This window comes from Lathyrus oleraceus, chromosome 1, assembly GCF_024323335.1.
Source record: "Lathyrus oleraceus cultivar Zhongwan6 chromosome 1, CAAS_Psat_ZW6_1.0, whole genome shotgun sequence".
NCBI classification, from domain to species: Eukaryota; Viridiplantae; Streptophyta; class Magnoliopsida; order Fabales; family Fabaceae; genus Lathyrus; species Lathyrus oleraceus.
In genome coordinates, this window is record NC_066579.1 from 29,047,384 (window position 1) to 29,119,472 (window position 72,089).

At 37.2% G+C, this 72,089-nt stretch overlaps 2 protein-coding genes across 2 annotated transcripts; one reads left to right on the forward strand and one right to left on the reverse strand.

Annotated features, from left to right (window-relative positions):
• The first annotated feature begins 24,241 nt into the window (after positions 1-24,241).
• Positions 24,242-30,269, forward strand: LOC127075426 (protein REPRESSOR OF SILENCING 3). Its single transcript, XM_051016920.1, has 4 exons — positions 24,242-24,601; positions 25,043-25,273; positions 27,389-27,850; positions 28,830-30,269. Exons 1-4 carry the CDS (start codon positions 24,398-24,400, stop codon positions 29,973-29,975), a joined length of 2,043 nt encoding a protein of 680 aa, XP_050872877.1. The 5' UTR covers positions 24,242-24,397; the 3' UTR covers positions 29,976-30,269.
• Positions 30,270-46,202: 15,933 nt separating this feature from the next.
• Positions 46,203-48,092, reverse strand: LOC127088489 (uncharacterized). The gene is made up of 3 exons (XM_051029321.1): positions 47,157-48,092; positions 46,997-47,111; positions 46,203-46,954 (listed from the first exon to the last, which is right to left on the reverse strand). Exons 1-3 carry the CDS (start codon positions 48,090-48,092, stop codon positions 46,203-46,205), a joined length of 1,803 nt encoding a protein of 600 aa, XP_050885278.1.
• Between the last annotated feature and the right edge of the window lie 23,997 nt (positions 48,093-72,089).

Sequence of the window (72,089 nt, forward strand, 5' to 3'; positions counted from 1 at the left end):
CAACGGTCAATGATGGTAACATTTTCCTTGAACTGAGGACACCAACAGATGTCTGGGTGGGAGAGCGACATTATCCTTTGAGACCATTTCAAATTCTGCTCGTTCTTCAAGACCGATTGAGGAAGGTGCGAAATAAACCACCTAGACAACAAAGGTATGCAGCACATGAGAGTCCCTTGCTTCTTCATGGTACGAGTGTGGAGGGAATGCAAAATGTCTCCCAGCAAGGTAGGTACAGGGTTATGAGTGAGAAATATCTTAATAGCATTCATGTCTATGAATTGGTCTGGATTAGGGAATAACACCAAGCCATAGATTAGCAATGCCAGGATGTCTTCGAAAGCACGGACATTCATAACTTTTAAGAATTCTCGGGCCTTATTTGTCAGGAATTTGGCAAGTAAACCCTTAACTCCACTCCTTGTTACCCAATTAGCTTCAATGTCGGACTTCGTCATGTGTAAAGCTGCGGCAACTTCTTCAGCCTTCGGAACCTTTTCTAAACCACTGAAAGGTATTTGATCAAGGATAGGTATCCCCAGCAGTCTGGAGAATTCTTCCAGTGTAGGTACCAACTGATAATCTGGGAATGTGAAGCAATGATGTTTAGGGTCGAAGAACTGGAATAAAACTCTCATCATATCTTCTTTGAAACCAGTGGTAACCAAATTGAGGAGAGAACCGTGTTTCTTGATGAACTGGGCATGATCGGAAAGTTCTGACACTAAGTTCTTGAGTTGAGGAGAGATTGCTACAAGATTAATCCGGATGGTCTTCCTGGGAGCCATAGCTTTACAAAACAGAGCAAAGTTAAATCCCTAAGTCCTTGAAATGGTTAGTACAATGTTATGATGTCATGATGTTATGATGTTATGATGTTATGAGGTTAAATAAATAACAAGCGCAAGCAAGTCACACAACCATCATTCCTAGGTTTTAAGGCTTGCATGAGTTCCATAGGTAAGTACCCTCCCCACTGAAGTTTAGTTGGTTCAACCTGTCCTAGAATAGTAACCGGGTTCTAAAAGGATCTCCAATCATTGACCTTCCCTCAAGTCCACTTCAGTGCAACACCAAGTGGTTGACCGAAGCTTCCCTAAAGTCCAATCTCAAGGAGTGTAGTATCGAGTCTCAACCAACCCCAGTCGGAACCGAAGTCATTTATCTCACTACTTTCTAATGGCCAGGATGAGTCAATTAGGGTTCTAAAAGTCTGGTTAATGCTTTAATGACACCACACAGATGCCAAATTTTTCCTCAAGTAAACATGAGGAACATCAGGACATCCAAAGTGTCACATTAACCGTAGCCATCACTTTAACCATTCCAGTATACGCCGGATAGTCGCGATGATCTATTGCTACTTACCTAAGGTACACTAGATCCGGGTGTAGGATCTTTCACTCAAGAATACCCAAGCAATCCCTTAAAAGTAAATCAGACAATTTTAAATAAGTGATCTTGTTTTTTAAGGTAACCTCTCTTGTAAGGGTCCCCAGCAGAGTCGCCAGTTCTGTCATACGGTGAACTGACTTGGGGTATTTTTGCTTTTTATCGCAATGTCGCGGATAGCAAGAGTCGCCACCGACTTTTCTTTCATCCAATAAGGAAAGGTGGAAAAGAACAGGAAAGACCTCAATAGATTTTGGGTTCAGGAGGTACATTATACAAAGGGAAGGTGTTAGCACCCTTTGTATCCATGGTTATCCATGGGCTCTTAATTGCTGGATCACTTATGTTATTTTCCTTGTCTGAAAAAGTGCTTGTGAACGGCTTAGAAAATGTTTTGAAAAGAGAGTTTAACTTTGTAATGATTCTCGTATGAATGTATACAAAGTGGTTATCTCGTTTAGTTTTGAAAGTTGTTTGAAAAAAAAATATAACTTAGTAATGATTCTAGTATGAATGTATACCAAGTGGTGATTTTCCAAAAGAGGTTTTGAAAGGTGTGAGGTGTTGAAAATATTTTAGGTTATGATCCAGTAATTGAGAGTTATACCTTCCTAAGGTCGTTATGAACGTTTCCTATCCTTATGAGGGTAAAACTGTCCTTACTATTGAGAAGTAAGTAATTTTACCCTTTGGATGTTTAAGGGTCATTGTAGGGTCATCGATAGGTCATTGAAGGCAACAGTTGTAAGGATACCTTAGCATTCGAAGGGACGATCATCATTTAACCGTAGGCTACACCGAAGGGTCATCGAGGGACAAAATCATATATTCGAAGGCAACATCCGAGGGACTATGATTTATTTTAAAGGGACATGATGATTTAATCGAAGGGTCTTTGCTAAGGGTATCCCCACATTCGCGGGACATGACCGTAATACCGTAATATCGTAAGGCAATAAAGAGAGGTCCAAGATCACATATTTAGAGGCCGTATTTTACAATCGATTAGGTAATTAGGATGAATCTCCACATTACAATTAATACATTAAAATTAATACATTAAAATTAATACAGTAAAATTAATTAGGTAATTTAGAGTGAAACTCCACAAGGGTATCCCACCCCTAAGGTGGAATGCCTAGCCGACCATTTCCTTGGAAGCATGTAAACCTTTACACAATTCAACACACGGATTAGAGCATCGAGATAAAATATAATTGAAAGTTGCACCATAAAATAAACACAACAATCATGAACTCAAACCAAATGATGCAGAATTATAATAACATAAGATAGAACAGCCAAGAAAAATGAAACAGCCGCTGTTCCATTCGCCCCTGCTTCGCCTAGCGAAGGCCTAGCGAGTACTCGCTACTGGCTCGCTTAGCGATGTGCTAGCGAGCGCTGCTGGTTTTTGAATATGATATCAGTATAATCTCAACCAATTTTATGCCTTATGGATCTCATTACTGCAATTATACGATTAATCATTTAAGGTATGCATGGTATATATTAAAGTTCACATGCCAAGCTTAAGGTATTTCATAAATCTAATCATAAAGTCATATGCAAATTAAGAATATAAAACAATGATAGCAATGTAAACCTGTTAGCAGCTGAGTTGTGACTTCGAATCGGCAAATCGGATTGAATTGGGCGGAGGTAGAACTTGGTGCCGCCGAGTTCCTTCCAGGTTTGCCTCCAATGAGTATCAGGGTTTGCTTGCTAGGGTTCTCCTTTCGTCCTTTTTCGTTCTCCCTTTTCATTACTGAAGTGCTGGTATTTATAATGCTCTTTTTCATGACCTAATGGGCTCAGAATGAAGCCCGAAATTTTCTGTTGTCTGTCAGCTTCGCTAGGCGAGCGTGTAGCGAACGTGTAGCGAACGTTCGCTAGGCGAGCGTGTAGCGAACGCGTAGCGAACGTTCGCTAGGCGAGCGTGTAGCGAACGCGTAACGAACAGGCCAGTTTGGGCCATTTTCTGGATTGGGCCATTCGTGAGCTGGGCCTTTGTTCCTTTAAGATCAGTGTCATAAAAATGAGTCGGAGTGCCCTTAAAAATGTCTTGAAATATTAATGGGCAAATTTTGGGGTATGACAAACCCTAAAGGAAACCCTGAAGGAAACTCATCTGCATCAAGGTCACCTCCGCCCAACTCAATCCGACTTGCCAATTCAAGGTTGAAATTCACTTGCAAACAGGTTTGCATTACCATTACCGCTTTATGTTCGTAATTTGCATGTGATATTATAACTGAATTCATAAATATATTTGAGGTTTTGCATGTGAATTTAAGTGTGCCTGAATATCTTGAATGCTGAACCATGTAATGTCTGTATTGGATGCCATAGGGCGTGAAGCATGCGGAGATCGTACTGTTCTGAAATTCAAAACCCGCAGCCGGTCGCTAGCACATCGCTAAGCGAGTATATAGCGAGTATTCGCTAAGCCTTCGCTAGGCGAGGCAGAGGCGAACGTGACAGTCGCTAATATTTTGTTTGTTCTGTTCTATGCTTATCTGATCTGTTCCATTTTAATCATGCGTTATTTTGCCTGACATTCCTACTGCTGTGTTTCTTTTGCGGTGTAATCCTCGATTGCACCCTGTTTTGGTATCCTGACCTGTGTGCTGAATGTTGTAAGGGTTCACATATTCCCAGGAAAAAGTAGCTTGCTAGGTATTCCACTTTATTTGTGGGATACCCTTGTGGAGATTCATCCTAATTACCTAATTGATTTTAATATGGAGATTCATCCTAATTACCTAATTGATTTTAATGTGGAGATTCATCCTAATTACCTAATTGATTATAATGTGGACCTAATTACTTAATTGATTACAACTACCTAATTGATTGTAAAATGATGCCTTTGAATATGTGATCTGGGACCTCTCTTTATTGCCCTACGATATTACGGTATTACGGTCATGTCCCGCGAATGTGGGGATACACTTAGCAAAGACCCTTCGATTAAATCATCATGTCCCTATAAAATAAATCATAGTCCCTCGGATGCTGCCTTCGAATATATGATTTTGTCCCTCGATGACCCTTCGGTATAGCCTACAGTTAAATGATGATCGTCCCTTCGAATGCCAAGGCATCCTTACAAATGTTGCCTTCAATGACCAATCGATGACCCTACGATGACCCTTTTACATCCAAAGGATAAAACTACTTACTTCTCAATAGTAAGGACAGTTTTACCCTCACAAGGATAGGAAATGCCCATAAAGACCTTGGGTCGATATAACTCTTAATTGCTGGCTCACCACCTAAAACATTTTTCACACCTTGCAAATACTAGAAAATCACCACTTGGTATACATTCGTACTAGAATCATTGCCAAGTTATATTTTTCTAAACCGCTTTCAAAATTAAATGAGATAAATACTTTGTATACATTCGTACACGAATCATTACAAAGTTAAACTCTCATTTCAAAACATTTTTTTTAAGCAATTCACAAACACTTTTTCAGACAAACATAAGTGATCCAGCAATTAAGAGCCCATGGATAACCATGGATACAAAGGGTGCTAACACCTTCCCTTTGTATAATGTACCTCCCGAACCCAAAATCTAAATTAAGGTCTTTCCTGTTCTTTTCCACCTTTCCTTCTTGGATAAAAGAAAAGTCGGTGGCGACTCTTGCTATCCGCGACATTTGCTTTCCGAAGCAAAAACACACAAAGTCAGTTCACCGTATGACAGAACTGGCAACTCTGCTGGGAATTCAGAGAGAGGTCACCTTAAAAAATCATTTATGTTGTCAAATTGTTCCTTCTTTTAAGGGTATTTTCGAGCGAAAGATCCTACACCCGGATCTAGTGTACCTTAGGTAAGTAGCAATAGATCATCGCGACTATCCGGCGTATACTGGAATGGTTAAAATGATGGCTACGGTTAATGCGACACTTTGGATGTCCTGATGTTCCTCATGTTTACTTGAGGAAAAATTTGGCTTCCGTGTGGTGTCATCAAAGCATTAACCAGACCTTTAGAACCCTAATTGACTCATCCTGGCCATTAGAAAGTAGTGAGATAACTGACTTCGGTTCCGACTGGGGTTGGTTGAGACTCGATACTACACTCTTTGAGATTGGACTTTAGGGAAGCTTTGGTCAACCACTTGGTGTTGCACTGAAGTGGACTTAAGGGAAGGTCAATGATTGGAGATCCTTTTAGAACCCAGTTACTATTCTAGGACAGGTTGAACCAACCAAACTTCAGTGGGGAGGGTACTTACCTATGGAACTCATGCAAGCCTTAAAACTTAGGAATGATTGTTGTGTGACTTGTTTGTGCTTGTTACTTACATAACATCATAACATCATAACATCATGACATCATGGCATTGTATTGACCATTTCAAGGACTTTAAACAGTGAAAACATTTCATACATTGCATAGCATGACATAACATTGCATAACAGGTACTCTAAAGGGATCAATGTTCTCACGATCTTCCTATTGCAAACAGAAAAATGGACCTCGAACAAACTGTCAAAGATCTCCAAGCTCAGAATGCTCAATTCCAGGAGATGATCTTGAACTTATCCAAGGGGCAGGAGGAACTGAAGGCTCTCTTGCTCGAGAAGAAAAAAGACAAGAAACCTGTGAGTTACATCAACCCGGGAAGAAGGCTTAGAGGACAGGCTGCAGAAGTCAAGATTAGAATTCCAAAGGACAAAGAAGATGAGACAGAAAATGATTCGGAAGATGAGAATGGTGATCCCTTCAACCTTGAGGACGACGATGAAGATTATGAAAATGAACAGTACTCTCCAAGAGATGATAAGTACAAGTTGCTGGAAGAACGTATGCTAGCTATGGAAGGTCAGAAGGCGCCCGGTCTGGACTTCGAAAGCTTGGGTCTAGTCTCCGATGTGGTCATTCCTCACAAATTCAAGATCCCCACTTTCACTAAGTATGATGGGGCATCTTGTCCTCAGATGCATCTGAGAGCTTACGTGAGAAAGATTCAGCCGTATACCACTGATAGGAAACTATGGATCCATTTCTTCCAAGAGAGTCTATCTGGCACACAGTTAGAATGGTACTATCAGCTCGAGAGCTCTAACATTCGCACCTGGACTAATTTAGCGACAACTTTCTACAAGCACTACCAGTATAATTCTGAACTAGCGCCTACTCGGCTACAGTTGCAGAATATGACTATGGGATCTAAAGAAAGCTTCAAAGAATATGCTCAGAAATGGAGAGATTTGGCTAGCAGAGTCAAACCCCCTATGACTGATCGAGAATTAGTGGACATGTTCATGAGCATACTGACTGGTCCATTCTACAGCCATCTATTGAGAAGTTCCTCATCGGGTTTCACTGAACTTATATTAACAGGTGAGCATGTTGAACGCGGCATTCGAAGTGGAAAGATATAGGCGGCTACCTCTGATCCTCCGGAGACTCCTAACGACATCACTGCCCCTCTGCCTAACCATGACGAGACTGTCAATGCTGTGGAAGATGCTGATAACGATTGTGACTTGGATAGTTGGATTTTCCCAACAATTGGTGACAGACTCAATAATTGGAAGGCTGAAGACACTATCCCGATTTCCTTTAGTCAGGAGTAATTGTTATTGCTTATTTAGTGTATCAAATTTGGTTAAATGTTTTGTCATTTTCATAAGCATATTCATATTCAATAAATCAATGGACCTTTTTGCATTCAAATATTGTGCTCTTTATCTTTCCTGTCATCTTTCAAATAAGCTATGTTTTCTTGCACACACTCACGTAACAAATTGCGTATCCATATCCACGCTGGATCCTGTTGATAATAGTTCTGCTACTGTTAATTATGACTTCGAAAATCCGATCTACCAAACCGACGATGGAAGTGAGGAAGATTGTGAAAGTACCTGGAGAACTTGCCAGACTGGTACTGCAAGAAGAAAAGACCATACAGCCGCATGAGGAATCAACTGAATCTGGGTACTGAAGAAGACAAGAAAATTACTGAGAAAAAATCAAGAGATAATATAGAACGACGAATGTCAAGAAGCTTTTGACAAAATCAAGAAATATCTCCAAGAACCTCCAATTCTGATGCCACCAGTTGAAGGAAGACCTCTAATCATGTATTCGACCGTGTTAGAAAATTCAATCGGGTGTGCTGGGGCAACATGACGAGTCTGGTCGAAAAGAGCATGCAATATACTACCTTAGCAAAAAGGTACCGACTGTGAAACAAGATACTCACAGCTCGAGAAAGCTTGTTGTGCTTTGGCTTGGGCTGCTCGCCGACTAAGACAGTATATGTTGAATCATACCACTTTATTGATTTCTAAGATGGATCTTATCAAATATACATTTGAGAAACCTGCTGTCTCCTGAAAGAGCTATCACTGATAATGGTGCTAATTTGAACAACAAGATGATTACTGAACTCTGCACGCAGTTCAAAATAAAACACCATAATTCCGAAGTGGCGACTTGGTGATCAAGCGTATCATTCTACCACAAGGTGATTCTAGAGGCAAATGGACTCCCACATACGAAAGGCCATTTGTAGTTAAGAAGGTATTCTCTGGTGGAGCCATGATGCTTGCTACAATGGATGACGAAGAGTCCCCGCATCCCGTGAACACAAACATAGTTAAAAAAAATACTACGCATGTACACCCGGCAAGTCGAAAACCTGAAAAGGCGGCTTGGGCAAAAAGGGGTATCCTGGTGGACTGAAAACCTGAAAAGGCGGTCCAGGCAAAAATTAGGGATTAAAAGCGTATGATTATGTCCCGTTCTCGGTCAGCTTCATCCAAGTCAAAGGGACTGAACAAGCCAATCACTTTTATCCGACAACAGGAGATGAGATGCTTGAAGACATAATGACAATAGCGGAGCTAATATCAATAGGACTTTTTCTGCATAGCTTTCTCCTTGTTTTCTTGACAATTTCCTCTTACTAGGATTTCTGTCTCCTTGTACTCAAATTGCCTGTTTATAGGCCCTCTATCAAAATCGATACAATTTTATTTCCAAAAAGATGTTGTTGTTTTACTTTCTCTGTTTTGTTTGCATAAACGTCCATTGATTTAATTTGAATTGATATGTGCACTTGAATATGATTGATGTTTACCGAAAATACATGCATGAAATAGCAATAACAGTTACCGAAAGACTTTAGGGTCGAGGATAAGGTCTAACCATGCTTTCCAGCAAGTCCGATTACAAATCCTTTCCCCAACAAAATCCAGCTATTTCCCAGAAGAAGTCGGCATCACCAGACAAGACTAGTCATCTCTTCCATCCCAGCCGGGCTCTGTTGAATGTTTCTACCATCAGACAGAAATCAAATACCCCCAGCTAAGAAAGGGTCATCAATACAAGTATCTCCAACCAGAATATTGGGATTTATTTTCCCCTGGAAGAACTTTTCAGACGCATAATTCATTCATTACATCATTTCACAGCATACGCATGCATACAATGTTCGCATTTTCTTTTCGAAAGCATAAAACATCTCATGCATCATGACATGGCATGAAGCTAACTTTATTTTTCAGGTTAATTATCCTCCCGATACAGTCAAACTGAAGATCCATTCAGACGGACAGATATTTATCAATTACATTCAAGAATCAGATACATTTTCCAGATATAATCCATATGAATATTCATTCTGACGAGCACTCTGATATCCTCCTAATGGTGGCATCTTTAAGCCCATCCCAGACATTTATTGCAAATACAACATATACAAATACGATCAGATACAGCATAACGTACGGTTCATTCTGATTCAGCCCAACATATGATTCCTTCAATTACTCCAATACGGTCTAGCATACGACCCATTTGGATCTTCATTCCTCAGATACTACCTAGCGTACGGTACATTCCGAGGTGTAGTATAGCGTACGACTACTTTTCGTCAGATACAACCTAATGGACGGCTCATTCTGCAACTCAGATACGATCTAGCGTACGATCCATTTTGACCTTTATTTCCCAAATACAGCTTAAGGGACGGCTCATTCTGCAACTCAGATATTACTTAGCATACGGTACATTCTGAAACGTAGTCTAGTGTACGACTACCCTTTCATCCTCAGATACAGCCTAATGGACGGCTCATTCTGCAACTCGGATACGATCTAGCGTACGATCCATTCTGATCTTTCATCCCCAATGAAGTCACCCGTCTAATGGACAACTCATTCTGTTATTCAGATAGGATCTAGCGTATGATCCATTCTGATCCCTTATCCCCAGCAGCGTATAACACACTCTGACTCCCCAGCGAAGTCGACAGCCTAATGGTTGACTCACTATACAGTCTAGCGTATGACCCGGTATGACACCAATGTCTTCAGATATCGTCTAATGTACGACGCACTCTGAAGCTCTCATCAAACCTCATGGATGGCATCTTTAAGCCCATCTCCGTCAAGACTAATTGACAAGTGCAAATTTTTGGGGCATTCTAAGTGTTCAATAATCTTCCACCTCCAGACCACGAATGGCGTACATACCATTCTAACTCTCTCGGTTCAAGAATATTGAACAGGGGCAGCTGTCATACCCCAAAATTTGCCCGTTAATATTACAAGGCATTTTTCAAGGCACTCCGACTTATTTTTCAAGACATTGATCTTAAAGGAACAAAGACCCAGCATACAGGTGGCCAAATCCAGAAAATGGCCTAAATTGGCTTGCTCGCTAGGCGAGCAAATCCTTCGCTTAGCGAAGCTTGCGAATACCAAAATTCTGGGCTTCATTCTGAGCCCATTAGGTCACGAAAAAGCATTATAAATACCAACACTTCAGTCAGAAAAGGAGAGAACGAAAACAGAAGGAAGACGGGAGCAAGAGAGAAGGCACAACAAACCCTGGAGGCTAACCCAGAGAATTCAGAGCAACCCTAAAGGAAACCCTGAAGGAAACTCATCTGCATCAAGGTCACCTCCGCCCAACTCAATCCGACTTGCCAATTCAAGGTTGCAATTCACTTGCAAACAGGTTTGCATTACCATTACCGCTTTATGTTCGTAATTTGCATGTGATATTATAACTGAATTCATAAATATATTTGAGGTTTTGCATGTGAATTTAAGTGTGCCTGAATATCTTGAATGATGAACCATGTAATGTCTGTATTGGATGCCATAGGGCGTGAAGCATGCGGAGATCGTACTGTTCTGAAATTCAAAACCCGCAGCCGCTCGCTAGCACATCGCTAAGCGAGTATGTAGCGAGTATTCGCTAAGCCTTCGCTAGGCGAGGCAGAGGCGAACGTGACAGTCGCTAATATTTTGTTTGTTCTGTTCTATGCTTATCTGATCTGTTCCATTTTAATCATGCGTTATTTTGCTTGACATTCCTACTGCTGTGTTTCTTTTGCGGTGTAATCCTCGATTGCACCCTGTTTTGGTATCCTGACCTGTGTGCTGAATGTTGTAAGGGTTCACATATTCCCAGGAAAAAGTAGCTTGCTAGGTATTCCACTTTATTTGTGGGATACCCTTGTGGAGATTCATCCTAATTACCTAATTGATTTTAATGTGGAGATTCATCCTAATTACCTAATTGATTATAATGTGGACCTAATTACTTAATTGATTACAACTACCTAATTGATTGTAAAATGATGCCTTTGAATATGTGATCTGGGACCTCTCTTTGTTGCCCTACGATATTACGGTATTACGGTCATGTCCCGCGAATGTGGGGATATACTTAGCAAAGACCCTTCGATTAAATCATCATGTCCCTATAAAATAAATCATAGTCCCTCGGATGCTGCCTTCGAATATATGATTTTGTCCCTCGATGACCCTTCGGTATAGCCTACAGTTAAATGATGATCGTCCCTTCGAATGCTAAGGCATCCTTACAAATGTTGCCTTCAATGACCAATCGATGACCCTACGATGACCCTTTTACATCCAAAGGATAAAACTACTTACTTCTCAATAGTAAGGACAGTTTTACCCTCATAAGGATAGGAAATGCCCATAAAGACCTTGGGTCGATATAACTCTTAATTGCTGGCTCACAACCTAAAACATTTTTCACACCTTGCAAATACTAGAAAATCACCACTTGGTATACATTCGTACTAGAATCATTGCCAAGTTATATTTTTCTAAACCGCTTTCAAAATTAAACGAGATAAATACTTTGTATACATTCGTACAAGAATCATTACAAAGTTAAACTCTCATTTCAAAACATTTTTTTTAAGCAATTCACAAACACTTTTTCAGACAAACATAAGTGATCCAGCAATTAAGAGCCCATGGATAACCATGGATACAGAGGGTGCTAACACCTTTCCTTTGTATAATGTACCTCCCGAACCCAAAATCTAAATTAAGGTCTTTCCTGTTCTTTTCCACCTTTCCTTCTTGGATAAAAGAAAAGTCGGTGGCGACTCTTGCTATCCGCGACATTTGCTTTCCGAAGCAAAAACACACAAAGTCAGTTCACCGTATGACAGTGTTCCTTCGTCCACAGTCTATGGTCTGAAAATATTTGCAAATGATACCTTAGTTCCTTGAAATTTCCGTGTGATGAATGTTATGATGCGCATGAATGCAACAATCACAAATAAGGGACCACACACAAGGCAAACAAAGGTCAAGGAATGAATCAAGTCATTGTCAAGATCAATCATCCATTTTGGTGGATTATGGTTTACACCTTATCAACATCCAAGTTCCATTGGTATTGACAAGACTTGATTGGATCAACCAAGAATCAAGGGTTTGTTGCAAGTCGCGAGCATGGAGTCTGGGTAAGAACCATCCCAAAGGAGTGAACTAAGGATAAAAACCTGTAGATCATGTTCTAAAAAGTTCCCAGAGTCTTAATTCCATCTATCGGATATTATAGGTTAAGATGACTGACTCATCGACCCATGATATTCTCAAGAGAAACTCGTCTGAGTGTAGTATCGCGTAACAACTGTTATCAAGTCTACACTTGAACAGTTTCCGCACTACGTCTTAAATAGGCCAAGATGGGTTAAGTGTTCTAAGGTCCTCACTTCTTTGACCCAATTAGATATAGTAATGCTTAACCACAAATACTTGTGTGACATTTCCAAATCCAAAGGAGTCTCCACTGAGCAGATGGATCTCAAGCCAACTTGTTAAGGACTACTCCACACAAGTCGAACATGACTATACCATCCTCATATCTTAATTGCACTCAAGTTCGAGTTAGAACTTATCTCACCACTCAAAGATCACCAAGCACAACAAGCAGGTTATATCACACATACATATACATAAACCTCACATATATACAAATATATTCACACAAAAAGTAGGCTAAACCCACTGGAGACTACTCCCTAGCAGAGTCGCCACTTAATTTCTATAGCGGGAAATTCATGATCATCAAGCTATTGACAAGCTAGAGATCAATTAACAAGAGTCGCCACCGCGCTTTTATTGTTTCCAAGGGAAAAGGGAAAAAGTACGAACAAAACCCAAAAAGTAAGAAGTTTTTAAATAAAAACTAATAAAAGTCAGAGATCATAGGTAAGGGGGTTGGTTACATAGAGGGAAGGTGTTAGCACCCAAAGTGTCCTAGGTACCCCTAGGGGGCCCTTTTTGTGTGCATATGTATTTTATACAAAGTGATGTTTATAAACAAATAGAATGGGGGGATGAGAAAAGAATTCATCAACTATATTTTTGTGTTTGACAAGACCTTCGGTCTTGTGCCTACGTACTAACATAAAAATGAGGGATCAAAACCTCGTAGTTCGTGATACAAATTTCAAAGTGGATGCATTAATTTTAATAAAATTTAAGTTTGAAAGGCACAAAGGCCTGAAAATGATTTGAATGTGTCAGTTCCTTTTTGGATTTTTGAAAGTTTTAAGTCAAGTATAGTTAAGTTTATTTACAAGTTTGATTGAAGAAAAGAAGTTTGAAAAAAAACAATGGCATAAGGCCAAAGTTTCTATCTTTTTGCAAAAGTGGTCAAAGTTTAGAACAAAAATAGTTCACACAAAGAAGATTTTAAAAAATGGAGGGAGAGATTTTGAAATTAAAGAAATGGGGAAAAGATGAAGAGACTATCCTATATACAAAAATTAAAAAGTTTATAGTTGAAAAGATCTGACTAAATAGGTAGGAATCCAATAGACAAGTATGTCCATAGAAACTTAGAATTCCTTTGGACTTTTAGAATCAAACCACACACAAATGCACAATTATATTATCTTGAAGATAAAGGCATCAAATAAAGATGGCCTCATCCAAGCTTATCCACTTCATGATCTTCTTCAAAATAACCCATGCAACAGATGAATTCTACAAGTCACAGGTTCAAAATAACAGCTACACCATGATCATGTTGCAAATGAATCTCAGAGAGATCTTCAAGGATGTATCAGAAGAATTTCAAATTGCAAGCACTTGGTTCTTCAACAAATTGGCATTGGCCATGTCCATTAGCTTAGGGAGGTTGCCTAGATTCTAAGTCCATTTGTCCAAGATCAAGCCAACAGTCCATTCAAAAGGTTTTTAGGATTTTTGTTGTTATTATGTACATTAATGGTCCAAAATCAAGCCAACAACGCGTATTTTTTTGGATCAATATTGAATTTAATATGAATTATTGAAAATAATGCAATAAAAATAAAAATTCAGAAAATAAAAATTACGTGGACCATCTGATCTCCCTCATTAATTGAGGTGGCAGATTAGATGGCCAGGAGCGCGCGTTTCACATAGTCATTAGTCAACAGCGCTGCACCATTGGTATTTAAACCCAACGATCCAAATTAAAACGTAATAGATGGATCATGTGGTTCATAGCCTTGCCAACTCATCGCCGGAGCCAGAGCTTCGGTCATCTTCTCCGATGGACCTCACCGGACTGGTCCATTATGAACCATCACCAAAATGAAAAACAGGGACGTGATCTTAAAGAAAAAATGGCACTAAGCTCGAATTTGACCTCCATTCACTCCAATTCCAAGTATATTAAGAGATACATGGAATTGAAATTTGAGGTGCATGAACTGAGTTGCTTCGATTTGACCTCAAAGCAACTCAAACTTCTTGCCTATATTGATAGGACTTCAGACAACCAAAGAATCAATAGAATTGAACAAGAATTTAAGAGAATCAAAGAGTTCAAAATTTCTGGAAAATACCTTCAATGTAGGTCTGAATTCGATGGATCTTGATCTTGCTTGTGCTTGGTCTCACTCCACTTGCTTGCAGGAGAAGGATTGAATGGTTAAAAAGTTATCTATCAAAGACCTTCAAAATGGTCACCAATTTCATGTCATTTGGATTTGAAATGATAGAGTTATGCATTTTTGAAGTTTGGAAAAATCACTTGATCAATGGTATAGGTCAAAAGTGACCTATAATGTAACCTCATATCACATGCTCAAAAAAGTTGAATCAACTCCCACTCCAAACATAAAAGTAGAATTAGACACATTGAATTTGATTTTTCAACTTGGAAATCTTTCATCTCATAAAAATTGAGCAAGTTATGACCTTGGGAAGTTGACTTTCAAATTAGGGTTTAGACAAAATGACCTATAATATTTCAACATAGAAAATGATTTTATAAGAAAAAATATCTCTAGGTCTCAACATGAAAGTTGTTTAGAATATCATTTAGAGTACTTTTTCTCTTGGAATCATTTTCATATGGGGAAAATTGTAGGAGATAGGGTCTAGGAAGACCCAGTTTTGATCAGATGAATCCATCTGGCCAACCACCATCAACCAACTTGTTAATTTCCAATTCTCTTGACTTTTTTGGCTCATGGTAGATCATATATGCATAATATGATGAAATTTGAAGTGTCCCTTGAGAAATTTGATCAATTGGTGAGATAACTTGTTGGAGAAGTTACTTAAGATACCTAGTCAAACTAGGGTTTCCAAGGTAAATCACCCTCAAACTCTTGAAGAAAACTTGATCAATATAATATGTAGAGAACATTGGGACTCATATATGATGTTCATAACCATTATTGAATCAATTCTTGGTTGCTCTTTGTTCATGAGGGTCTTAAACCCTAAATGTGATCTTGATGAATCAATGAGATCATGCCCTACCTACAAAAGAGTTAGGCAAATACAAAGACATATTTTTGGTATTTTGGTTAGTGAAATGATGAAATAAAAGTATGATATAATCACAAAGTGCTTGGTGATCTCTCCCAAAACAAACCCAATGAAAAAAAGGGTGAGGAGGATGCCAAGGTATGATCCCAATGCTAATGCTTATGATGAAATTGCATGAGGGATCTTAGGGTCAAAATTGGGGTCTTACAGGGATTTACTTGGTTAAAATTTTTTTAGTCAAAACTAGTTGTAGTCAATAGCTAAATTAATTAGGGACTGTTATTATTTGATGGAAACCTTGACGATTAAACTGGTTTAGAAGGATGTTAGTGTTGAAAATTTAATTGGACTGTAATGTTAAAATAACTTGAAATGTAGCTCTGTTAGAAAAATCGAATGTTGCTAGGTGACCCTTGTTTTAAAAAATGCAATTGGTTTGAAGGTCAGTTGTTAAGGATGTTGAATTGATGAGTCTTTATGTTCTCTTCTGATTTTGCATGTTGATGCCAAATTGGTCTTGTGAAAAAATGGCCATCAAAATGGTCATCTATGTTGCTTGAACTTGATGAAAGATGACGAACTTGATGAAAGTGGGATGGGCTTGAAGATTAAAGAGAGATAGGTTTAGGATGGATTTTGAAGTTTGACTTTGGTCATTTGTTTGACCAAGAGTCAATAGTTAACCAAAAAGTCAACTTTAGGTCAAATTAAGGTTTTTTGCATAGTTTCCACTTCTGACATTTTTGTAATGATTTCCTCTTGTTCAAACAAATTTGACTTGTAACTTGTAATCCAAGCAAAATATCTTCTTTAAATTCCCCAGTAAATGCCAAATGTGTAGGTTTAGGGTAACAACTTCGAATTGTAACTCTTATCACGCGATACATGCAACCTTGCACCTTGAATCACACGTGAGAGAGCCATTATCCATAAATCATATAGGAACACTACTGCTTCTATCAAAAATCTTGAAGTTCATACGGGCCAGATAATACAACAAATAGCAGGTTCTCGAGCATAAGGATCCCTCCCAAGTGAAACAATACAAAATTTGAAAAATCATGAGAATGTTAATGTTGTCACGACAAGAAGTTAGAAACTTCCTAAAGATGAAGAAGAGAGGGAAACAAAGGATGACCATGTCATGGAGGTAGTTCTGAAAGTGAGATGAAATAAGAAAGAAGAAGAAGAAGTTATACCACCAGTAAAGCCAATTGAAGAGAAAAATAAAAAAGAGGCTAAACTTGTGATTAAGTTACCTTAAATCCCAATCAGACGATCAAACAATACATGAACCCTAAATCCCAATTTCAAAAATTAAATACGAGAGAGGATGAATCAAGGCCTAATTCTTTAAGGCTTTGATTCCTCAGAGATTAAGTTACATTATGGTAATCACAATTAGGGCAAAAATGAAAGAAACATGAGAAGCTCCTACCTGTGAGGACGTGATGTTCCTTGGTCAAGGCTGCAAGACTTGAAGATGAAGATGATTATAAAACCAGATATACTTCGGACAAGGTAAGAATTCCACCTATAAGCTTTATAATATAATCTTCTTCTACTTGTTCTTGTATTATTGTCGTGTTTCGATGATGCAAGGTTGGTGCGCTTGCGTGAGGTTGATGCGAATGAGCAGAGAGAATTTTAAGGTAAAAGTGATGAAACTGAATGAGATTCTCTAAGAATTCAGTGAGAGGACAAAGAGTGTTCAGAGAGAGCTAGACCAAAATGTTGATGATTTGGTGATTTTTCGGATAATGTTATCGGATTCCAATGATTGAGTCATGATTAGAATTTATAGAGGGTGAATTAAGTAACAAACTCGGGAAATTCGGGTAGGGGTGTTAAGGCAGATAACGGAGTTAAACTTTTCATGTTGAAGTTAGTTAAGAGTTAATATTTCTATTAGATGACTGTTAATAGCAGTTAGGTTCAGTTTGAGTTAGTTGGATTTTCTTTTACAACAAGTTATTTTGAGTTGCATGGTTAGTTAAAATTGATTAGAGTTAATTGTTAGTAGTTGCCAATGTTCTGGTAAGTTTAACTCCGTTAGAAGAATGTATAGTTAGTAATTAAGATTCTATTAAGAATTGGTTACTATTTAGTTAAGTTAATTGAGTTAAACAATATGAGAATTAGCTTGGATGAATAAATGTTAACTGCTAGAAACTAATCAGGCTTCTGAACCATTCAATTCAATTGAATCTTATTAGAAAAAACTATTAATAGTAGGATGTAAATGAAGCTAGAGCAAATGATTAGCAAGACTACTTACATTGGGTGTCATGAATTCGAGTAATGAGGATGGAAATCAGTTAGATTTGTAACAATGTTAGAAAATCGGTTAGGACTTAGTTAGTATGCAATTAGTATTAATAAATATTTGAATTTGTTAGTGATATTAATGTTGCAAAATGCTAGGAGTTTAAAGTTTGTGGATTATTTAATTGTTCGAAAACTTAGTCACATATGAATTTGAGATCGAAATGGAGATTGATTGCATCTTAGTTTTTGGCTGGTGGTTTTATTCTAAATTTTAGTTCAGTTAATTAAACATTATGATACTGTTAAAAAAGTTAGTATGGGATTTGTTTAGTTAAAAGAAAGTTAGTCAAAACTAGTTGTAGTTAATAGTTAAATTAATTAGGGATTGTTATTGTTTGATAGAAACCTTGATGACTGAACTGGTTTAGAAGGATGTTAGTGTTGAAAATTTAATTGGACTATAATGTTAAAATAGCTTGAAATGTAGCTCTGTTAGAAAAATCAAATGTTGCTAGGTGACCCCTGTTTTAAAAAAATGCAATTGGTTTGAAGGTTAGTTGTTATAGATGTTGAATTGATGAGTTTTTATGTTCTCTTCTGATTTTCCAAGTTGATGCCAAATTGGTCTTGTGGAAAAGTGGCCATCAAAATGGCCACCTATGTTGCTTGAACTTGAAGAAAGATAATGAACTTGATGAAAGTGGGATATGCTTGAATATTAAAGAGATATATGTTTAGGATGGATTTAGAAGTTTGACTTTGGTCAACTATTTGTCCAAAAGTCAACAGTTAACCAAAAAGTCAACTTTAGGTCAAATTAAGGTTTTTTTGCATAGTTTTCACTTCTGACTTTTTTGTAATGATTTCCTCTTGTTGTAACAACTTTGAATTGTAACTTATAATCCAAGCAACACTATTTGTGTATAAAATATCATCTTCAAATTCTCAAGTAAATGTCAAATGTGTAGGTTTAGGGTAACAACTTCGAATTACAACTCTTATCACGTGATACATGTAACCTTGCACCATGAATCACACATGAGATAACCATTCTCCATAAATAATCTAATTTTCAAACCCTATGATAAAATCCTAATCCACAAGAAACCTATGATTAATCCATTAATAGTCCAAACATTGAGACATCAAGTTGAACAATGTGATCCACTACTATTAATCCTCTGAACCAATAATGCTACCATATGCAAATGTGAATGAATAGATCATAAATGAATGATTTAAAAGGCTTGTATGCAGATGAAAATATCTAAATGAATGGTTAATATGAGCACTATGTATGTAGATGAAAACATCAATAAGCCAAACAAAAAATGAAAAAGTGGGGCAAATTTGGGGGTATGACACCTATGTGATTAATATATTCAGTAAAAGACTTGGATCTTAAGAGTGAAAGAGAAGAATTGTGAAAGTTCGTCTGATCATGTCTGAGTGATCAGTGTTTTCTAAAAACACAAGGACATTTTTGTAAACTATTATCAAAGAAAATAACCTAAAATTATTTTCGAGCCTAGCTAAATGAATTGGAAACTGTTAGAAAGGTTCAACCATGTATTTTGTATAGCCCATTCAATTAGATAAGAAAAAAATGAGTTTATAATCGTCTATGACAGTGTCTTAATGAAGGGTAACAACTCTTTATCAAATATTTCCAAAATTGGCAAAAGTAATTGATTATTTAGGTCATCCAATCGATTAGAATAAGGACCCAATCGATTGGGCAATTAATTTTGCCCATGGATCATTTCGTTTTTTATACTAACCTATAACATATAAATAAAGACCGCTCCCTTAACTTTTTCACATCTAGAAACATGAGATTTATCACTCTTCTCGCTCTCTATCTAAAATATTTTCTCTTTCTCTCACATAAATTTGCCCATAGTGCTTTGAGAAAGGTTCTTATGTTTAACTGAGGAGGTTTGTTATGGAATGGGTAATAGTGTAAATTCTCAAAGAGATCTTTTTCCTATAGTGAATATTTCTTCCTTAGGAAATGTTTGTTTGAGTTAGAAGCTAAAACCATTAAAATCTTTTGTTAGGGAATTTACTATTTAGTATTAAGTATCGGTTTGGTTCGTGAGCTAAGCCACTTAAGGAAAAACACTCTTTATGGGTTATTCAGGATAACCAACCGAAAATCCTCTTATCAATTATTGATCTTAGCCTGGTGTAAGAGCTTAATTTGGCTCGAGAACAGTTTGATGTAAAATCTTGATTCGATTTGTGGCCAGCCTGTTAAAACCACAGTTCGGTTCATGAGATAGCTAATTCAAAACTCCACATTGGTTAAAGATAAGTCTGTATAAAATATCGGTTTAGATTGAAGACTAATTGCTTTAAGATTTGTTCATGTTTGGAAGGAAGACTAACCTGTTCAGCCTGTTGTTTGATGCTTGGTTGAAAGTTAACATAAAACTTCATTTTTCCTTGTGTAAAGGGGTTCATGAGATTAACCTTCTAAAAGCTCGTAAGCATTATTGGATACTCTCAAGATAAATTATTAGGAAGAGGAATATGTCACTTCATTTAGACTGAACCTCTGCAATTCCAGGTGTCATATCTGCTCCCTTATCTCTTTACTTTTTGCATATTTTATTTACTTGGTTTTGCCACAACATTATTCAAACTTTTTTCATAAAAATGTTCTTGAACTCATATTTAGAAAACAATTTTGTTTTAAACCATAGTTTTTCAAACCCCCATAATTCACACTCTCTTGCGTATGGAGTTACATGTTCAACGACTAGATCAGGAGTGTTGATTGCAACAATAGTCACAATGTTGACGTTGCATGCGGTGGCTAAGTGAATGGTTTTCACTGTTACCATGATAGACCGAGTTGAATCGACGAAATGTCAGAGGATGAGATTGGTGTTTGGGATCAATAAAGATCAGTGATATTAAAGAGAAAAGATTGGCGATAAAGAATTATGGAAAAAAGATGGCGGTCCTTCCCATAAATTCGCGATAATAAGAACTATATTCCCACACACCACACCACTGTTCTGAACTAGAAATAAATATCGGTAAAGTTCGAATAGGATGGAGTTTTGGTGTGGTGGAGTGAGCTTCCGGTACGAAGAAGCGGAGGCATACCTGCAAAGTTAGCACTCCAACATTCAAGTTAGTGAATAAATGAGAAAATAATATGAGTTTATGAATGAGAGAATACTTGAAATGACATGTGTTGAACTTTACATATTCACTACTACGAAAAATCCCGCTCACAACAATTAGAAAATGGATACCACCATGCCTGACCAACCGTTGTAAGGTAAGGGGCGGTTGTATGTATACTCATTTCTATCACATGTGTTTGACCGTTGTGATAAGCTAGGTAGCTATCACGACAATTATAATAATTAACTGTTGTGATATATATTGGCCATGAGTTCGAAACCTAACATCAACAATTTAATTAAAACGTGAATAAAATTAACATTTCACCACAATTATATATTCCAACCGTGGTGGTATATATATATATATATATATATATATATATATATATATATATATATATATATATATATATATATATGAGTTTATTATAAAATATGTGAATTACTTGTTTTTCCTTACCCCTCAATAAACATATACAATAATTCAAATTGATTTAGAAGACAATAACCTGAAAAATTAAATTATTTTTGGAAAACAACTTAGACGCTCCACTGTTTTTCGAATTGCATGCATCTTGTAGTTCATCTCTCACTCTTTAACATTTAAAATTTGATTGAATGCCCAAAGTTCTTCAAAGCAAAGTTTATCCTCTTATAGTTTATTTTTCAAAGCATTAATTTATTGACTAATTTCGAGTCATCGTCATCACTATCATCATCATTATTTTAATCGACGATGATGATTATTATGATGAAAGTGATGAAGATGATTCAAAGTTTCTCAATAAATTTGATATTTTGCAATATAAAATAGAAGAAAATGAACCCTTGCTTTAAAGAATTTGGAGCATTGAACCAAATTATATATGTTAAAGAACCAAAGATGATATACAAGATGCATGCAATTCGAAAAACATCAATTCATCTAGGTTGATTTTCAAATATAACATAATTTTGAGATTATGATTTTCTAAATCAATTTAAATGAATTCATGTTTAGTGGGAGGTTAGTGAAACAAACAATCTATATATAATATAATAAACTCAACTTGAATTAAAAAACGAGACAACCATTTGGAAAAACAACAACATATCAACTCATAAAATGTTTCATAAACGTACCTTTTAATTTAAAAGATTTATGGCGAATGAAGACGAATAAATGTTCCACTTGTCTCAAAATGAAATCCACAATGAAAGGATGATGAAGCTGAAGTGAGAGCGGCAAACTTGTGCCCATGATATCGGTCTTTCACACAAGTATGCTGCTTTCATATTAGCTTCATCCTCCTTGTATTTTTTCTTCATTGTAACATAAATAATTTGTAAACCATACCTACAAGTCAAAGTATATATTATCATGTTAACCTGATTTGAAAACATACAATAACATGAGATTGTAATCCTACAAACAACATGTTAATCTGATTTGGAAACATAAACTAACATGACATTAACAATATGTTAACATAAACGGAAACCCAAGTAATATCTAATACTCTGATGTCTCTATTAAACATAGATTTTTAGATTTTTTAGAAGAACTAGTGGCATACATGGAATGTATATGGTAACTAAGATCCATTTCAATAACAAAGATTCAAGTAGAGATAACCCAAAAAACACGAAAATTATGCCAAATAAAACTCTAAACCCTAAACCCTAAGCTTTCTGCCATATGAAAACACAAAAATCATGCCAAATGAAAACGTATGAAAAAAATGGAAGAACTTATACATAGAAAAATGAAAGAAAGTGTATGAATAACATGGAAGAAAGCTTATGAAGAAGAAGAAAAATGATAAAGAGTATGAACTTGACTACCTTTTAGTACGAATAAGCTTATGAGGACAGGTTCTCTGCATATGGAAAAAGAGATTTTAGGATTTTATTTTGAAAGTGACGACTATTTTGTGCGAAAGCTTGATAACTTCATATATATATATATATATATATATAACTTATCACCACAACTGATAACAAAAATCGTAATAAAATATAAGTACTATTCATTGTTGTTTCAGGTAATAATTATGGTAATACATGGTAATAAATATAAGTACTATTCAATGTTGTTCCAGATACAAAGATCATCAAACTGAAAGAAAAACTTAAATCTCCAGGATCAAAAACTCTCTTTATCATTGAAGCCTTAAGTCTTCATGTCTAATTGAATCCAAGAAGTTATCATAGTATTCATCTAACTCCGAGTCACTTGATTCCATTAGCTCTTCAACAATAATTTTTATCTTTCTTATCCTCTCAGGATTCAAATTGATGATAATTATCTTCTTAGTGTCAGGTGTCCCACTAGAAGGTTAAACAATAATGACGTTATTCCTATGGTTCCTACTTCCTTGGTCTTATTTAACCAAGACTCAATCATATCACCAACATCTTTAGGAACCTCAATTTCTTTGATAGGCACGTCCCCACTAGATTTGTTAGATAAATCTTCAGAATTTTGATTTATATCGAGAGGAAGAAGTTTATTAGGACGAGTTCGTTACGTGTGGAAGAGAGATGTTAGAGTTTTGTTTTATTTTGATAACTTCGCTTATATAACAAAAACGTAATAAAACGTAAGTACTATTCACAACAGTTTCTGGTAATAATCGTGGTAATAAATATTTTTATATTAATATATTTATAAGACTATAAGGATAAACCCTTTTTTAACGAAAAATATAAAAAAATATTGATGTTGAGAATCAAAGCAAGTAACCTTTCATCTAGCACAACAATTGTTATTAAAGACCGTGATTAAATCCTTTCAATAAAATAATAAATAATTCAGGTGAACGATAATGAAATATTACTACGACTATTTAAACGACCGTTGTACTATGGTGTTACCAAATGCATATTTTGTAGTAGTGATTGCAGGTGATTAAAACAGTCATGAAGATTGTCATCCGATCAAATTTAATGGTGGACGTTACGCTGAAGGCCAAAATCACGTGCCTCGGCAGGGATGAGGTCCCAACTGTTCCATGTTTCTTTCTGTGCGATGCTTATTGTTAGGGACTTCCATCATAAATTTAACGACCGATCCATAACACAAACACAAATTTCCAAATACACACAATCATATGCATACAAACACATGGATTTAATCACATATAATTTCATTAGCAAAAGTCTTTACCTTTATCAACTTTCTAATCATAAAGACTTAGTGCCAAAAAAAATGTTTTAAGTCTTTTGACAATGAGTTGATTCAAATACCAAAAGATCCTTGGTTCAATTTCTACCTACAATATAAAAATAATTTTTTATTAGTAATATATAAGTATTTCTCTAAACCCTCTTAAATTAAAATTTAAAAAACTGTTTTGAGTTTTTATATCCAAAATATTTGCTTACTCACCAAATTCGTAGCTGCATACGACCATTTTCATCAGTTAAAACGGTGTCGTTAAACCCTGCTTCACCCCAACCAAGTAAGACGTAAAACCCTATTACTACGTTTTGGGTCACAGAAGAGTGAAAGAGAACACCGCTTCACAAGCATGGAGGAAGAACAAATCGAGAAGAGAGCAGTGAGAATATTCGTCGGAGGATTGGGTGAAGCCGTAACCACCGAAGACCTTCGCCGCCTATTCGAATCACTGGGCATCGTTCAATCAATCGAAACCATCCGAACCAAAGGCCGCAGCCTCGCTTACCTTGACTTCCTCTCCGATCCTAAATCCCTTTCCAAACTTTTCAGCAAGGTAGCAACCTTCCTCACTTCCCTTAATCAATTCCATCGCGTTTTTTGAGTTTAATTTTGTTACTTGTCAAAGTTTTAAGCCATGTTTAATTGTTTATCCAAAGAGGGTATAGATCCTAGGGTATGTGACGGGATGGAATGGAATGGAATGTAGTAGTAAATATTGTGATTTCATTGTTTGGATTCATACATAATAGATGAAGTGGAATAGAACATGATGGATTCCATTCCATTCAATCATTTATTTTTTATTCCATCCGATTTGGAATGTATGCAATGGAGTGAGACAAGGAAGGGATCTATATTCCATTCCACTCTGCCCCCATTCCGCTATGTTCCATTCTGCTCCATTTTGTTCCATCAATCCAAACACAGGCTAAATTTAATTCCATTTGTTTCATATGTTTGTTCACAAAAGTAATGATTATGTTGGCATTTGCAGTATAATGGGTGTGTGTGGAAAGGTGGAAAGCTTAGACTTGAAAAGGCTAAAGAGCACTACCTCGATCGATTGAAAAAAGAATGGGAAGAAGACAAGATTCTTAGTATCAAACCACCAGTTACTGAGATTTCTACTCAAAAGGAGGATTTGGTCAAGGAAAAGCCTAATTCACGGCGCATTTTGGATTCAGATGCTAAGCCTCTTAGTATTTTCTTCCCAAGATTAAGAACGGTAACTTATTAATATTGCCTATTTGCTCTCTATTTATTTCAGTATGTTTTTATTGTTTTTTATTTTTGGAGAAAAGTCTATGGCAGACTGCTCTTTGCTTTTATTTTGTGTTATGATAGGTTTGGTCAAGTTTTAAACTGCATTTGTGTTGTGATTATTGCTATATTGCAGACATTTGCTGTTAAAGATCACTGATAGGGTCACAGCTGTGAGTTCTTAGGCATCAAAAACTTTTATGTTAAGGCCATCATTGCTGTTACAGCTTGTAGCTGTGATATATTGTGATAGAAGGATTTTGGATTGATTAGGGTGAAACCAACTAGGGTTTTGGAATGATTTCTAGGATGAAACAAACTAGTGGAGAAAACTGGTGGCTTGAAGGGTATTGGGAATAGTTTGAGGGTGAGGGAGTTTGGTATGGTGGAAATCAAATTCGAAGGAGGAATTATGGTTAGGGTAATATAGGTTGATGTATGTTTGGGGTAATAATGTAATCGATATATGATAGACTAAATCAAATGAAGAGGAAACCCTTGATTTTGATTGCGTATGCGAGAATGTTTGCTGAAGGTAACTCTATATGGCCATTGGGGCATGCATACAAAATTTAGAAAATAGGAAAGGAAACTGTAAACTTAAATGAAGAACAAAATAAATTTAGACATCATTGCAAAACCAGGTGACTAGATATTTATTGCAATATCATAAAACCCAGCTATGTTGTTAATCCCGAATAGCGGATAAGCTGATATTGTAAAGACTAAAATACAATGTACATAATAATCATAATTCCAACAAGATACATAAATATTCAAACATAGAAAACTATAGAGTTAAAGGGACAATCATACTTAATAGTTATAACCAACTTCATCATTTCCCATCAAAATAAATTCTAAATGTAATCAAAATACATCCCATCAAAATCAACTTCTAAATGTAATCAAAATGACATCTCATCAAAATCCTACAAGAACAAAAACAGAACGACAAAAGCAGAGCAAGAAGAACATAAACAAAGCACTGAACAGAATTGAACAATTGTTTGTGAGCAATAAAACCTAAAGTACAAACTTAACTGAAATTAAAGTAGGAAGAACAAAATGATTGCTTGTGAGCAAGAACAAAGCAAAAGGAAGAACAGAACAGAGAATAGAAGCAATAACAAAGAACAAAACAGAGAAGAGAAGCAATAACAAAGAACAGAACAAAATGAAGCAAGAAAATAAAAACACATACCTTGCTTCACACAACTGGCACGCAGAAGAAGCTGAACACACATGTTGAAGAAGCAAACGAAGCAACGCAGGCAGATGAAAGACAGAAGAAAACACAAGGAAGAAAGCAGTAGAAAATGAAAAGAAACGTTGGAATTGAAATATTAGTATATTAGGTCACTTAAAGTGTTCAAATTGCCTTAAAAAAGAGGCATTCGAGGAATTTTCCCCTGAAACCCTAATAGTGGGCACAAGTCCCGGCTACGACCACGACCCACATGCAATTTCACTCGAGACTGCTACAACAGCTATTGCCACTGCAATGCTATTTCGCTATAGCTATTGACAACATAGAAACTCAAAATTATAAAAGTAAGCATTACATCTGTTGTTTAAATTGATGGTCCTGCAATAGTTTAGGATTAAAAACATAACCAGTAATGATGGATTAATGCATTCATATCTAGATTATTTATGTGGAATTAATAGTCAGTAGTATTATAATCATTACTAGTCCTGAATGTAGAAAACATTTGATCTTCACACATCCTCTCTCATTTTCTTGTTGCTATTCGCATACAGTTTCACTTTACTTGTCTTGTAGCTAAAGCTTCTCTTGCTTGCTGCATCCCTGTTGAGGAAAATTGTCATCCTCATTGATGTTATACTTGTTAAAAATACTATGTACTTTTACTGATAAAAAATGTCATTATGTAAGGTATCTATAATGCATTTTCAGTGGAATGATTTTGATTTTAAATTGCTTTCATAATCGAGTATATCCAAATATATAATTGTTCAATATTTGGAATTTATTTTTGCTTTTGCATAAATATTTCATTGCTAAATCACCTGACTCAATTTTGCACCCTACAAATATATCGGTGCTGCTGTGCAGGTGAAATCCATACCATTCAGTGGAACTGGCAAGCACAAATATAGTTTCCAGAATATTAAAGTTCCTCCTCTCCCTGTGCATTTTTGTGATTGTGAGGAACATTGTAGTCCTTTTATCCCTAAAAAGGAAAAGTTATCTATGAATACGGCAGTTGAAACTGGTGGAATTAATGATGAAGAAATTAACATCATGAATGCTGTGATGAGCAAGCTTTTTGAAAAAGAGAAGGTTTCTAACACCAAGCAACTTGGAAAGAAGCATGATTCATTTGAATCTCCTGATGCTTTACAATCTAATAAAGGTGAAGTAGAAAGTGCAACAGATGTAGATGTTGATATTGATGATGATGATGATGATGATGATGATGATGATGATGATGGTCTCATAATCAACATTGCAACGAAGAAAAAGAAAGCAGCTTTAACAGGGACCCAAGAACTTGAAAGGATCTTGGAAAATCAGGTTAGTTGCATGTCATTTCTTTTTAATTTGGGGACTTCATAAAATCAGGTTTGTTTGGCTTAAATAGTTGACAAGTTGATAAGCTAGTTGAGAGTCGAGAAATTAATAATGTTAAAAATCTGTCAAGATAGTTTATTTAGTCGAAAGTATTTATAACTGATGAACTAGTTGATAAATGTAAAATGATATAATACATTATTAGATATTTTATTTGTTTATATAAATTATAGTTATGTATGCAAAAATATATGTTTAAACACATGGTTTTAGGTTTTTCAGTGAACTTTATCTTTTTTGTTTTAAAATAAAATTTTGTAAAAGAATTAAAATTAATAATGTTGCAATTAAAATATTCTGCAATATAAAAAAAGTAACCTAACAAAAAGTAGTTTGATTATGGAAATTAAAATCAATATTTTTGATATTTTTAATTACATTTTATATTTTTCCCTTGAGTATCCTTTAACATCTCACAGAGGAGGAATTGTATTAAAATATGAAGGGTAAAAATGATAAAAAGCTGTAAGTTCATTCTTTACTTCAATCATTTTCTTAAAAAAACACAACTATTGAAATATTTCCGTTTATCAGATATCTCTATTTTGGTCAAAAAAGTTTCTAAGCTAATCAATTAAGCTATAATGTTAGTTTAAAAGGTATGAACAAGCTGAAATGTCCAGTCAAACTCAACCCTTTGCAAATGTGAATTGCTTAGTCAGATTACTTTTACCAAAGAATAGGTAAACTACATGAAAAAGAGAGAATAGTATTTTTACCAAATTAAGATCAACTATTAGTGTTTTCATTACTACCACTACCATATATGCAAAGCGGAAGATATTGACTTGCCTTTTTGAGATATGCACATAGTATTAATTAGGATAAATTGGAAGTGACATTCATTCTGGGACAAATTTTGTTTGCGAATGTGATAATTTTTGTGGGACATAGGGAGTAATTGTTATTTTTTGGTCTTCAGGAATGGTCCAATAAAACAAATGTTGCAGAGGAAGAACCCATTGAAGTGCAGAAAAGGAGCAACAACAATCCTGACAAGGTCAAGAAGAGAAAACCACTTCCCAAATCAGAAAGCAACAGCAATGAAGGCGTGGTGTCCAGTGCCCCTGCTGGCAAGAGTAAAATGCAGACCCTTCTAGATGACCTGGGATCTGGCGAACAGCCTACTGAACCAGGATATGATCTTGGGGAATCGGGTAAAGTTTCATGGTCGCAGAAATCTTCATGGAAAGAACTTGTCGGTAAAGGAGGCAATGCTTCCTTCAGCGCCTCTCTCGTATTGCCGAAGTATGATTCTGGTAAAGATCAACAAAATTCTGATGATTCTTGCACTTCTTCATCTACAAATGATGAAACTGAAGACATGGAAAGTGATGAATCTCAACCTGAAGACATGGAAAGTGATGAATCTCAACCTGAAGACATGGAAAGTGAAGAATCTCAACCTGAAGACATGGAAAGTGATGAATCTCAACCTTCCCATGCACAAGTGACAGAAGTACCTGCTGAATCTCAACCTACCAATGCACATGTGGTAGAAGAGCATGCTGAATCTCAACCTACCAATTCACCAGTGCTAGAAGAACCTGCTGAGGCTCAACCTACCCCTAAACAAGGGATGACTGAACCTGCTGAAACTCAGCACAAGACGGCTCCAAAAATAACAGGCAGAGGTTCTTCATGGCTGCAAAAGGAATCCTGGACCCAACTGGTTAATAATGATAACAATTCATTTAGAATTTCACAAATTTTGCCTGACATCACTTTCCCGGAACAAACAGCCAAGGAGCCGATTTTGTACCCTGCCAATTCCAATGATAGCAAGCATAATGGTGCTGATAAGAATACTATTAGTAGAACTGTCAATGATGGCTTCAACTTAGGGGAGATTGTACCGGAGAATAGTAAGCATGCTGGTGCTGATGATATAGTTTCTGCTCCAGTAGTTGAGAAAACAGTTGAAACAAGTTCAAGGGAAGGATCCATTGCAAATGTTGAAATAGGAGAAACTTGCTTATTTATGAGAAGTGCCGCTTCATTGAAAGAGTGGGCAAAAGCTAAAGCTGCTGTTAGTGGATCACTTAAAAGAAAACACAGTGAGAAGTAAGGGATCAATTCTATGTTCCTCATTTAATTTTTACACAGTTATTGTTAATGTTGGTTCCAGGGAAGGAACCCAAAAAGTTGCCGAATCAAGATATCAAAGATAGTTATAATACCCGATCAAGGGTAGGTTTCAAGATTTTGATGAAAATTATTTCTTGAATTCTAGGGGTTTTGGTAATCTAGATTCCTCAATGAAACCTTTTGTTGTCAACAATATAATTAACTTTTTTTTTTGGGGTCAATACCATCTGGTGGGACTCCATCCTTAATGATATTAGTGCAGTTTTTTTGGTCAGATGTTTGGATTGCCATATTTTCACCTAAATTACTGCTTTTATTTCAATTTTTTTTATCTTATAATAAAAAAACTTGTTAACTTATTAAAAGAAATTATAAAACAATCAAAGTTAATTTAGTAATGTTTTTGTATTTAATTAATTACTTAATTTTTAATGATAACATAATACTATTTACTATGTTTTGATATTAGTGATAACATTAATAATAAATTATTATACAGTCTCTGCATTAGTGAATATGTTTTGTGATACACTCACTGCATTAGTGACAAGAAAAGATGAGGAAGTCTAACTCTGAGGTTATATAGGGTCATAGTCCTGTTTCAGTTTTTTTTTTGGATTTTTTCATGCATTCTATATATTACTTAACTAGTTTTTACATTAAAGCGTTTTCAAATTTTGGAGATACATTTTTAGACGCATTCTAAATATATATAAATTTATGATTTAACGTGAAAATATATCTTCAAAAGTATTTTGAAGATGCATCTTCGAACGGTATTGGAACTTAAATCGCGTCAGAATACTTCTTTCTCATTTTTAACAAAACATAAAAAAAATTTAAACTCCTAAAAATTTTTCTATCAACCAAGTCCAAAATCAAAATATCAAGCTCAAAGGTTATTCAATCAACATCAAGTGCATTAGAGACATCATTCAACACAGAAGTAAACTATAAATTTATAAGTTTGTGATGTTTTGGAAAGTTGAGTTTTATTGTAAATGAGTAGAAATTGATGATTTAGGTAAGAAATGAATAAAAATTGCATGAATGATAGTTTATACATATTGTAAAACATGTTTGTTGGTTGAAAATAATGATCAAATCCTTATTTTTGGGGTTTGTATGTCTGCATTGCCATCATTGAAGGACCTGAAGAGTTGCAGAAAATTTCGGAGACGCATCTCCGAAATTTTTCTTTTGGATTCACATTATCCGGGACGCATTTCCGTAAATTATCAGTTTGTTTTAATTTTAAATTTTTTTGTTGCTTTTATTGGTTGTATGGTTGCATATACCAATTGTATGATTTACTTACATGCATTATGATCGATATAGACGATGAACAGAGGCACGAGAGGATTGCACATCATGCATCAGTGTAGGGGGAGAAGAGTCAGGTTTCAGAGGTTTTTGTTCACTCTAGTCTTGCAGAGGCATCTACTTCTAGGACTCATGCTTCTCCATATTTTTCTTCCCGTAGGAGATAGGTTTCACCTACCGACGCATCACTGCCTCCATCCTCCTACAGGCGACAAGTTTCACTTATTAAGGAACCAGAGGTACCCGAACCACCGGTGGTACTTGAGGCACCAGTGTCACCCTCTGACTGATGAGGCTTCTGAGCTAGTGTCACCTCATACTGATGATGCTTCTGAGCCAATGCCACCTCCGGCTGATGAGACTGTTGAGCTAGTGCCACCTCCGGATGGTGAGGCTGCTAAGGATGATGAGCCAGTGCCACCACCCAGACCATACTGCCATACATGTATGAGATAAAGAGGTAACATTAGTTGGATTCGTTATTTTTAATTTACGTTTATTATTATATTACAGGTTTTTGACATAGATTTATTTTTCTGCAAGACCGTAATCACTGAAGTTTATTAATCATGGGCAGAAGATTGCTGACTTGCCTCAGTCAAATGAGGAGTGGTTTCAGGCAGTTTTGTCCCTATCTAGGATGAAGGACTTGTGCATGTCCAGTTATATTATGGTCAACCACGGGATGCTTAATACATTCATGGAGAGATGACACACAAAGACCTCATCATTTCATCTCCTGCTTAGTGAGATGTCTATCACACTGGACGATGTGTCGTGTGTAACGCCATAACCTCGAAACTCATATAACAAGCATTATACGTTGATTAAAGTGTTACCAACTTTAAAACATCTCAACTTTATTCAAATAGCAGTGGAAAATCAAATTAAAAATACTCGACAAAATCATATTTATTCTCGACTTCAAAATAACGTCATAAAAACTCCTCAAAAGATTATTTCAAATTCAACAATTAAAACGAGCATCCCAGCCCTAATGTTACATGATCAGAGTATAGCCACTAAATAAACAACGAACTAAATGGAAATAACTTTGAAAGCTACCGTGCACTCACAACAACAACTTCTTATCCTGATTGTCTGCAAGATGTCTATGGTGAACAACATCAAAGTAAAGTATGTGATAATTCACATTAATAAATTAACGGTATAAACTACAAGGTAGAATTCAAACATCTACACATTCAACAACAATCAAACAACATAATTCTCACAACCAATCCATCAACATGCAATACAATCACATATTCATCATTTAATGATACAATGACTCTCAACTTCAACTAGATTCATATGCATGTGGTACCATATCATCATCAATTGATTCACTCAGGAACCAGATTCACCCAGCTCGAACCCGAATCCACCCTGCTCGAATTCGGGACAAGTCATCAATCTACCCTGCTCGGATTGCAACCTGCCTCTTTCATCAACAACAACGACATAATGGATGCATGTCACAACACATCAATGCAATAACAAAATAATGTTTAAAGTCCCATCCAGATAATAAAAAAAACATGCATTGACCAAACGATAATAGTTCCCCTCCTAAACTATTATCCACAATAACAAACTCACAATTTAACAACATAATTCGTGCTCATACATCAACATATCATCATCACAATTCACATAATTCATCACAACACCATAGTCATGTATACACATCTCCGTCATTCGTTAGTTAATTCAAAAATTCGATTAAATTCATGTTTAATCGTTGTCATATCACCATCATTTAAAACAGTAGCTAACAAAGTATAACATTACCCAAAACATCCATAAAGTTGAAAAATTGAAATCTTCACTTTAACATCATCAAAATAAGTATTTGCATTCACTGAAGACCCGTGACATGTTACCCGTCACAATAATGATGTTCTTCAACAACCTCAAACATCCAGACCGTCATTCAGATTACGACCGACTTGAAAGACAAGACTGGGCAGCATGACGGGTCACTCGTCACGGTGGTGACGCCTGTCAACACCCTACAATTTGCAGAATTTGCTTTTGCTGAGGGAGTTCACTGCAAAACTCTTATTTTCTCATCCCAGCCATACAAATTTGATACATAAACATCACACACATGTTATAGTTCATCAGTACATCCAATTACATTAATTCAACACTTTCAATATATAGTTTTCATAAAATTGTGTTATTCCCAAAATCTTCAAACACACAACAATGGTAAAAATACAATTACACATCCAAAAAACAATTTATCCACATATTATTACACACATTTCCACATCCAAAACAACATATAACATCAGAACATCATCAAAATTCTGAATTAAGTCAAAATCTCAATTGCCCTATTGGAGGTTAAGGACTCCTTAATTCTACCCCTTTTGCATATACTCATTATTGATATAGTTCTCCCCCTTACATGGTTTTCCTAGAAGTAATAGCAAAATCTAGGTATTTGATTGTTCTTTCCCTCTCTCTAAAGCTCCAACCTTCTATCTCCTTTGTGCGTCTAATCCTCTTTTCACGTACTGATAGAAAATCCCCTAAACCTAGGTTATCTTTTAACCTTATGTAATTAGGATAATCTAGTCATAATTATAATTCTCTCATTTACTAACAATTACTCTTATTCCTTCCTCCCCTTTTTTCACTTAATTTACAAATTGAACCCAAACTCTCTAAATTCTTATTTTTAATTTGAAAAATTACACCAGAGGTCCTTTAAGTTATTTTTTTTGTAACAGGTTGGTCCTTTAAGTTTTTTTTGTAACAACTTGATTCTTTAGGGTGATTTCTACATCTTTTTTCTCACATTTTGAACATTTAGAAATATGTGACTATTGTATTTCTAGTTGCACTTCATCATTTTCATACCATTCAAAATAATTGCATCCACAATTAGCACACCCACTCTGTTAAAAAGGGTAACAGTGCACACGTTTGGTAACTTAAATGACCGAGTTGTTACATAAAAACTTATGGGACCAACGAATTACAAAAAAATAACTTAAAGGACATATGGTGTAAGTTTTCCTTTTTAATTATATAAAATCATTCAATAGTATTATTTTAATTATTAAAATAAATTTCAATTATTCTAAATAAACTCTACTAACCTCTATCTACACCCCCACCTCAAGGCCACACACCTCGAGGCCACACACACCATCCTCAAAATTAATTCAATTATCCCATGTAATAATTAAATTAAAATACAAATACATCAATTAAAATAATAACTCGAAAATTGGAGTGTTACATCGTGTTTGCTGCATCTTCCGATCAGAGGAAAACTTTTAGATCATGCGAGGATTAGCAGAGACGAGGCACTAGAGATGATGGTAGACTATTTGGGAGTTAACCTAGAGGATATCATGAGGGAGTTTGAAAAAACCAGAGGATGCCATGCTATGTTTGAATTCCTGAAAAAGATATATACATATGAGATCCTTAGAGCTCATGAGGCTAGAGGAGATGACGAGCAAGTGGAGCTCCATATAGCGTATGCTATGAGAGCATACCTGCTATATTTAGTTGATTATTTTAAATAAACTATACTAACCTCTACTTACTCTCTACACCCCCACCTCAAGGCCACACACCCCATCCCCAAAACTAATTCAATTATCCCACGTAATGATTAAATTAAAATACAAATACATCAATTAAAATAATAACTCAAAAATTGGGGTGTTACATCGTGTTTTCTACATCTTCCAATTAGAGGGAAACTTCTAGATCATGCGAGGATTAGCAGAGACGAGACACTAGAGATGATGGTAGACTATTTGGGAGTTGATCTAGAGGGTGCCATAAGGGAGTTTGAAAAAACCAGAGGATGCCATACTATGTTTGAATTCCTGAAAAAGATATATACATATGAGATCCTTAGAGATGAGGAGGCTAGAGGCGATGACAAGCAGGTGGGGCTCCATAGAGCGTATGCTATGAGAGCATACCTGTTATGTTTAGTTGGCACTACTATTTTTATGGACAAGGGTGTTACTTATACAAATGTCGTCTACCTATGGTACTTCGAGAACTTCGAGCGGATCCATGAGTACAACTGGTGGGCCACTTATTTAGACTACTTGTACTTGAAGTTATCAGAGGGCTACAAAAACTTGCTTCACCGCATCAGAAACATGCTCCACCGATCCAAGATCTCACTGGTCCACTGAAGACTATGGTTCCCTAGCAGAGTATTGACGCCATATATAGGAATTGACTTTTGATTTCCTGTGAATTTCCACACTCACATTTCTTCTGATCCAAAGATCCATATCACGGATCCTCTTTCTTGAAGTGTCAACCTCCTCCTCAAACATATATATTATCAGATTCATCAAGCCTGGTGAAGTATGAAGTCACTCGATCGCTGCTCAACAACAAGTTGCTGCTACAATTGTTGCTAAAGCTCCGTTTCTTCCTCCTCCTATGGTGGCAAATGGTCAAGTTTTAGTATCATTTACATCTAACCTAACACAACAAGAACAATATTCTGCTCCACCAAGAGTTGGTCAAGGAGCATTCCAACAAATTCACCGAGTCAAACCATCTCCACCACGAGTCGTACCTAGATTGGAAGCCTTCAATTGTTACAAGCAAAAATCTTGGAGTACATAGAGTCACCGATCTGGTGAATAGTGTCTGAAAATAGAATATTCGAAAATGAAGAGCCTTCGACATGCTACCCTAAGGAACAACACTAAAAATACCATGAAGACGTTTTGGCTCTAGAGCGAAAAAAGAACTCATTGTCTATTTGCATCCTCAACAACAAGTTCTCGATATATTTGGAGAAGTATCCAAAGTTATAGTGCTAGGAATCAGGGATGCAAAGAGATTGCACTTCATCACCCATTGGGTGTGGTAGTAATCTAACTTGTTGTTTACATGCTCAACATGTTTGTTTGGATTTCTGATTCCGTTGTAGCTCTATAGCTTTTGCGACTTCTTCAAAAACTTCGGGATCTTGTTATTAAAGATGTAGATACACAATGGATTCTTTTTTTCTCTTGAGTCAGAGTTTCTTTGTTTTCATCGTATATGTCCCTTCTTCAAAATGATGTGTTAGTGAATAATAAAAACGGTGAGTCTCAGGAGGAGTCATAAACACTCAAGGTCCAACTACAAATCAAACATGTTACATGTCATAATCTTCTATTATATTTTGGTATTATAAACAGATTTAACAATTTTTTATAATTGATTTAAATTATATTTTATAATAAAATAATTAAATATATAAAAAAATAATTTAAAAACATTTAAATATGCATAAATTAATGAAAAATTACATAAATATTTTTAACATAAATTACAAAATATATATAATAACAATAATAATAATATAAAGAATATTTCACCTCTTAGAGATGAAAAATGAGTCAACAAATTATAGTAGACTATAATAGGAGTGGAGAAAAACGAATGTCCCATTCCATTGTTTGAAAATTTTAGAACGGAATAAGGTAAGTTGTTAATTCCGTCCAAATTGGAGGATAAGAAATATGGTGGTATATGATGTAATGGAATGGAATTCATACCACTTCATTCTGCTCCGTTCCATCGAATTTAAATGATCAAAATAATAAAATATCGTTCCACTCCGTCTCATCCAACTCCGCTCTATCCGAACAAGCCTTTTCCAGCGAATCTTCCGATTCTCAAGAACAATAATTATGAGAATTGGTGCAAGCAGATGAAGGTTGTGTTCTATTATCAAGATCTTTGGGATCTTGTGAAGGAATGAGTAACAAAGCTTGCAGAAAATCCAAAGGATCAAGAAATGGCTTCACATATAGAATTGAAAAAGAAAGATTGTCAAGCTCTTTATAATACATCAACGTGTTGATTCAGATAACTTTGAAAAGGTTAGTGATAAAGTCAGCGAAAGAAGCATGAGAAATTCTGGAGAAGTCGTTTGGAGGCGCGAAGAAGGTGAGGTTACAAACTCACGAAAGGACGTATGAATTGCTTCAGATGGAAGATAATTAAAGCATAACTAATTTCTTCACTAAGGTTATGAACCTGGTGAATCAAATCAAGGTATGTGGAGAAGTTTTGACATCAAGATTTGTTGTTGGAAAGATCTTGAGGTCGTTGGCTCCAAAGTTCGATCACGTGGTAGTAGCCATAGAAGAGTCAAAATATTTTTCAAAACTGACAAAGGAAGAGCTTCAAGGGACGCTTGAATCTCTTGAACAAAGAATGGATAAAAGAGCTACAGGAAAGTCTAAGAGTGATATGGCTTTGCAGGAGTAATCAACAAAAGAAAGGAAAGGCAAAGGAAGATGGAATGACAACAAAGGCAGAGGATGCTACAACAATTCGAAATCAACAAGAAGGAAACTTGTCGAATCAGAGAAAACCCTGGAACCAAGGAAACCAAAGAGGTGGTGATGTAGGTAGAGGAAGAGGTGGTGGTCAAAAGCCAAACAAGAGTCATATTCAGTGTTATAATTGTCAGAAGAATGGTCATTATTCTAGTGATTGTCCAGAAAAGTAGAAGAATAAAGAAACTTAGGCAAATATGGCGAAACATGAAGAAGAAGAGATGTTGCTGATGGTTAATACAAGAGATAAAGAGAGCTTCAAGGACCAGTGGTACTTGGACTTAGGATACTCATCACACATGTCTGGAAGGAAAGATTGGTTTGTCAACAAAAGCCCTCAATGAAGAACATGGTGAAATTTGCAAATGACAATACTCTAGTAGCTAAAGGTGTTGGGGATGTTCTGATTATGTCGAAAGATGACAAGAGGTCAGTAATTTCAAATGTGTTGTACATACCAGACATGAATAGCAATTTACTCAGCATAGGACAGTTGGTCGAAAAGAACAACAAGGTGTCGATCAAAGACAAGATGATGAGAGTTATCGACTCAAATGGAAGGTTGATCTTGAAGGCTCTAATGTCTCATAATAGAACCTTCAAGATTAAGCTTAATATGATGGAGCATAAGTGCCTTGCAATAACAACCAACAAAGATGAATGGATATGGAATTACAGACTTGGCCATCTGAATTTCAAAGACATTAGTGATTTAAAGAGAAGAAATATGGTGTCAGGATTACCAGAAATCTACATTCCAATTGAAGTGTGTGCAGGCAAAGCAACACAAGAACAACTTCAGTAAGGATGCAGGAAGCAGGTCGAAGGCAATTCTTGAAGTCATATACTTTGATGTATGTGGTCCTATCCAGGTGGATTCGATTGGAGGTAACAAATACTTTGTTACATTCATAGATGATTTCAGTCGAAAACTGTGGGCTTACCTGATCAAGAAGAAAAGTGAAGTGATCAAGGTATTTGCCAAGTTTAAATATATGGTCGAAAGACAAAGTGGTCGAAAGATCAAGATTCTGGGGACTGATGATGGTGGAGAATATGTGTCGAAAGACTTCGACACATTATGCCCGCTCCTCACTGGGTTTGTTGGTTAAGGTTTTCTGAATTTAGCCCGCCCCTCACTGGTAGGTTCTAAGAACAGAAGTTTGTCAACTTCGGCCCTTCGGTCGAGAATAATACGTTTACCACTGAATGTTTGGCATTATTACGGGATAAAAGACCTCCAATGACTCCCCTCAACAGGACATCCTAATAGCAAGTTCCCAGTCTCGGGGTCCTCAGATTGATCAGCGAGAATGCGCCCATCAGAGATAACATAATCACGTCACGGAGGAGAGACCTCGACTGAGTTCTCGGGAAATGGTCACCAGAGTCGACGATTTCTAGAGGAACATCTGCCATTATGGAACACCCATATGACAGAATATATCCAAAAGAAACCTCGTCTGGATGTGGGTCTTCATGAACGACTTAATGTAGCAACACGCCACACATGCCTCATGACTATCCACTCTAAAACCTGCGTGTACACTCAAGCCTGGGTAATGGGCTTATCTCTCATAGAACACCCCATCCCAACAAACAAACAAACCAATAGCAGAGCCAACAGATACATCAATGATATGTACACAATGCAATGAAGCAGGTAAATGCTGAAAAATAAATAACTGTACAAAAGAATGAACACCCAATAAACAAACAACCTACAAAAGCTAGGAGGGACTCGCTCAGGGAAACCAGGGTCCCCAGCAGAGTCGCCAGCTGTCGCAACCTGAAAAAGGAGATGCGAAAAAACAACAGGCGAGAAAGAAATGACAGAAGAGTCGCCACCGTGCGTTATTTATCCCAAAGGAGGGAAAGGAAACGCTCGAAGTAAACCTGGAAAAGGGAAAGGAAAAGACAAGGTCTCGCAACCAAATCTTGGGTTCGGGAGTCGATTATGCGAAGGGAATGTATTAGCACCCCTACGCATCCGTAGTACTCTACGGGATCCACTCTTGTTGTTCTTGTCTAAAGGGCATAGATTTATCTAATGTACTATCTACTAAAAGAAGGGTCAAAAGAAAATGACTCGCACGGATGTCGCATCCACTGCATACGTATCTCATCTGAATATGAGAATCAGAGTCTTCGTAGCTCGGCTACCTATGGGTTAAAGAGGAGTGTGCTCGCTAAGACATCGCGTCTTATGCCTACGTATCTCATCTGGAATGAGAATCAGAGCAAACCGTAGTTTGGCTAACTACGGGTTAAGGGTTGTGTTTTTTAGATGAACGACGTTACTACGCAATCTACCGGATGCTTGATCTTTGGAGACTTACTCGCCTGTAGTAGAAGGAGTTAACGTGTTCCTAGGAGAAGAAAAATCAATGAGTTTGTTTGTGTTTTAGGAATGCTCATGCAAAAAAGGAAGTCCTAGACGAAGGAACAGTGCTACCTTAATTGACATGCAAATGAGAGACTATACGAAGCCTAGCAATCCTATGGAGAGACGATCACACCATACAAAACAAACATGCATAAAGTAAAATGCCACCAAGGGGGCTCAAACCTACATGGGTAGGGCTTTAGTCAAGAGGGGTCATATCAACCTCGACAAACAAGCCATGGAATAGGTAATCAAATGGGCTCTTAACCACTGACATTGAACGTCAGGATGAGCAGATCAAAAGGGTAATGAGGATAAGACCTCATAGCTCTTAACCCTGGACAGGGTGAGCTCATGACAAAAAGTGGGGATTCAGAAAGGTGGAACCCTCTCCACTGACCGACCGGACAAAAGATCTTGGGCTTTTGTTCTGAAGCTTCGACACGTAATGCGAGCATAAAGAACGACACACTGAATAACGGGGGATTGATTACTAATCCCTTTTATCCATCAATTGCCTCTTCAGGGAGGTCTTTAGCACTGATGCCTCTTCTTGGAGGTCTTTGGGCACAAAAGTAAACAAATAAAAGAAAACATTGCCTCCTATCGAGGTCTTCCAGCTAAGAAAGCGGTAAAATGCGGGAAAGATAAAGGGATCAAGAGGTCTACCACACGGATAAAGATCCGAAGTAATAACAGCTAAAGAAATAAGAAATCCAGAGATCTCTCGAGCTGGCACCATCAAAGAAAGCAAGTCAATATAGGTAATCGGAATAAATCTTAAAATGGTATCCCACAAATAAAGTGGAATGCCAAGCAAGCTATCCTTTTAGGAGTCATGTGAGCCCTCACAAAAAACTCAACAAACAGGTTAGAGTGACAAGATGGGGTGCAATCAAGAGTTGCCCCAAATCAAAATGTAACCACATGAATCATGCCATTAAAATTCACAAAAAAGAGCTCACAAAAAGCAACAAAGTGTAGGAGGCCTAAACCTCTTGTCAAACACATGCATCAAAAGGGTATCCAAATTCAAAGTCATGGGGCAAGGATCCACACATCAAGACATGACATACATACTAAAACATGTGCCCACATGCAAAACCTAACGATACCCAGTCTTCCAAATTCACCCATAATACCTCATACATTCAGAAATTTCAGGTTGAAAGTATAAAGTAGTGGAAATAGGGCATACCTGATTGGGGATGATCAATTGAAATTGAATTGCCCCGTTGGCTTTGCAGAACAATCTTAGGGTTTATATGAGAGGGAATTGGTTCTTTGCAGATGAGTTCCCTTCAGTCTCTGGAGGTTGCTCTGAATTAGTTAGAATCTCTCTAGTGTTTTTCCACTGAATTTTTTTATAGAATTTATAACCTGATTTTCGTGGCTTTGTGGGCTCAAATGAGAGAGGTCCAAGTCCAAGATTTTTCTGTTATATTTTATTTATTTATTTATTTATTTCGTTTTTTTTTTCGTTTTTTTTTTCGTTTTTTTTTCTTTTTCAAAACGCGTGGGCTTCGCCTAGCGAATTCAAGAAATTCCTCTGAGCGTAGGTGATTCTGGTGGCTTTTCTTGGGACTCGCTAGACGACTCATTCTGCTCGCCTAGCGAGCATGACAGCTCATGAACAAACTTTTGCTCCTTCAAGATTAACGTTTTGATTGATGAATAGACCCCATTTGAACATGTTGGAAGTATCTCAAGCCATTCCCTTGTGTTGACTGATCACCCAGATATGACCCACAAAGTGTCTTGGATGATATTCAAGCTTCTTGGATCTAATTCCGATTGACATGATGAAATGCAATATGAAATGTTAAATGACCTAAAAATGAACGCATGAATGAGGGGGGCAAATTTTGAGGTATTACAGTGAGTAGATTCATGCAGAAGCCAAATGTATCAAATCTAGCAGCGACGAAGAGGATACTAAGGTATCTGAAAGGAACTCTCGACTATGACATTTTGTTTCTTGAAACTGATGAAGGAAAATAATTCAAACTAGTGGAATACACCGACTCAAGTTGGTGTAGTGATGCCGAGGATCAAAAATCCACAATTGGCTATGTGTTTATGGTAGGCGGTGCACCCGTTTCTTGGAGTTCGAGAAAGGAGCCAGTCGTGACATTATCGTCGTGCGAAGTAGAATACATAGTGACTTCCCTTTGTGTATGTCAAGCAACATGGATGGTGAATTTGGTCAAAGAGATAACAACGAAGAGTCATGAGCAATTACCATGAAGATCGACAACATGTCAGCCATCAATCTGGAAAAGAATCCAATAACACAAGGTCGAAGCAGGCACATCGAAATATGGTTTCATTATTTTCGAGAGAAGGTAGCAGATGGGAAGATGAATGTGAAACACTGTAGAACTGAGAATCATATTGCAGACATTATGACGAAGGTATTGCAGGTCGAAGTGTTCAGAAGACTAAGAGCTATGATGAATGTAGATAGCTTGGACACAATGAATTAGGTGGTGTGTTAAATTGAAATTCCTTGTGTCGAAGCAGGTTGTTCGACAGAAGTAAGGAAGTGTCGAATCACCTAGTGTGTTGAGTTGTATTAGTGTGTCGAAGTGTTGAAGCATGTTGCTTCACACATGATTTCGACTTAGGCCTATTTTTAGTTGTATTAACTATTTTGGGCTTTTATAATTTGAGTTTTGACTTAGTGAGCAAGCTAACCTAAATCTACAAATAGAGGGAGTAACCCCTATTCTTGTAAAGGGAAAATTTTTTTTTCCACATGTTATGGATAGAGAGAAACTCTACCGAAAATATTCTTCTTCTCCAACATTATTTTCTTTCTTTCTCAATAGTTCTTTTCATTATTATTGCGTGGTTGATAACAATCTTGTTAATCAAGATTGATAGAAATTTTCCATAGATTGTGGTGGATTTCCAAGAATGATCCATGCTCAAATATGTATCATCATCAAATCCACCCTTCATTATTCCTTGAACAATTTCTTCCTAACTCTTATAACTTATGAGTCTGTTTGGAAGAAGGCTAACATTTTTTACATCAGAGAAATTCTTAACTAATTTCTTCTGATTTTATTTCATATGTTTTTTATGTTGAATACTGATGATACAAATAATCAGATTTCTTAGATGGGATAGGAAAATCTGATGTGCAGGAGTTAAAGTTGCATTATCTGATAGTCTGAGCCAGAATATTTGGGTTTTATAATGTATATGATTTTTTGCATCAAATTTGCACTAAACACGGATAAAAATCAGCACATAAACTGCTCATTGGTTTTATTATTGGTTTACCTTTACTGCTTTGTAAAGTTTCGTCTCTACGGCATATAGTTTTTTAAGCGTGACAAAATGAGCTCCAGGACTGCATGGCTCACTCGAACTAGAAAAGTCGGCTTCATCTTTAGTGAATATGGGTGACTTAGTAATACCTACTCCATGACAGTGTAGCAGATGAACAAAATAATGAAAGGAAAGATTGTATCATTCGACGACTCAGATTCAACTTCCAGTGTATGGAATAGAAGATGATTGAGTAGAAATTACAATCTAGATGAATGACATATACCTTCCCCCTTTAACATCAACCTTGTCCTAAACGATGAAAGGAGGATAGTTTGCAGCTATGTCATCGACATCTTCCCAGGTTGCATCTGTGTTACTCAAACCTTCCTGTTGGATCAATACTTGTGAAATTACGTGATCATTTTGCATCAGCTCCCTTCTGTTTAGCACTGCTACCGGTTGCAAAATAGGTCCCAATTCGTATGATATGCTGTATTATACCAATATTCTGCCCAGTCTAGTGCCTTGGACCATGTTTTTGGATTTTGGAAAGTGAGACATCTCAAGACATTTATTAAGAGCCTCTGATTGCTCGTCAGTTTGTGGGTGGTAAGCTGATGACATGGACAATGTAGTGCCTTGCAACTGAAACAGATCTTTCCAAAATTTACTAATGAAAACCTTGTCTCTGTCAGAGATTATAGACTTAGGCATTCCATGAAGTTTGACGGCGGTTTTCATGAATGCTTCAGCTACAGTCTTGCTATTATAATCTACTTTCAAGGGAGCAAAATGCCTATATTTGGTTAGTCTATCAATGACTATCATAATAACAGTATAACCATTAGAAAGGGGCAATCCTATAATAAAATCTATTGCAACATCTTCCCAAATCTGGTCTGGAATTGGCTATGGTTGCAGTAAGCCTGCCGGAGCTCTAGTGTCATGCTTTGCTTGCTGACAGATCAAGCAGTTCTGGACAACGTGTTTGATCCTTTGTTTCATGTTTTTCCAGAAAAAATGAGCTGATATTCGGGCTATTGTTCGTGTTATTCCTGCATGACCTCCAACCGGGGAAGAATGAAACTCCTTCAACAACTTGTTTTTCACATTTCGGTCATCAGGTATGACAATCTTGTCTTGCCAAAAGACCAACCCATCTTTCAAAACAAACTTTATGGACAAGGACTGATAGTCTGCTACATGTGGTCCCAAGGTAGCTAGCCGTGTTGCTCTTAGGATCAAATCTGCCCCCACAATAGGCAGTAAATACACATAAATCTTGATGTCATGTTCTTGTACAGTTACACAAAGTTCAGATATGGACCCCTCAGGGCTTAGGGAATTTCCATTTCCTACTAATACTTTAAACAGAGGTGCAGGAGCTATATCGAGTTTCAAAAAGTGTGCCACCCTAGGTTGTAAGAAATTGTATGAACCACCCCCATCAACTAAGATTTGAATTGGTATTTTACCAATATGTCCTGTGAATTTAATGGTTCCAATTCCAGTTGCCCCTTTTAAATCATTAAAAGAAAAGTGTAATTCCAATTGTTTATCCTTAATTGAGACCACTTGGTTCTCTCTGACTTCCTCAAAATCACTAGTATCGTCCTCTATTTGCAATATCATCATAGTTCTATTAGCGCATTTATGACTAAATGACCACTTCTCATCACAGGTATAACACAATCCTTTTTCCCTTCTGATTTGCATCTCTGCTGAGCTCATTTTTTTTTTTACATTTTGTTTTTTTGAGTAGACATTTGCGGGTTTTGAGTTTGGTGTTGGTAATAATGGAGGTGTGGTGGTTCTGTTTGGATTTGGGTTATTGAATGTGTTTAACTTGGTATTTGAATTGGTTGGCTAAAGCGACTGCTCTTTGAATGCAAGTGGGTGTTTGAGCTATTACTTCCCTTTGTAATTCCGGTTGTAATCCACTAACAAAACAGTCTAATAATGCTTCGAGACTAACACCATAGACTCTATTTGCTAGAGATGTGAAGTCTAAATAATACTCAACAACAATAGTTTTTTTGTGTCAATTTGAATAAGGTAGCATGGGGACATTCATAACAAGTAGGGCCGAAATCTACCTCAATAGCACGGGCGAACACTTGCCATGACTGGAAAGGATTTGTACGTTGCATCATCTGGTACCACGGCACCATTTTTTGATCCAAATGAACTGCAACAATCGTCAAACGATCAACATTTGAAATGTTGTTGAAATTCTGGTATCAGATATGATATGTCGAAGGTAATATCACGACACTAATATCTGAACAACAAGTGAAATATGAACAGAATAAAAACCAGGAAACAATTGAAAAACGACACAAGCAATTGTTAACTCAGTTCGGTGTAAACACACCTACGTCTTGGGGCTACCAAGCCAGGAAGGAAATCCACTAAACAGAATTAGTTCAAAGACTCTCAGCAACCAACTTCAAGTTATAGTATTTTCACCTAATCTCTACCCATGTGATTTCTATCTAAGAATTCTTAGACATGAGGACACACAAGTGCTTGTACTCTCCCTCAAGTCCATGCAACTTCCCAGAACACAACAGCTCCCCCTTAAGCCAGTCCACAACAAGCAACAACCACACTGCTTCACACAAACAGTGTGAATTCTGAGACCAAAGATACTCAGCTACATCTACAACTACTTCTCCCCCTTTTTAGCCAAAAGAGACCAAAGAGACAAAATAAATGTCTATCTAGTCATTAACAGAAATACCAGAAGTTAAAAAGTTACATCACAAAGTACATGCACAGTTGTAAGAATTCTGAGAAACAAACCAAAACACACACAAAGAAGTCCACCAAAAAACTAAGAAAACCATCAAAACAAGAGGGACCAAAGCCAACAGAGCTACTCAGTAGAGCTTGAGTTTGCAGCCTCTTCAGCAACACCAGAAGCAGAATTGCCACTCGCATCATCATTGTTAGCAAACCTCTCACTAGAGGTGTTGGCTTTAGCTTCTTCTTCATGGCTGACATTAGCATGTTCAACATTTTCACCCTCAGCCTGCTCCAAGCTTTCAATCAAGGCTTCCAAAGATTGTTTTCTAGCTGTGGCTACCCTAATCCCTTCACCTAGCTCTTTGCATGTCTCCTTAAGCTCAGCAATTGCTCCAACTTTTGAGACTGACCTCCTCATGGCAGATGTCATGACAATATCCTCGACATGACTGCCTTCAAAGAGTTTGTAGTGCACAGACAGAGCTGGTTTTCTCCTACTAGGTAAATCATTTGAGCACAAAATACCAGGATGTTGATTCAAGATAATTCCACAGATCATAGAGGGAAAAGCAATTGGCAACTTAACTGCATTAGTAGTTGCATGCTTGATGATTTGATCAAACATATATCCACTATAGTCAAATTTCACTTTTGTCCCAACAACAAAAATAAACCTCCCAAAAATATTAGCAATGGTGGAGATATGGTTGGTAGGGACCCAGTTAGCAGCTCCTATTTTATGCAGGATAACATACTTGATAGTCAACTTCCCAGCAGGAAGATGCTTTTTAAAAGGCCAAACTTTCACCTGCTTAGCTGTAATTTCCCTACAGACCTGATTGTCTGTAACCTCTAATTCTCCTGCACCTTCATTATTTCTGCCTAGAAAATTAATAACAGTAGGAGAGAATGTTATACACTTACCCCTCACATACACCTTGCAGACCTCCTTGCTTTTCTTATCAGAAATATCCTCAGGAATATTAATAATAAATTCCTTGACTAAACCTTTGTAGCATTGAGAGAACCCAGCAACAGTCTTCAAAAGCCCAACAACTTATATCAGGTCCATGACCTCCTTGACATCAGCAACATCTTTTCCCAATTCCCTTTCCACATCTACTCTTCTCTGAATCATAAATTTCCACTTAGCAACTCCATCCTCAAGATGGAAGGAGATGTTATCCAAATGAACAACAGGTACTTTAATATGAGACTTCCTAACAGTAGTTTTCTTCGCAGGCGAGATGTCATGGACATCTTCCTCAACATCCTCTCCAGGCTCAGAATCATCTCTGACATTCCTCTTCTTTATTTCAACCTTGCTCCATGGTTTGGAGGGACCAATGACAACAATCTTCTTAGCTTCTCTAGCTGACATAAGTTCAGCCACATATTTTCCTTTGTGAGTCTTCATGCGTTTAGCCACACTTGGCTTTATGTGATGAATCAAGCTTTCCTCTTGATCATCAGAGATACCATCCTCTAGATCAATCACAACATTTGCATCATCATGTTTCTTAGAGTGGGAAGCATTAGCCGTGTTAGAGGCCACAAATTTCCCTTTGTCAGACACGGTTTGCCCTAGAGAGCGCAACCCTTCAGCAGCCAAGGCTTTTTCAGAACTGGAGGAATCATCACCCTTACCACTAGGTTGTTCAACCTCATGAGGGGAATACATTTGAGCAAGGGGAGTAGAAACCCCCTTCACATAGTGGCCTTCATTAAGAATTCTAGTAACTATGTCTCTTATAACATGATCAGTATAGTGTGTTCCTTCCTTATACTTAGTGACAGGAGTTGAACCAGACGGAATACTAGAGGGATTACCTTGATTGGAACATGCAGAAGCGGATGCATCAATGGAGATTGGTTGGTTCAAATCAATGTCTGCGGCGGGAATAACAGAGAGAGGAGCAACATCCAGAATCTCATCATCAGGGACGCCCATGGGAGAAACACTAAATTTTGGAGTAGACTTAGTATTTTTAGAAGCAGATGTATCTTGATGTTGTGACATTTTGGAGTTTTTCTGGAAAAAGTAAGGTTGCCCTAACAGAGGTTTGTGGAGAAGGAAAAGGAAGATGAAATAGTTGGAGTAGGTAATGGGGTTATGGGGGTAGCGTGTGAAGATGGAATATATGGTATTTCCAATACAAGGTAATGATTTACCATAATGGGGGCACTTTATTTTAGGAAAATAGACTATAATTTGAGTACTTTTTCCACTCCATATTAATTGCTACAAATTTTCATAAACGCAAATCCCTAATCTCACTCTCAGGAATTCAAATTGATTTGCATCCAAGGCCTTTGTAAAAATATCAGCTAACTGCATCTCAGTAGCAACATGCTTTAAGGCTACAATCTTATCCTCCACAAGTTCTCTAATAAAATGGTGACGAATATCAATATGTTTAGTCCTGCTGTGCTGAATAGGGTTCTTTGAGATGTTTATAGCACTCAGGTTGTCACAGTACAATGTCATGACATCTTGTGTGACATTGTATTCAGTTAACATTTGTTTCATCCACACCAATTGAGAACAACTACTTCCAGCTGCTATGTATTCAGCTTCAGCAGTAGACAGAGAAACACAATTTTGCTTCTTACTAAACCATGATATTAGATTTTTTCCCAAGAAGAAACATCCTCCTGATGTGCTTTTCCTATCATCAGCACTTCCAGCCCAATCAGCATCACAATAGCTAGACAGCACAAAATCAGATCCATTAGTGTATAGCATCCCATAGTCATAAGTGCCATTGACATATTTCAGGATCCTTTTCACTTGGTTTATATGGCTCACCTTTGGTTAAGCTTAATATCTAGCACATACACCTACAGCAAAAGCAATGTCAGGTCTGCTTGCTGTAAGATATAGCCGACTCCTTATCATGCTTCTGTAGAGACTTTGATCCACACTGACACCATTTTCATCTTTAGACAACTTCAGATGAGTAGGAGCAGGTGTCCTCTTGTGGCTTGCATTCTCCATGCCAAACTTCTTAACTATATTCTTGGCATATTTACTTTGAGATAGAAAGATAGAATCTTCCATCTGTTTGACTTGCAGGCCAAGAAAATAAGTTAGTTCTCCAATAAGACTCATCTCAAATTCAGACTGCATTTGTTCAATAAAATGTTGAACCATCTTACTTGACATCCCACCAAACACAATATCATCCACATAGATCTGAGCAATCATGAGCTTTCCTCCTTCATCTTTGACAAATAAAGTCTTATCAATGCCTCCCTTTCTGTATCCATTGTCAATGAGAAACACTGTGAGTCTCTCATACCAAGCTCTAGGAGCTTGTTTTAACCCATAAAGAGCTTTCCTCAACTTATACACATGCTTTGGAAGATTTCGATCTATGAATCCCTTTGGTTGTTCAACATATACTTCCTCATTCAAGTAGCCATTTAAGAAGACATTTTTCACATCCATTTGGAACAATTTAAATTTCAGAATACATGTCACTCCTAGCAATAATCTAATGGACTCCAGGCGAGCTACAGGTGCAAATGTTTCATCAAAGTCAAGTCCTTCAACTTGAGTGTATCCTTGAGCTACTAACCTTGCTTTATTCCTAGTAACCACACCTTTTTCATAAGATTTATTCTTGTATACCCACTTTGTTCCAATAACATTTATTCCTTCAGGTCTTGGAACCAAATCCCATACTTCATTTCTCTTGAATTGGCCTAACTCTTCCTGCATGGCATGATCCAGAATTCATCAATTAAAGCTTCTTTAACATTCTTAGGCTCAATCTTTGGCACAAAACATGAAGAAGAATCGCGGTCCAAAACGCAGCGGAAATTATAATTTTCTCCTTTAGAGATCCTTACGAATGGTCATGATCAGTGATAGAATATTTACCTCTTGTGACGATTGAAACCTTTGGTGCAGATCTCTTGTGACAATCAAAACCTTTGATGTAGATCCACGGAGCGATCACGAACGTTGAACGATGACAACGTCTCTACTCAGTCCACACGAACGGATTCCTTCAATCTCAGTGCTAGCTGGTACGAATGAAGACTTTGAGTGAGAGAGAGAGAGAGAGAAAATGAAAATAATGCAACCGCAATTAATGCTTCTGCACAAGGATTCTATTTATAGAACCACTTGTGTGGGCTTCAAGCTAAAAAGCCCACTTAAGTGTATTTTGGCCTATATCTTATAATATGCCCAAAATCACTTAAGCCCATGGTGCCTTACCATATTTCGCATTCTACTCAAGTACACCGTACCTTACAATGTTCTATAATTTACTTAAGGGCACCGTACCTTACGGTATTCCTTAGTTACTCTATCTCTCATCAATCCGTCCTTTGTGTGTGATCCTGTAGGTTTTCGTGACGTTGGCAATTATATTAAATCACACATTTAACATAATAAACAGTGAGCGGTATCTAGCAACACATCACTGCTACCCAAGACACGAAAATGTCATGTGATCTGACAAAACCTTCTGTGATAATACTTATGTGTATAATTACCCTTTTTCCCTTATGTCTATATTGAACACAAGGCATAGACCGTTGTCGTACCCCAATTTTGTCCGGGCATTTTTAATTTTTTCAAAATTAATTTCAGTTTCATTTTTGCATCATACACATAACATGACACACATTTGCATCATGAATAAACACCTGAAATGTCAGTCAGAATGAATTTATTTGAGAATTAAAAAAAAATCGGTTGAATTGTCAAGAGTTGAAGAAAAACTGTGATTTATTTAATTTTCCGAATAATTTATACTCAATTTTTAATTGGTAATTTTCTTTTGTCTAGATATTTGAAAATTAGTTAGTTTTTTTATTTTAGTTATTTAATTAAGTTAGTTAGTTTATCTAAATATTAATTAGTTTGTTTAGTTAGATTTTGTAAAATATTAGTTAGAGTATTTTTTTTTTAATATTAATTAGTTTTTCTAAATATTAGTTAGTTTTTAAATATTAGTTAGATTTTTCTTTTTAACATTAATTAGTTTTTTAGTGTTAATTAGTTTAAGTGTTAGTTAGCTTTTTTATTAGTTAATTTTTAAATAGTAGTTAGTTAGAGTTTTTAAAATATTAATTAGTTTTTTATTTATTTAATAATTAGGTATATATATATGTTAACATTGGATTCTCTTTTCTTCATAAAACAGAAAAAACAAAAAAATAAATAATAAAAATAAATTCAAAATCCACTCACATTCCACTAACTCACTCCACTACCAACTACCTCTCCCTCTACTGTACGAAAGAAAGGAAAAAGACAAAAAAATTTCTCTCCAAAAAACACGCTCAGACTCTCTCTCACAGACCTCACTGTTCACTCTCCCTCTCTCACGAAATACACTCCACTCTCATCTCTCTCACACTGAACACGCTCAGACCCTCTCTCATTCACTATTCTTTTTGAAAATTCTCTCATCTCACTCCAACAACTCTCACTCTCGCCTCACCCTTCCTCTCCACACTCTCAAAAACCTTCAAACCCTAAACCCTCTCCCAAACTCACCTCCGCTCACCGAAACCCTCACCAATATCCGTTAACCTTCATCCGCCACCGCACCTCTTTCCGACCACCACAAAACCCGCCATCATCAATCGTCTCCATCGCTCCCCTAGATTCACTCCGAATCTCCACTCTCAAACATCGCCGCCGTCAACCCTCCGAAACCCTCTTACCTTCACTAATCATCTTCCCCCATCAAAACTCACCATCGATTCTCCACCACCCTCACTCGCCACCGCCATCTCAATCGCTACCACCACCACATTCGAGTCGCCTTCACCGGAGAAATCAACGACAACGAATCACACCTTCAAGCACCATCTAAACCCCTCGTATCCGGCGAACCACCAACAACAGCCACCGGCGTACGCCCTTGTTCGTCATCACTACCTCTAACACAATCACACGGTTCCGCAACATCGGAGAACACATCAGCAACTTGCAGCAACAAAGATCCGTGTTTCGGTAACGATTTTTGAGTTCTTCCAAACGTATCTATTACAATGTTTTAATTGGATTTAATCATGTGTGTGTTGCTGCAAAACTGTTATAAATTTCAAAATTGTTTATCTAGAAGTGGTTTATCTACGACTCGGCGTGTTCGACCGAATGTCTTGTTGTTGCACTAGAATTGTTTATTCAAGTTGTTTTAGATTTAAGTTGTGTTAATTCGTTTTATGATTGTAGAGTTGAGCTGTTTAGATTTAAGTCGTTTTCAATTCAGTTTATTCAAGCTTTTTTGGGTTTAAATTGTTTTGATTTGGTTTAGGATTGTTGGATTTAAGCTGTTTTGATTCGGTTTATTTAAGCGGTTTAGATTTAAGCTGTTTTGATTCGGTTTATTTAAGCTGTTTTGATTTAAGTTGTTTTGATTCGGTTTATTTAAGTTGTTATGATTTAAGTTGTTTTGATTCGGTTTGTGATTATGGATTTAAGTGGTTTAGATTAGTTTCGGTATCAAGCGCATCCAGCATTTTGTGATTTAAGCTTTTTTTTGCCTTGTGATTCTGCTTTAGAGTAATTTAAGATAACGAGTAAATTTGTCTACTAAGCTTCAATGCCAGAAGACTCATATAGCATAATAATGCCTGCATCAAGAATATTTTCACTTGTTCGAACATATCAATTTAAAGTAAATAAATCAATATTGTCACTCATCTTCATTCTTTTTCTTAAAAGTTAATTAATTGGACTTTTTAACTCATTTCAAATTAATTAGACCAACAAATTTTAATGAGTTAATAGTTGAAGGATTTTCTCATCAAACCTTTTTTTTCATAAACCATTTTTAATTTGACTTCCAATTTCATTTCATCATCCAACACAAATAAATTTCATAAACACAAACTCAAATCATGTTCTTCAAACCATTCAATTCAAATCATTTTTTTTAAATCAAATTCAATTTCAAAAGAATTTTCCTTTTAAACATAACCTTGGGATGAAAAGGAAATAGGAAGCGTACGCTTCACTATTTCTCAAGAACTCGAATAATTGGCGTACGCCATATTGCACGAGTTTTTGTCATCCGATTAAATAATCATACATTTTCAAATCATTTCTAAAACTTCAACCTTCACTTCAAATTATACCATTCAAATCATTTTCTAAATTAATTGCAAATTCCAAATCTTCGATAATTAAAGATAGGAGGCGTACGCCTCATTATCTTTCGATTATTCGAACAATTGGCGTACGCCATATTGCTCGAATTTTCATAATCAAAATTAAAACCTTAATCATTTTTTTTTACAAATTAAATATAATCTCCAAATTCAAATAATTCAAATCATTTTTCAAATCAAATCTAACTTCTAATAGAATTTTCTCCTTCAAACATAAAATTTGGGTTGAAAAGGAGATAGGAAGCGTACGCTCCTCTATTTCTCAAGCACTCGAATAATTGGCGTACGCCATATTGCGCGAGTTCTTGTCATCCGATCAAATCTTAAATCACACAATATTCAAATCATTATTACAAATCCTAAACCCTTTTAATTCCACATTTCAGATGAAAAGGAGAATAGTGAGCATCCGCTTCATTATCTCTCGATTATTCGAATAATTGGCGTACGCCACATTGCTCGAATCTTCGTCATCAAACTTAAAACATAAACGAGTAAGCTCAAATCATCTTTCGATCAAAACCTACCAATCCAAAATTCAAACTATTTTCCTATATCAAACGTCTAAGAACATATCTTTTACAATTTAAACCTCGGATGATAAAAGATGGGAGGCGTACGCCTCACCATCTCTCGATTATTTGGATAATTGGCGTACGCCATATTGCACAAATTATCGACTTCCGACTAAAACACGCTAAATAAACTTGGATAAAGGAATAAGTGGCGTACGCCTTATTATTCCTTGAATAAGCAAGTAGGGGGCGTACGCCTCACTACCGTGCGCATTCAACATCCACAAACAAACTTTCAAAATAGTTCAAACGAAAAGGGAATAGAAGGCGTTCGCCTTATTACTCCTCGAGAGAATTGAACGATTGGTGTACACCACATTGCTCAACCTTTCGTCGTTCTTCAAAAACACCTCAACAAATCAAACCTAACTTCTCGCCCCCGAGCGATCGAAACCAATCAAACCCAAACACATCAAATCAACTTGTCACCCCCGCGTGACCAAAACCCTTTCAAAAAGAACACTGTCAATCCTTTCTAATGCGCCCAACAAACCAGTGCTAGAGCCTCCCCCGAGAGTAGACATGCCAGCGTTTAGCCTTTAGAACGCCGACCTACACAGTCGTTCATCAAAACAAAACCCCACCAAATATTCGTAGTAGCCCGAACTACGAATGCTCTGATTTCCTTATTGCACCATAAGGATACGTAGGCAGGAGATTGCTGTATCTTCGCGAGCACACTAATAAAAAACCTCCCATTTCCCCCCTCCTGAGGTCTTCATCCATATCTATCATCAATTCTAACACTCGAAGCAAGCAGATAAACAGTCAATTAACAGTCAAATAGCAAAATCAGACTAAGAGGTTCCCGTTGAGTACAACGGACGTAAGGGGTGCTAATACCTTCCCCTTGCGTAATCGACTCCCGAACCCGAATATGGTTGCGACGACCATTGTTCTTATTTCCAAAGGTTTTCTCGATATTTTCCTATTCCTTCATTGGAATGAATAAAGTTCGGTGGCGACTCTGTTTTGAACATTTTTTCCGCGTCCTATCGCGAGGGATCGCATTATCAGCATTTTCGAGGTGCGACAGACTGACGACTCTGCTGGGGAACCTGCTCCAAGCAAGAGAGAGTCTAGCCTAACTTAGTCTGATTTTGCTATGACTGTTGGAAGATATTCCTTTCTTCCATGTTTATTTCTCTGTATTTTATTCTAATTACTTGTGTTGTATTGTATGTCTTGATACTTTGATATGGGGCCTGATGTTTGCTGTGAGATAAGCTCCATACCCGAGCTTCGAGAAAAAACTTAGAACCCGGAGTTGTGTAGTATTGAACCGAGGGGTGTACACCTCATTGGGACAATACGAAGACTCCACCTAGAGTAGATCTGTTCGGAGTTTCCATCATAATGTGGCTAGCCCATCATTGCGGTGGAGGTTCTAAACACGATCCGTGACTCTAGGGACCTCGCCTTAAAACCAAGTTTTGTTTTCATAATCGGTGATTATGTAGTATTGAACCGAAGGGTGTACACCCTGTTCGTGCAATACGAGAATCCCACTTAGATTAGATCATTTCAGAACTCTCATCACGATGTGGCTAGCCCACCATTGCGAGGAAGTTTTGAACTTGATCCGTGAGTCTAAGTTCCTTCCTTGAAAACATAACTTTAGAACCTACCCTTGGGAATTTCTAGTAATCAGACAAACCCGTACTTCTTCCTGTTATACTGATGTACTCGACATGTGAATAATCTCGAGTCTGTATTCCTTTCCGAAGAACATGGCACAATTTCATGCATTTGCATATCATAAACATGCATTGCATATCATCTTCCAGAAACAAAAATCTCACACCATGTTCTACCCTTTGTCCAGTAAACGCTGACTACTTGACACCGGTACGAGACACGCCGCGACTACAAGATGACACTTGAACAACTGGAAGCAAACCAAGTTTCGATGAGAACGGACATTGACTCCCTGCAGGCAAAGATGGACCGTCTGCTTGAGACCATGTTACTCTTGGCTCAGAAGGAGAAGGATGCTGAGACCAACGCTGAAGCCAGGAAAGTTGCTGCCAATTTGGATTACCATCGCTCAGTATCCCTGGAGTGATTGACCTTGATGGTAACCCTAATCGGCCTAGCGGAGGACCGATCCCTATTCCTGTTCCCATGGTCAACATGAACCCCATGAGCATTCTGCTACATCTGCTCGACACGGATCTGTGATAGGTGATGAAGATCCATATGACGCCTTCTTCATGCCACAAACTGCCAAGCCTGTTGTTGGAGGTCTCCCAGACCCAGCTGTTGATAGACTCCATGCTTTGGAGGAAAAGTTTAAGTCCTTGGAGGTTCACAATACTCCCGGTTTAGACGTCGTTGATATGTGCTTGGTGCCAGGCCTCGTGATTCCCCAAAAGTTCAAAGTCCCGGACTTTGACAAGTACAAAGGGATCAGCTGCCCGAGAACTCACCTCAGAGCTTACTGCCGCAAGATGGCCGCCCACATCAGTAATGATCAACTCTTGATTCACTACTTCCAAGATAGCCTCAGTGGGGCATCCTTGGAATGGTATATGCAACTGGAGAGAGGACAGGTCCAGTCGTGGAGAGACCTTGCTGAAGCATTCCTCAGGCATTATCAGTACAACACTGATCTGGCACCCAACCGCACCCAGCTGCAAGACATGACTCAGCGTAACAACGAGTCATTCAAGGAATACGCACAGCGTTGGAGAGAGCTAGCAGCTCGTGTCCAACCCCCTCTCCTTGACAAAGAGATAATTGATATGTTTATGGGAACTCTGCACACCCAGTACATGGAGAAGATGGTAGGATCCAGTTTCCCAACTTTTGCTGAGGTCGTCTCCGTGGGAGAACGAATTGAAAGCCAAATCAAGAAGGGAAAGCTACCTTGTGCTGCTAACGCTTCAAGTGGGATGAAGAAACCCTATCCCAATCTCCCAAAGAAGCCAGAAGGTCAGACCAATGCCGTAATGGGAGGAGGAGGATATAGGGCACGCCCGTATGCTCCTATGCCTTACGATCAGGTTGCCGCTGTCGTCCCGACACCGTATCAGACACCATATCAGCAACCCCATCAGCAACAATATCAACAGCCATATCAGCAGCCGACTTACCAGCAGCCACATCAGAATCAACAACAACGTGCTCCACAACCACGTCCACCTAACCAGCAGAGGGCAAGGAGGCCAGAAAGACATTTCGATCCTTTTCCAGTATCATATAGCAAGATCCTCCCCTACCTGTTAAAAGATGGATCAGTTGTTCTGAAGGAGATAGCACCTGCAACTCCACCATATCCTCCAGGCTACGACGCCAATGCTCACTGTGATTATCACATGGGTGCTCCAGGGCACACAATAGAGAACTGTAAGGCTTTCAAGCACAAGGTCCAGGACCTGGTTGATAGTAAGGCACTTACATTCACGCCAGCAAGGCCAAATGTCGCAATGAACCCCATGCCAGCGCATGCAGAGTCGAGTGAAGCTCGAAGATAATGTTCCTCGCCAACCTGATCAGCAGAGCAATCAAGATGAAGGCTTGTTCATTTGAATGAAGGCAATCATTATGCCAAGTTTAGCATTTTGCATTCTTGTAATTTGTTTCTTGTTTGTTTAAGTATTGTATTGCTTTAAACATTGTTATTTGCATCTGGTTTTATTAATGTGATGATTATGCATGCTTTGAATCAATCTTTCATATTCACTTATCTATCACATTTGCAAAATCACAAACACATACTTTTCCACCTCACTTTCTTTCATCACACTATTGTTAGTAAATGTTGGAGGGAGGATGACGAAAAACACAATACTCATAATTGTTGATCATATGCTTTCGGATAAAATCCTGCTAATGATGTACAGGCATTGTTTCAAATCCCCCAAACACTGGAGAGATAAGGAGTTAATCCCTAGTCAACCACTTCGAGCCTAGAAGTAGGAGTTTCTTTCAGATCTAAAAAACCCTTACGCTTAACCTGGGGCAGGGTAGTGTTCAGTTAACCTGACTACACATACAAATTACAAAGATGGGATATCCCATGCGAGGATCAACCATATGACATTCTTCACACACATCCTGAAGTGTTGAAGGAACCATACAAATCCAAATTTTATGTCGGTTGTTCTTCAATGACTTGGCAGTCACAATTTCCAAAAAAAATTAAAGAAAAGAGCCCGCTAAGTCCAACACCCTAAAAGGAGACTTAGGCAAAAACAGGGGCAATCCCGATGGATTAAGGCTTCAAACAAAGCAGTCCATGCAAAAGTTAGGGATCAAAACAAAATGGAAAGAGACAATGAAAGTCTCCAACCAAACAAAACAAAACTCAGTGACCACCATACCAAAATCAAAGGGTCACTGACATCCAAAAAACGAAATAAGGTGGCTGTCATTCCAAGAGACCTTGGATCACCATCTTTATCCTTACACTTACAAAAGACGAGTGTGTATGAATTAACTGAACGTAGGATTGGAGATCATCATGAAGAAGGGGTGGGTTAAAATAAACTTTGAGCCTTATATCCTTTCGTTTCAATAACCATGAACCAAGCCACGTTACAACCCTCAAAAGACCTAATTGAAGTAGGGTTTATTCTGAAAGCATACTATAGCAAGGTTGAGTAAACTGACTCCTAAATATTTGCTAAATCTCTTCTCACTACATCATTCACACACCAGCTAAATCAAGCACCGCGTTTGGGCACATGATCCACTCGCCACACACTACCACAACATTTCCAAAATGAATGATTGTTTTTCAAAACTTGCATAACTGTTGCATTAAAATCACCATTTCTTGAATAACAATTATTAATTGTCAGTCAGTACTTGACATCGAGAAAGTTCAAAACAAGGGGCAATTCAAGGGGCACTTGATCATTGGTGCTAACACGAATCAAGACCATCTCATAAATCAGGGGCATGGCATCTTTTGATCATATTGACCTAAGAAGTAGTCTGTGTAAGACAAATCTCCAAGCATCGGTTGATCAGGGAGGAAGAACACTTCAACACTTGGCCCGTCTGGGGCAGGTCCCTCAAAGGCTAATCAGGGGCAGACCACTGCAAAATTCAGGAGCTAGAAAAACAAACTCAGACCATGTCATGGGGTAATCACTCCTAAGGATTCCTTTCAAGGAGATTTCTTTTGAACACCCTACAGTCAGGGGCAAGACAAGTTGCAAGGGGAAGATTCCCTTCATATCTCCAAGTCAGTCAAGCAAATTGTATCAGACAGTAGTGATTGCTTGAATTCACATTAAAAACGTCAAAAGTTCATACCAGTACAACATGATGTCTTGACAAGAATCCTTGCAGCACGTCAAAAGCACAACCGTCATGCGTTGATCACGTCGCTATGCTCAGTTACAGGCTGACCAGACATCTCAGAAGAAGAAACCGAGATCTTCCCAGAGACAAATACACAACATATCATCAAGAGTCAAACTTGGGGCACCAAGAATATCCGCATCCATTGCGTGTTCATCACATCATCAACTACCGAGTGTCGGGAAGTCAGATCCTCCTCATCAACCAATCAATAGCTCAATCCATATTGACAATTACCAAAAAAAAACAAAGCCCACCTTGCTGGCACCCATCCAAAAACAAATACAACCAACACTGGTTTCCACAAGATACACTGCCTTTGAAAAGGGGGGCCAATCCCAAACAAACCAATCATCCTTTGCATTCAAACATGCATCACATGCATCACCCCATACATAATACATACATATCATTCATGTACATAACACGAATCAAAATCCAAGGTTTAGTCGTAGGCATCCAGGCCAATCCTCAGTCGAGTCATTGTCACTTCTTTTTAGTGAGTTCCTACCCACTATTGGGCATTCCCCATTGAGCTACATCCTTCAACCTTTTGTTGATAAGATGTTATCCTCAGCTAAGCCAAGAAATGTTTCTCCAAACACTTACCTTGTTTCACGTTGAGCATCCCTCAACAAGTCGTTTCCTGTAACCTTTTGTTGACAGAAACTACACCTCCCCAGAGAATATTATTCTGCAACCTTTTGTTGTCGATACCCTGAGCAAGTCTCATCCAGCAATGTTCCAATGCTACCCAGCAAATCAGGTTTACTAAACTTTGACAGTAGCCTTATTTTTCCAATATTTTCCTCACTATCATCCTTTTGGTGAAAGTCCATTGAGGAATAATATGGATCATCGTCCTGTTTACGATCACCGTTATCCTTTTGGTATTGGTAAATCCTTGATATTTGTGATCTTATTGTCATCCTTTTGGTGTCTGAGATCCTTGAAGTTATGGTCCAACCCTCATCCTTTTGGTGAATGGTGACCTCTGCAATTACTACAGCCTACCGTCATCCTTTTGGTGTCGGCAATCCTTGCGATAATCAATCCTTGTCATTTTGGTTCAATCATCGTCCTTTTGGTGATGACGTCCAGTTCAATCTAAAATCATCCTTTTGGTGATAGAGATTATGGAGTCTGGTTTAAGCTATCATCCTTTTGGTGATGGTGACATTTGGAAAAGTCCTATCCCACTGTCATCCTTTTGGTGTCAGCAGTATTTGAAGTCATTATAACTTATTACCATCCTTTTGGTGGTAACAAGTTTTGAAGTTATGATCTCACCTTCATCCTTTTGGTGATGGTGATTGTGGATTCATTATCATCCTTTTGGTGATAACGAGTTCTGTTGTGTTGTAGTGCCTTCATCCTTTTGGTGATGGTGACTATTGACTTATTATCATCCTTTTGGTGGTAACTAAGTTTTGTCGTTTGTCAATACCTTCATCCTTTTGGTGATGGTGATTGTTGACTTTTTATCATCCTTTTGGTGATAACAAGTTTGTCTTGATCTTACCTTCATCCTTTTGGTGATGGTGATCAATTGCGTGTGCTTCTTATCATCCTTTTGGTGGTAACAAGTTTTGTCGTTTGACAACACCTTCATCCTTTTGGTGATGGCGATTGTTGACTTCTTATCATCCTTTTGGTGATAACAAGTTTGTGTCTTGATCCTACCTTCATCCTTTTGGTGACGGTGATCAAATTGCGTTGTGTGCTTATTATCATCCTTTTGGTGGTAACAAGTTTTATCTTTTAATTATACCTTCATCCTTTTGGTGATGGTGATTATCATCCTTTTGGTGATAACCAGTTTGTGTCTTGATCTTACCTTCATCCTTTTGGTGATGGTGATCAATTGTGTGTGTGCTTCTTATCATCCTTTTGGTGGTAACAAGTTGTGTCTTTTAACAATACCTTCATCCTTTTGGTGATGGTGGTTATCATCCTTTTGGTGATAACAAGTTTGTGTCTTGATTATACCTTCATCCTTTTGGTGATGGTGATTATCATCCTTTTGGTGATAACAAGTTTTATCCTTTAATTATACCTTCATCCTTTTGGTGATGGTGGTTATCATCCTTTTGGTGATAACAAGTTTGTGTCTTGATTATACCTTCATCCGTTTGGTGATGGTGGTTATCATCCTTTTGGTGATAACAAGTTTGCGTCTTGATTATACCTTCATCCTTTTGGTGATGGTGGTTATCATCCTTTTGGTGATAACAAGTTTGTGTCTTGATTATACCTTCATCCTTTTGGTGATGGTGATTATCATCCTTTTGGTGATAACAAGTTTTATCTTTTAATTATACCTTCATCCTTTTGGTGATGGTGGTTATCATCCTTTTGGTGATAACCAGTTTGTGTTTTGATTATACCTTCATCCTTTTGGTGATGGTGATTATCATCCTTTTGGTGATAACAAGTTTTGTTTTGATCTTACCTTCATCCTTTTGGTGATGGTGAACGATTGCGTGTGCTTATTATCATCCTTTTGGTGGTAACAAGTTTTGTTTTAATTATACCTTCATCCTTTTGGTGATGGTGATTATCATCCTTTTGGTGATAACAAGTTTGTGTCTTGATCTTACCCTCATCCTTTTGGTGATGGCGATCAATTGCGTTGAGTGCTTATTATCGTCCTTTTGGCGATAACAAGTTGTGTCTTTTAATTATACCTTCATCCTTTTGGTGATGGTGATTGTGTTGACTTATTATCATCCTATTGGTGATAACAAGTTTGTTGTGTGACTATACCTTCATCCTTTTGGTGATGGTGATCAATTGTGTGTGTGCTTCTTATCATCCTTTTGGTGGTAACAAGTTGTGTCTTTTAACAATACCTTCATCCTTTTGGTGATGGTGATTGTTGACTTCTTATCATCCTTTTGGTGATAACAAGTTCGTGTCTTGATCCTACCTTCATCCTTTTGGTGATGGTGATCAATTGCGTTGTGTGCTTATTATCATCCTTTTGGTGATAACAAGTTTTATCTTTTAATTATACCTTCATCCTTTTGGTGATGGTGATTATCATCCTTTTGGTGATAACAAGTTTGTGTCTTGATCCTACCTTCATCCTTTTGGTGATGGTGATCAGTTGCGTGTGTGCTTATTATCATCCTTTTGGTGGTAACTAAGTTTTGTCGTTTGACAATACCTTCATCCTTTTGGTGATGGTGATTGTTGACTTCTTATCATCCTTTTGGTGATAACAAGTTTGTGTTTTGATCTTACCCTCATCCTTTTGGTGATGGCGATCAATTGCATTGAGTGCTTATTATCGTCCTTTTGGCGATAACAAGTTGTGTTACACCTTCATCCTTTTGGTGATAGTGATCATTGAGTTCCGACTTATTATCATCCTTTTGGTGATAACAAGTTTGTTGTGCGACTATACCTTCATCCTTTTGATGATGGTGATCATTGAAGTTGTTTGACTTATTATCATCCTTTTGGTGGTAACTAGTTTTGTTGTTGGATTTTACCTTCATCCTTTTGGTGACGGTGATCTCTGAAGTTGATGAGTCAACTGTCATCCTTTTGGTGATAGCCTTGATATTACACTCTCTGTTAATGGAAACTTTATCAGAATAACCATCATCCTTTTGGTGACGGACATCATCCTTTTGGTGATGAAAATCTTTGGATTGTGTCTAGCTTTCATCCTGTTGATGATAGCAAGATTTGTTGTTGATCTTACCATCATCCTTTTGGTGATGGTGATTTTTGTTGTATCCACTGTAACCATCATCCTTTTGGTGATGAATACCTTTGAAGCTCAGCTTATCCATCATCCTTTTGGTGATGACGATCCTGGTAATCATGGTGAATGCCTGTCATCCTTTTGGTGATAGCAGTTAAATCTACTGTCATCCTTTTGGTGTCAGAAAACCAGTCCCACCTTTGTCTTCACAGCAGAAATGACCGTTGCTAGATATGAATGTTGACTCGAGGGTTGGCATTGATTTGACATTCTACCCCTACTACCTTGGCATCCATTGCATTTTCATCTGCATCTCTCCACTGCATTTCAAAGGACAAAATTTGGATCCTTTCGTATTTAATTACCTTCCACCACGAAAGTATGATGACATTGTCATTCTTACCTTCTAATTCAAGTTAATTAAATAGGGGCAGCTGTCGTACCCCAATTTTGTCCGGGCATTTTTAATTTTTTCAAAATTAATTTCAGTTTCATTTTTGCATCATACACATAACATGACACACATTTGCATCATGAATAAACACCTGAAATGTCAGTCAGAATGAATTTATTTGAGAATTAAAAAAAAATCGGTTGAATTGTCAAGAGTTGAAGAAAAACTGTGATTTATTTAATTTTCCGAATAATTTATACTCAATTTTTAATTGGTAATTTTCTTTTGTCTAGATATTTGAAAATTAGTTAGTTTTTTTATTTTAGTTATTTAATTAAGTTAGTTAGTTTATCTAAATATTAATTAGTTTGTTTAGTTAGATTTTGTAAAATATTAGTTAGAGTATTTTTTTTTTTAATATTAATTAGTTTTTCTAAATATTAGTTAGTTTTTAAATATTAGTTAGATTTTTCTTTTTAACATTAATTAGTTTTTTAGTGTTAATTAGTTTAAGTGTTAGTTAGCTTTTTTATTAGTTAATTTTTAAATAGTAGTTAGTTAGAGTTTTTAAAATATTAATTAGTTTTTTATTTATTTAATAATTAGGTATATATATATATGTTAACATTGGATTCTCTTTTCTTCATAAAACAGAAAAAACAAAAAAATAAATAATAAAAATAAATTCAAAATCCACTCACATTCCACTAACTCACTCCACTACCAACTACCTCTCCCTCTACTGTACGAAAGAAAGGAAAAAGACAAAAAAATTTCTCTCCAAAAAACACGCTCAGACTCTCTCTCACAGACCTCACTGTTCACTCTCCCTCTCTCACGAAATACACTCCACTCTCATCTCTCTCACACTGAACACGCTCAGACCCTCTCTCATTCACTATTCTTTTTGAAAATTCTCTCATCTCACTCCAACAACTCTCACTCTCGCCTCACCCTTCCTCTCCACACTCTCAAAAACCTTCAAACCCTAAACCCTCTCCCAAACTCACCTCCGCTCACCGAAACCCTCACCAATATCCGTTAACCTTCATCCGCCACCGCACCTCTTTCCGACCACCACAAAACCCGCCATCATCAATCGTCTCCATCGCTCCCCTAGATTCACTCCGAATCTCCACTCTCAAACATCGCCGCCGTCAACCCTCCGAAACCCTCTTACCTTCACTAATCATCTTCCCCCATCAAAACTCACCATCGATTCTCCACCACCCTCACTCGCCACCGCCATCTCAATCGCTACCACCACCACATTCGAGTCGCCTTCACCGGAGAAATCAACGACAACGAATCACACCTTCAAGCACCATCTAAACCCCTCGTATCCGGCGAACCACCAACAACAGCCACCGGCGTACGCCCTTGTTCGTCATCACTACCTCTAACACAATCACACGGTTCCGCAACATCGGAGAACACATCAGCAACTTGCAGCAACAAAGATCCGTGTTTCGGTAACGATTTTTGAGTTCTTCCAAACGTATCTATTACAATGTTTTAATTGGATTTAATCATGTGTGTGTTGCTGCAAAACTGTTATAAATTTCAAAATTGTTTATCTAGAAGTGGTTTATCTACGACTCGGCGTGTTCGACCGAATGTCTTGTTGTTGCACTAGAATTGTTTATTCAAGTTGTTTTAGATTTAAGTTGTGTTAATTCGTTTTATGATTGTAGAGTTGAGCTGTTTAGATTTAAGTCGTTTTCAATTCAGTTTATTCAAGCTTTTTTGGGTTTAAATTGTTTTGATTTGGTTTAGGATTGTTGGATTTAAGCTGTTTTGATTCGGTTTATTTAAGCGGTTTAGATTTAAGCTGTTTTGATTCGGTTTATTTAAGCTGTTTTGATTTAAGTTGTTTTGATTCGGTTTATTTAAGTTGTTATGATTTAAGTTGTTTTGATTCGGTTTGTGATTATGGATTTAAGTGGTTTAGATTAGTTTCGGTATCAAGTGCATCCAGCATTTTGTGATTTAAGCTTTTTTTTGCCTTGTGATTCTGCTTTAGAGTAATTTAAGATAACGAGTAAATTTGTCTACTAAGCTTCAATGCCAGAAGACTCATATAGCATAATAATGCCTGCATCAAGAATATTTTCACTTGTTCGAACATATCAATTTAAAGTAAATAAATCAATATTGTCACTCATCTTCATTCTTTTTCTTAAAAGTTAATTAATTGGACTTTTTAACTCATTTCAAATTAATTAGACCAACAAATTTTAATGAGTTAATAGTTGAAGGATTTTCTCATCAAACCTTTTTTTTCATAAACCATTTTTAATTTGACTTCCAATTTCATTTCATCATCCAACACAAATAAATTTCATAAACACAAACTCAAATCATGTTCTTCAAACCATTCAATTCAAATCATTTTTTTTAAATCAAATTCAATTTCAAAAGAATTTTCCTTTTAAACATAACCTTGGGATGAAAAGGAAATAGGAAGCGTACGCTTCACTATTTCTCAAGAACTCGAATAATTGGCGTACGCCATATTGCACGAGTTTTTGTCATCCGATTAAATAATCATACATTTTCAAATCATTTCTAAAACTTCAACCTTCACTTCAAATTATACCATTCAAATCATTTTCTAAATTAATTGCAAATTCCAAATCTTCGATAATTAAAGATAGGAGGCGTACGCCTCATTATCTTTCGATTATTCGAACAATTGGCGTACGCCATATTGCTCGAATTTTCATAATCAAAATTAAAACCTTAATCATTTTTTTTTACAAATTAAATATAATCTCCAAATTCAAATAATTCAAATCATTTTTCAAATCAAATCTAACTTCTAATAGAATTTTCTCCTTCAAACATAAAATTTGGGTTGAAAAGGAGATAGGAAGCGTACGCTCCTCTATTTCTCAAGCACTCGAATAATTGGCGTACGCCATATTGCGCGAGTTCTTGTCATCCGATCAAATCTTAAATCACACAATATTCAAATCATTATTACAAATCCTAAACCCTTTTAATTCCACATTTCAGATGAAAAGGAGAATAGTGAGCATCCGCTTCATTATCTCTCGATTATTCGAATAATTGGCGTACGCCACATTGCTCGAATCTTCGTCATCAAACTTAAAACATAAACGAGTAAGCTCAAATCATCTTTCGATCAAAACCTACCAATCCAAAATTCAAACTATTTTCCTATATCAAACGTCTAAGAACATATCTTTTACAATTTAAACCTCGGATGATAAAAGATGGGAGGCGTACGCCTCACCATCTCTCGATTATTTGGATAATTGGCGTACGCCATATTGCACAAATTATCGACTTCCGACTAAAACACGCTAAATAAACTTGGATAAAGGAATAAGTGGCGTACGCCTTATTATTCCTTGAATAAGCAAGTAGGGGGCGTACGCCTCACTACCGTGCGCATTCAACATCCACAAACAAACTTTCAAAATAGTTCAAACGAAAAGGGAATAGAAGGCGTTCGCCTTATTACTCCTCGAGAGAATTGAACGATTGGTGTACACCACATTGCTCAACCTTTCGTCGTTCTTCAAAAACACCTCAACAAATCAAACCTAACTTCTCGCCCCCGAGCGATCGAAACCAATCAAACCCAAACACATCAAATCAACTTGTCACCCCCGCGTGACCAAAACCCTTTCAAAAAGAACATTGTCAATCCTTTCTAATGCGCCCAACAAACCAGTGCTAGAGCCTCCCCCGAGAGTAGACATGCCAGCGTTTAGCCTTTAGAACGCCGACCTACACAGTCGTTCATCAAAACAAAACCCCACCAAATATTCGTAGTAGCCCGAACTACGAATGCTCTGATTTCCTTATTGCACCATAAGGATACGTAGGCAGGAGATTGCTGTATCTTCGCGAGCACACTAATAAAAAACCTCCTATTTCCCCCCTCCTGAGGTCTTCATCCATATCTATCATCAATTCTAACACTCGAAGCAAGCAGATAAACAGTCAATTAACAGTCAAATAGCAAAATCAGACTAAGAGGTTCCCGTTGAGTACAACGGACGTAAGGGGTGCTAATACCTTCCCCTTGCGTAATCGACTCCCGAACCCGAATATGGTTGCGACGACCATTGTTCTTATTTCCAAAGGTTTTCTCGATATTTTCCTATTCCTTCATTGGAATGAATAAAGTTCGGTGGCGACTCTGTTTTGAACATTTTTTCCGCGTCCTATCGCGAGGGATCGCATTATCAGCATTTTCGAGGTGCGACAACCGTGTCATCCCTGTCCAATTCAATATTGGGCCCATAGACATTTATCCTGTTATACAGGATGGGCAAATTCCATCTAGGTCACTCAAGTCCCTCAGCATGCTTCGTGGAGTACCCATCAACTGTCTTTATGGTTATCCAGTTACGGACAACGTTTGATCAACAATAAAGCACTCGACTCTACATCTAGGGTCCATAGTGGTTTCAGGTCGAAGAATGGTATACACCATTATCACCATGAGAATAACTTATGACACTTTGCATAACTTTCTATATAGTATTCTCATAGCGGGTCAATCCGGTATAAATATTACTCCTAATATTCATACCTATGTTTAAGACTTGATAACTCTTTATCCATGATCCATGAGATGTGATCATCAGTCTACAAACATAATAGTCTTAATGCTTTAATGTTATCCCACTTCACACTAAAGCTCGACTACGGATACTTTAAGAATAGTGTCCTTATGTTTAATGTGATCTCATGATTAAGTCATACTTGATACATTAAACAGACTAGCTATTCTAGGGACTTTATTAAACAAACGTAATAAAGAAAAAGCCTTTTATTATTAATAAATAATTCGATATAAGTACCAAAAGTATTGGCCTCTAGGGCTTACACCAACAAAACATGCATGTGAGATCACTTCCCTTGATCTAGTGGTGACTCCTTTATTTAGATATCCTATAATGAGATCTTTAGGATGATCCTTCTGAATTCTGATAGAGGGTCCCTTGTTTACTTGATCAGCTTCAGGTTCAGCCTAGGTGGACTCACTCTCACTACTTTTATCAGAAGGTTCAACTGGGGCATCATTCAGAAATGTTTCAACATCGTCTGTGACATCAGTCTCTTGATCATCAACAACAACATTGATAGATTCCATCATAAATTTAGTTCTGGAATTAAATACTCTAAAGACTCTGATGTTTGTTGAGTAACCCAGAAATATTCCTTCATCACTTTTGGGGTCCATTTTCCTTCTTTGTTCACGATCAGCCAAGATATAACATTTACTACCAAACATATGGAAGTATTTGACAGTAGGTCTTCTTCCCTTCCAGACTTCATATAAAGTGGTTGAGGTCCCTTTTCTCAAGGTTACTCTATTGTGAACATAACAAGCAGTGTTCATAGCTTCAGCCCAAAAGTGGTAAGGCAACTTCTTAGCATGAATCATAGCTCTAGCAGATTCTTGGAGAGTTCTATTTTTCCTTTCCACCACACCATTTTTTGAGGGGTAATGGGAGAAGAGAACTCATGTCTAATCCCTTCAGATGAACGGAAATCAGCAAATTTACTGTTTTCAAATTCTTTCCCAGGATCACTTATGATTCTGATAACATGACTCTCTCTTTCTCTTTGAAGTCTTTGGCAAAGGTCTTTGAACACATCAAACACATCAGATTTTTCCCTTATAAAATTCACCCAGGTATATCTGGAGAAGTCATCCACCACAACATAAGCATACCTTTTTCCACCAAGACTTTCCACCTGCATAGGCCCCATCAAGTCCATGTGGAGAAGTTCCAGCACTTTAGATGTGGTGTCATGTTTGATCTTCTGATGTGACATCTTTGTCTACTTTCCAATCTGACATTCACCATATACTCTTCCTTCTTCAATCTTTAATTTTGGGATTCCTCTGACAGCTTCAACAAATATGATCCTCTTCATCCCTTTAAGATGCAGATGACCCATTTTTTGATGCCATAGTTTCACTTCTTCTTCTTTAGCTAGAGCACATATTGATGAATAGCTAGTTTCTTGAGGAATCCACATGTAGCAGTTGTCCTTAGATCTGACTCCTCTCATGATCACTTCATTTTTTGCATTAGTAACCAAGCATTCAGTTTTTGTGAAGTTCACATTGAGACCTTGATCACATAGTTGACTGATGTTGATCAGGTTTGCAGTCAATCCTTTAACAAGTAACACATTATCAAGGTTAGGAACTCCAGAGAAGTTTAGCTTTCAAATCCCCTTGATTTCACCCTTTTCTCCATAACCAAAAGTTACATAGCTGGTGACATGAGATTAGAGGTCAACCAACAGATTTTTGCTTCCAGTCATGTGTCTGGAGCATCCACTGTCAAAGTACCAATCTTCTTTGGCTGAGACACTGAAGGAAGTGTGAGCTATCAAGTTAGTAGCACAAACCCTAGGAACCCACAATTTTCTGTTAGAAGAGATGTGTTGTTTGGGTCTAGGTTGATGAGTAGGATTGGGATAACCATACAACCTAAAGCATAATGGTTTTATGTGACCAAATTTCCCACAGTAATGACATCTCCATCTTTGGTATTTTCCTTTTGAGTGCTTATGTTGTCTTCCCTTGTGATGTTGAGACACCTGATGTGACATCTTTGGTTTTCTATCAGAGGGACTACAATCAGGAGAAGATTCATTGAACCCAAGGCCAGTCATGTCTCCTGCCATCTTTCCAGCCTGGAGGATTTTGTCTAAGGTGTCAGATCCACTATTTAGCATTCTAACATACTTAGTCATCTCATCCAGTTTGGAATTCAGGAACAAGGCTTCAATCTTCAAATTAGAAATGGTTTCTAAGTGTTTTGTCTTCTCATCCTCTAGTTGGGTTATCAGTTTCTTTTGATTCTCCACTTGTTGACACACTTCTTCACTTCTGAGACACAACTTCCTGTAAGAAGTAGCTAATTCATCAAAGGTTAATTCATCATCACTGGAATCTTCATCAGGATCAAATCTCCCGGTCAAGGCAATCACAAGATTGGCAGATTCTCCTTCTATTTCACTTTCAGAGTCATCACCAGACCAAATAGCAGCAGGACTCTTCTTCTGTTTCTTGAGATAGGTCCCACATTCAGCTCTAATGTGACCATACCCTTCACATTCATGGCACTAAATTCCTTTGCCCTGTTTGGATTTTTCTTCAGACCTTGTTCTTCTTCCAACATCATTTGACCTACTGATGTCAAATGAGTTGTTCTTGACATTAGACTTTGACCTCACATCCATCCTATTCAGGATTTTGTTGAATTGTCTTCCAAGTAACACTAAGTCATTTGACATACCTTCATCAATATCTTGACCACTTTCTTCCTTTTTATCTTCAGTGTTGGACACAAAGGCTATGCTTTTGACTTTCTTTTCAGATCCATCACTCATTCCCAACTCGAATGTTTGGAGGGATCCAATTAGCTCATCCACTCTCATCTTGCAGATATCTTGAGATTCTTCTATGGTTGTCACTTTCATGGCAAATCTTTTGGGAAGTGACCTGAGAATTTTCCTCACAAGCTTTTCATCTGACATCTTCTTACCCAGGGCACCTGAGGAATTAGAAATCTCAAGAATATTCATATGGAAATCATGAATACTCTCATCTTCTTTCATCCTCAAAATTTCAAACTTGGTAGTAAGCAACTGCAATCTAGGCATCTTCACTCTAGAGGTACCTTCATGAGTGGTTTTGAGAATATCCCAAGCATCTTTAGCCACCTCACACTTGTTCACCAGTCTGAAGATGTTCTTATCAGTCCCATTGAATATAGCATTCAATGTTTTAGAGTTTCCAATAGCTAGTTCATCCTCCTCCTTGGTCCATTCTTCCTCAGGCTTCTTATCAGTTGTAACTTTTCCATCCTTAGTAATGAAAGGATGTTCCCAGCCTGTTAGAACAACTTTCCAAGTCTTATTGTCCAAAGATTTCAAGAAGGCTACCATCCGAGGTTTCCAGTAATCATAGTTAAATCCATCCAGAATTGGTGGTCTGTTTACAGATCCTCCGTCTCTGTCCATGGTACCAGAAAGTAACGTCCCAAGATCTCACCCAGAACCAGAGCAGGATACCTGCTCTGATACCAATTGAAATTCTGGTATCAAATATGAGATGTCGAAGGTAATGTCACGACACTAATATCTGAACAACAAGTGAAATATGAACAGGATAAAAACCAGGAAACAATTGAAAAACGACACAAGCAATTGTTAACCCAGTTCGGTGCAAACAAACCTACGTATGGGGGCTACCAAGCCAAGAAGGAAATCCACTAAATAGAATTAGTTCAAAGACTCTCAGCAACCAACTTCAAGTTACAGTCTTTTCACCTAATCTCTACCCGTGTGATTTCTATCTAAGAACTCTTAGACATGAGACCCTACTCACTCCCCCTCAATCACAACAGTGATACTAAAACAAATACCAAAAAGAAAGAAGACACACTTCAAGGGCACACACTTGATCTTGCTTAAAAGCTTCAATCAAGTAAACAAATACACTCGTACTTCAAAGTTTAGAGTGGACAAATTACAACTCAAAAACTCAGTCCAAATCACACATCAACAAGATGGATGAATGACTCGCAATTCACAAACGCACATAAGACTAAACCCCTAATACTCACTCATTTCACCGTTCGTGTTTTCTATATATTAAACAAGGTTTACATAGTCTTTAAATAAAAGCTTTCTAAATGGGCCTGGGCAGCATGAAACCCTAATTCTATTTATTGTGTATTCCCTCAGAAATAGCAGCGAATAATTCCTTTTCGGGAAATAGAATATTCTGCCTTTAAATAGAATTACTCCTTGAATAATGCATGCAATCTCCACATAAGCACACAAAGACTTGTATGAAAAGCGCAACAACAA

What these genes read in the sequence shown, in the direction of transcription:
- LOC127075426 (XM_051016920.1), top strand. Translation starts at nt 24,398, where the DNA reads ATGGAGGAAGAACAAATCGAGAAGAGAGCAGTGAGAATATTCGTCGGA. An exon ending in TTTCCAAACTTTTCAGCAAG is followed by an intron (nt 24,602 to 25,042) that starts GTAGCAACCTTC and finishes TGGCATTTGCAG; the next exon opens with TATAATGGGTGTGTGTGGAA. An exon ending in TCTTCCCAAGATTAAGAACG is followed by an intron (nt 25,274 to 27,388) that starts GTAACTTATTAA and finishes GCTGCTGTGCAG; the next exon opens with GTGAAATCCATACCATTCAG.
- LOC127088489 (XM_051029321.1), bottom strand. Translation starts at nt 48,092, where the DNA reads ATGTCACAACATCAAGATACATCTGCTTCTAAAAATACTAAGTCTACT. An exon ending in TGGGAAAAGATGTTGCTGAT is followed by an intron (nt 47,112 to 47,156) that starts GTCAAGGAGGTC and finishes GGGCTTTTGAAG; the next exon opens with ACTGTTGCTGGGTTCTCTCA. An exon ending in CTGCAAGGTGTATGTGAGGG is followed by an intron (nt 46,955 to 46,996) that starts GTAAGTGTATAA and finishes TTAATTTTCTAG; the next exon opens with GCAGAAATAATGAAGGTGCA.